This window comes from Gopherus evgoodei, chromosome 3 (genome assembly GCF_007399415.2).
Source record: "Gopherus evgoodei ecotype Sinaloan lineage chromosome 3, rGopEvg1_v1.p, whole genome shotgun sequence".
NCBI lineage: Eukaryota > Metazoa > Chordata > Testudines > Testudinidae > Gopherus > Gopherus evgoodei.
In genome coordinates, this window is record NC_044324.1 from 30,607,804 (window position 1) to 30,679,892 (window position 72,089).

General features: G+C 43.4%; 1 protein-coding gene across 1 annotated transcript; it reads left to right on the plus strand.

Annotated features, from left to right (window-relative positions):
- The first annotated feature begins 10,964 nt into the window (after positions 1-10,964).
- SDC1 (syndecan 1) lies at positions 10,965-45,662 on the plus strand. Its single transcript, XM_030555365.1, has 5 exons — positions 10,965-11,162; positions 39,684-39,765; positions 41,375-41,874; positions 42,363-42,486; positions 43,296-45,662. Exons 1-5 carry the CDS (start codon positions 11,106-11,108, stop codon positions 43,460-43,462), a joined length of 930 nt encoding a protein of 309 aa, XP_030411225.1. The 5' UTR covers positions 10,965-11,105; the 3' UTR covers positions 43,463-45,662.
- Positions 45,663-72,089: the final 26,427 nt, after the last annotated feature.

The following is a 72,089-nucleotide window of genomic DNA, read 5'->3' on the forward strand; positions in this document are numbered from 1 at the left end:
ATAGCAGCCACTGGGAGCTGCGAGCAGCCATACCTGCGGATGGTCAGGTAAACAAAGCGTCTCGCGGCCCACCAGGGGCTTACCCTGAACAAGCCATGAACCAAGTTTGGGGACCCCTGATTTAGAGGGATTATGACCCCAAAGGCTTGGTGATCATGAAGAGCAGGCAGATATTAAGGACTTAAGAGGAATTGCTCAGATCTATTCGATCCACTATTGGTGCATCAAAAGTACTCTAAATAGACTGGAAGGGGTCCCTTGGGCAAGAAAACAATTAAAATGGCTTTCCATAAAGTGCTTTGATATTACCTCTTGGGTAAATAATACCTGGAGTCAACATTAGTGCCCAAGTACTCATAGGCCAGTGTGCCAAAGTGCATTCCAACAGGGTAACCAATGGTCAGCATGATGGCAAAAGGCCTGACTAGGAAAGACACAAACCGTTACAGTAGAGAGTTGGTCCTCTCTCATGGCTAATGCACGTACAGCCAGATCCAAAGCCCACTGAAGTCAATGGGAAGCCCCTCGCCTTACTCATGATTGAGGGCCAGGCACAATCTAGCCCTGTATTCACTGCAGCACCTCTGAAAACCAGCCACATTACAATTATTTATAGAGTATCAGATGGGTGTGGAGTGCAGCTGGTCTTCTGTCAAGGAAATTCTACTGGAAGAGAAATGTTTGGCTAATGACATGGGAGCATATCAAAAGGTCATCACTATAACGGGGTTTAAAAAAGAATTAGGTAAGTTCCTGGAGGCTAGGTCCATCAATAGCTATTAGCCAAGATGATCAGGGACACAAGCTGGTCTGGGTGGCCCTAGTCTCTGATTGCCGGAAACTGGGAGTAGATGACAGGGGATGGATCACTTGATGATTACCTGTTCTGTTCATTCTCTCTGAAAGCACCTGGCATTGGCCACTGTCAGAAGACGGGATAATGAGCTAGATGAACCATTGGTCTGACCCAGTATGGCTGTTCTTATCTTCTTTATCACTAGTCTGTGTATCTCTGTACATATGTGATTTTCAGTGTTCATCCAGAAACTTCCTCCGCGCTGAAGGTCTCATCAGCAGGACTCAGACAAAGTCAATGGATACCTCTGAATTATCTTCCTCAGAAAGAAGATACAGAATTGACACTGTCAGGATTTGAACTCATAGAACTTAAGGAGCTTAGTTAAGCTACAGCTGAGGCGTAGATCAGTTCACTGTGTGTAAACTGAGAAGGCTCTTGTGGGGTTTTGCAAGACATCTCTGCTTTGAATAAGAACAAAATTTTCACCATTTTCCACCAGGAAAAAAGGAACAATATTCCACCCTAGAGCTAACTACACATTCAAACCCAGGGGAAAAAACCAAACAAACCTGTTTTGCACTCCCAGGAAGTGAAAGACAAGCAAGAGACAGATGGAATTGCTCAAAGAAGTCATGACTCAGCAAAGAGGGCTGGACAAAACAAGCCAAGGCAGGTATCACTATGGATAGGTCTATACTCCCAGCACAGGTAGACAGAGTCACACCAGCTGGCCTTGAGATAGTGTGCTAAAAATAGCTGTGTGGCCATTGCAGCTCTGGCAGAGACTCAAGCTAGAGATGCAAGCTCTAGCCTCCATGGCCTCCATAGGCTTGAGCAGTTAGCCCGAGTCTCCACTGAAGCCATAATGTCCACCCAGCAATTTTTAGCTCAGTAGCTCAAGCCTTGCTAGTGTGAGTCTGTCTACCCAGGCTGGGAGGCTTTCTCCAGCTGCATCATAGACATACCCCATGAAACCATAGTGGGTGGTTTCAGGTGATCTTACCCTAAATTGTGGTCTGCTGTTGAATAAGTCAGAACTAGTTATTATTGACATTACTGCACAATACACAAAAGGACCTCATTGTGCATCATTGCACAAGAGTACATTGTTGATTAACTGAATGAGAGCTTCCAAGGTATTACAAAATGCAGAGAGTTCTTAATAGTCTGTCTGGCAACCCGATCCTTAGCACATAGCTACAAGAGAGCCTTGAGAACTGTGATAGCTGCAGCCTCCTAAGAACCAGCTCCAGAACTACTTTTTAACATCCACTTTACTAGGAAGACCATAGCAGAAAGTAACTACAGATCTTTTCCAGCTGGATAATGCAATCTAACTTCTAGTGATTGGCAACTTCTCAAGATTCATTGATAAAGATTAGTTGCTGACCACTGCATCAAAGGAGTCATTGATAAGATGAAATCCTGGTTTAATCACTATGGAATCCCACTACAAGTCTTCTCTGATAACATTTCTCAGTTTTCATCAGTGAATTTTAGAAAGTTTGCAAATACCTACAATTTCACCCATGTTGCATCCAGTCCCTGGTTTCCATGGAGCAATGGGGAAGCAGAATGCACAATATAATCAGTGACACAACTTTTTACAAAATCCACAGCTCATTATCTGGTCCTGCTAGCATCTAGTCAACTTCTCTGACCAATGAATTCCACATGGCTGAGTAGCTGGTGGGTAGAAAGTTATGTCTGTGTGTCCCCTTCAATGTTAGACTCTCATTCGCCTGACTTCTTGAAACAACAGAGGAACTAAGAAAAATATTAAAGCCATCTTACGAGAAATTTTGACAGACCCCCACAGAATTAAACTATAGCTGAATTGATAGACACATTAAAGTCTATCAGTCTTACCTTGCTCGAGTGCCTGAGGTATCATCCATCAAAACCTGGCTGTTTTACCAGCTGAAGCATTCAGATGTCTTCCTATGATCAATGCCTCACCAACTCATGTACAGCAACCCACATGTCCTCCAGACTCCATCTGCAAGAGGACATACTCAGCTGAAGAAAGACAGCCCTCCCTGTTTCTAAAAGATATCAGACCTTGAGAAATCAAATAATTCAGTTTAGCAGCTGAGATCCAGATCCATAAAAGGACAGGTGCCTAAGTCCAAAATTTAGGCACCACTGAGTTCCTCAAAACTCCTGCTCAGCTGCTGCATAACCCTGTAGGCGCCTGTTCTCTCTTGACATCTAAAGTTTTACTCTAAAACTAGGTGCTTCAGTTTCTGCCTCTGGGCATGCACACTTCTGCCTCACTCCAAGTATGGGGATGCCCATCTCACACCTAAGTCCAAGCAGGATCCTCAAACTGGTGCAGAGAGTCATTCTCCTGTGGGGCCTGATCCAGTAGGTGTGTTCAGAGCATGCCTACCAGATCAAGGCCCATTGGAAATCCAGCTGCTGGAGAAGCCGCCTCCCTTATAGTTTGTAGACCAGCAATAAACCAGGATGTAGGAGACCAAGGTTCAATTCTCTCTTCTACTTAATGGGGACAAAAGATGTGCACAGGGGTTTTCTAGCTCTCAAGACGGTCCCCTGATCACTGAGCTATGGGATAGTTCGATGTATGTGTGTGAAAAGGCTGGAGAGGAGGTCTCTCAGTCACTCCTGTTGAAGCTGTTCCACTTTAGATAAATAATTAAACAGTCAGTGGGCTGGAGATAGAGTGAGCATGATTCTACAATCTGATGGTTAGAGCACCCACATAGGCAACCCAGGGTCCAGTGGCTCACCTCCAATCACTATTTAATTATTTATTGAAAATGGAACAACCTCAACAGGAAAGACAGAGCCCCACACCAGAATACCCCAGAGCCGAGGCATGCTCCTGGGAGGGGAGAGATCTCACTTCAAATATTTTCTCCCATCAGGCAGATGGAGAGTTGAACCCCTGTTTCCCACCTGCTGCTTGAGTGTTGGGCTAAGTTATATATATATAACTTCCTCCTTCATTAGTTGCAGAAAACATCTTGCACACTTGATACCAGGAGAGACTTCATGGCTGTTGATCCCAAGCAGAGGGAGGTGCCTATGTCCAACCCAGACATAGGTGCCTAATACTATAGGGGGATTCGGGCTTAGGACACACTCTCACATCAGTATCTCCCATTGACCAGCTCTGGGGGCTCCCCACTAGTATGCTGGTTTTGGTGGATCCGACTCTAAGGCTATCATCTCGCCTCACTCACTGTACACGGAGCATGGGTGCCTAACTCAGGCTTTGTGGAGCCCAACAGTTTTATAGGCATCCAAGTCCCTTTGCGCATCTGTGCCCCAGTGTTTTACTGAGATAGAATAGTCCCCTGAGATGATACCAAAGGTTTGGTCAGGCTCCTTCCTAGGCTTGTTTGTTTATATTTTGTGTTGATGGTTAATGACTGGTTGGATTAGTGATTTATTGCTGTTGACTTCAAAAGGGAGGATGTGGTTTTTGTGGCTGCCCCAAGCCACAAGAGAGGCAGCTAGGGGGCCCGAAAAGAAGAAGTATATAAACTCAAGGCTAGCAAAAAACAAAGTTTGCTCAGCGATAAACCCTCACCCCGATCTCCTGAGTCTCTTTATTCAACAGCTGCTACCCACACCAGTCCCAGCCCTCTCTCACTCCATCCTACCCCACCCCCACGACTCAGCCCACCCAAACTCTGTGTCCTAGGAGACCACCTTCGAGCACACCATCTTGTGGCCCATTAGGTTCGCTGCCTTCAGCTCCCTCGGGGTTCTTTCAATCAATTACTCAGACCTGAGCACTTCAAACAGATACCCCCGTTCGTGGGGGTCTGATGTATTAACTCTGACAGAGTACAAACACCTCTTCTTTAGCCCCTCAAGTCCCAGCCCTTCTGGCAGGGCCCCCATGGGGAACGATTGTAAAAGACAGGAGGAGGGTCAGTACCCAGAGCAAGGCAAGGGGCAAGCATAGCAAAGTGTGCGGGGAAGTCAGTCCCTGAGTGAGGCAGGGGCTGGGGCAAGCACAGTGGGGTGGGGTGGGGGGGATGGGTCTTCAGAGTGGGCAGGGGCCAGGGACAAGCACAGCAGGGCAGGGTGTGGGGGGGGATGGGTCCTGGGAACAAGGCAGGGGCCGGGGGGCAAGCACAGAGAAGTGGGGGAGCGGAGGCATACAGGATCTCCCCCTCCCCCCCCCGCACCAGGGCAGTGTGGAGCTGGTACCTACCTCTCTCCACTGGAGCCTGGTCCTTGGGAGCCAGTTCTTTCTCTCTTCAGCTGAGCTGCGGCTCCTGCAGGCAGCAGAAGCTGCTCTTCCCTCCCTCATGCTGGGGAGGCTGATTGCGGTTACCCCTGTGACCAGACATTGCCAGGTCTACTTTTCAACCAAACTTTCCAGTCGAAACCTGGACAACTGGCTACAGGGGCACCAGAATGCAGGACAGGGGCCAACGGGTGGTGGTCCCTTAATTTCCCCCTGCCTTAAGGGTGAGCAACAGGGGGAGGCAGCGGAGAGGAGCAAGTGGTGGGGAGGGCCTTGGAGGGAGCAGCAGAGTGAGGGCGGGGGCCTCAGAGGGGGAGGGGCAGAGCAGGGGTGGGGCCATGGTCCAGGCACTGATTCCCCCATTCTAGGAAACTTCTGGCATTCCTGCCTGGCAACCTTTCGAGTATGGGCCTGGCATGATGGCACCATTGGCAACCCAGTACCACCTTCTGGGGTATGTATAAGGGTTCAGGTAGGTTTTATCTCCAACATTCAGGTGTCCCCAGCCCAGCCTAGCCCTCCTCCTAGAGCTGAGTTGTAATTCAGGACAGCTAAGAGCTGTGGCAGATTAACACATGGGCCCATGGGCCCCAGCCAAGTTGAGGACCCTGGCAGGAGCACCAGAACCAGGAGCACCAGAAGTGGGAGGGCCCACCAGTGCCAGAACTGTGGGACCACCCGTGCTCCTCCTCTTCCCACTGAGCCCTGCCCCTGCTCTTCTCCCTGAGTCCCCGCCCCTTGGCCAGGTGGGAAATTGGAGCCAGGCCATAGTAGGAACTGCCCAGGGACCTCAGGCTGCTGTGGAGAGCCTTTTACTCTCCACTTGCACTGGGCAGAGGGCCGGGGTGTCCGAGAGCAGCCCTAGACCTGGGTCCCCACCATCCCAGGCCATGCTGCCCAGAGCACGCGGAGGGTCCAGAGCTCCCCACAGCAGCCCTGGGTGACTCTGACAATGGACCGACTCCAGCTTCCAGTCTGGCCAGGGAGTGGGGCCTCAGGGGGCAGAGGAGGAGCAGGGGTCGGGCCCATGGCAAGGGGGAGCTAAGGTCCACCCTCAGCCTCCCCAGCCTGGGAAGAGGCTGGTGCGCTAGTAGGAGCTGTGCTTCATGGTGCGGAGATTATCGCTGCCACGAAGCACAGCCCCTGCCACAACCGCTCCATGTCTGCCCAAGGCTACTATGCCCATGTAGGGTTGCCAACTCTCCCGGATTGGCCAGAAGTCTCCCAGAATCAGCCTCAATCTGCTGGTTGCTATTGAAACCAATCCAGGAGATTTAATAGGCCAAAAGTCCTGTCGGCAGCAAAGTTGGGTTAAGGCAGGCTCCCTACTTGCCCCAGCTCCGTGCAGCTCCCAGAAGCAGCTGGCAAGTCCGGTTCCTAGGTGCAGGGGCAGTCAGGGGGTCTCTGCGTGACCCAGGAACCATGGCCAATGGGAGCTGTGGGATGGTGCCAGTGGTGGAGCCTTGGAGAAGGGGAGAGGCAGCAGTGGGGCCTCGAGAAAGGGGCGGGGAAAGGGCAGGGCATTGGAGAAGGGGGAAGAGTGTTCAGTTTTGTGCAATTAGAAAGTTTGCAAACCTACCCGACTCTCCACTGTGCTCCAGGTCTTCAATCCCATCCCCAACGTACTTCGGGCCATCCACCCTGACTCCCCACCGTGCTCCAAGCCACCCAACCCAACCCCCCCCCCCCAACTCCTCACTGTGCTCCAGGCCACCTAAAGCTTCCCCCTTGCCGCCATGCTCCAGTTCCACCCAGGTAGTTGGTGGCCATCTTTTTAGGGCAGCCTCATTTCCACATATGGAGGATGTAGGGAAATAGTGGTCATCTGGCCTGGCTTCAGCTTCATTGTTGCCAGTCTGACTAAGGGGAATACAACAGATTGAAGCCAGGAATAGGAAGGGCATGTGAAAATTTGTTTTGTTTTTTAAAGAAACAAACATTTTGCAAGACTTGCAACAAAATTGTATAAATGTAGGGTTGGAAGGGACCTTGATATGTCGTCTAGTCCAGTCTTCTGCACTGAGGCAGGACTAAATATTATCTAGCCAGGCCATCCCTGGCACGTGTTTGCCTAACCTGTTCATAAAAGCCTCCAATAATGGAGATTCTACAACTTCCTGAGGCAATTTATTCCAGTGCTTAACCGCCCTGACAGGAAGTTTGTCCTAATGTCCAGCCTACACCTGCCTTGCTGCAGTGGAAGCCCACTGCTTCTTGTCCTGGCCTCAGTAGTTAAGGGAAACAATTTATCACCCTCCTCTTTATAAAAAACCTCTTACGTACTTCAAGACTATTATCATGTCCCCGCTTCAGTCTTCTCTTCTCCAGATTAAACAAACCCAATCCAATCTTCCCTCATAGGTCATGTTTTCTAGACCTTTAATCATTTTCGTTGCTCTCTGGACTTTCTACAATTTGTCCACATCTTTCCCAAAGTGTAGTGCCCAAAACCAGGGACGCTACTCCAGTTGAGCCCTTATCAGCGCTGAGTAGAATGGAAGAATTACTTCTCCTGTCTTGCTTACAACTCTCCTGCTAATACATCCCAGATGTTTGCTTCTTTTGCAATAGTATTCCATTGTTGACTCACATTTAGTTTGTGATCCACTATAACCCTCAAATTCTTTTCTGCAATACTTCTTCCTAGGCAGTTGTTTCCCTTTTTGTATTTGTGCAATTGATTATTCCTTCCAAAGTGTACTACTTTGCATCTGTCTTATTGACTTTCATCCTATTTATTTCAGACCATTTCTCCAGTTTGTCAAGACCATTTTGAATTCTAATCCTGTCCTCTGAAGTGCTCACAAGCCCTCCAAGCTTGGTATTGTCTACAAAGTTTAAGTGTACTCTCTATGCTGTATTCAAATCATTTATGAAGATACTGAACAGAACCAAAAAAAGGAAAGATCCCGGGGGGGGCTCCCACTTGATATGCCCTTCCAGCAGGGTTGTGAACCACTGATAAATACTGTCTGAGTATACTTTTCCAACCAGTTTTGCACCCACTTTGTAGTAGGTTTGACTAAGCTATTTTTCTCTAGTTTCCTTATGAAAAGGTCACATGAAACCTTCAGTTATGGCAACTCTGAAATATACTCATGGGTCTATTAAGCTTTTGGATGACAGTTCTGGAAGCAGATTCTTTTTCTGTAGCAGGATACTTTTAAGAATGGACCTATTGGGTCAGACCACTGGTCTGTCTAGCCAAGTATTCAGTCTTCCAACAGTGACCAATGTCAGATGCTTCAGAGGGAATGAACAGAATAGGGCAAATTATCAAATGATCCATCCTCTGTCATCCAATCCCAGCTTCTGACAGTCAGATGTTTAGGGACACCCAGTGCATGCAGTCGTGTCCCTGTCGTATGTAATGGCCATTGATGGATCTATCCTCTATGAATTTATCCAGTTCTTTTTTGAACCCAGTTATACTGTTGGCCGTCATAACATCCTCTAGAAGCAAATACTTCTTTATATTGTTTTAAACTTGCTGCCTATTAATTTCATTCGGTGACCCTTAGTCTGTGTGTTATTTGTTAATTCCTTGCTGAAAATCACCTCAGAGCTGTTGTGGGCATGGGCGGCGGGTGAACCTGGGGCTCAGGGAGACTAGCCCCCAGCCTGGCCCACCCCTTCTGCCTGAGGCCTTGCTCCACCCCCTTCTCCTGCTGAAGCCCAGAGCTCCCCCATGTGGCCCCCAGCCCCAGAATGCCAGGCAGGTGGGTGGCATAGCCCCCCAACTCCAGAGTGCCAGGCGGGCAGTGCAGCCTCCATCCCCAGAGCACCGTGTGGGCGGGTGGCATGGTCCCTAGCCCCAGAACGCCAGCTCCCGCCGTCCAGAGTCCTTGACTGCAGGTCAGCCCCCCCTATCCCAAGCCCAGGGCCCCAGCAACAGGGGAAGAGCTGCAGAGTGCCATGGGAAGCAGGAGGGAGTCTGGAGGCAGAACGTGGGCAGGGCAATGCAGGCCTCCCCCAGCCTTTGATACCTCCCCAGGGCTGCAAGGGTAATTTCTCCAGCCAGGGATCACCAGATCACAGCAATATTTACTCCACATCCTCTTTTCCTGGCTACCCTTCCTACACACCTCCTATGCTGGGGACTGTGGATGTCAAGGATGAGTAATTCCCGTCCTCAGTGCTATTGCCCTACCATCTCATTTAGCATCACTTTACCTTACTGTAAAATGTGGCTGTTGTGGGACCAAATTACCCTCCTTGAAATCAGTGAGTGTTTTGTTAACTTCAGTGATAGCAGAAAATGCTCCCCCCACACTTGTAAATTCCTTTAAGATTCTCAGTTGAGGGTTAAAAGCATTCTGTAAAGAGATACCATCATAGCACAGAAGTAGATTTTGGAAAAAACAAGCTTTTACAAGAGCATAATCCAGTAGAAATATTTTCATGATTTTTTTAAATCAATTGGGAAATTGGCTTTTTGAAAACATAAACATTCCCTTGCTACGTTTATGACTAAACTCCCCAACACCGTGCAGTAAACCTGACAGAGAAATTGACTGGAAACAAACTGAAACTGACTAAGGCTCCAGTCCTGCAATCACATATAGTGAGATTAAGCATGTGAAGGAATGTTTGCTGGAACCAAACCTACTTTATTTTAACTCCCCAAGCTCAGAAAAGTGAAATAAAATAAAAAAATACAAACAGTTAAATAAGTGACAAAATAAATTTGATTTAAAAGTTAATATTTAATAATGTACAGTTCTCTTCTTACACAGACCAGATACTTTTTAAATACAGTTTTTGACCTGGCATTTTTGTCACTAATCTAGTATGATTTTATTATTTAAGCACAATTTTAAAATTTATTAAAAACACAAAGTGCAGCCGCACAATTTAAAATAAATCAAACTGATGAGACTGCCTAATGGAAAGATGGTAAGAGAAGACTGTCCTGGGCAAACAGTGAAAGGCGACAGGCAGCCCTCTGAAAAGCACTGTATAAAAACCATGATTTAATGAAGAGTTCTGTGTGAGCTGGAAAGCTTGTCTCTCTCACCAGCAAAAGTTGGTCCAATAAAAGAGATTACTTCACCCACTGTCTCACGAGTAAAAACAATGCAGTAGGGGCTGTCAGTTTTTGCAGGAGAAAAGAAAATGATTACAGTTCAGCTGGTTTGTAATATCATTTGATCACATGATGTGGGAGCGACCATATATAATGACTGTTCACAATTAGATCTAAGGGGGGGGGGAGGGAATTGCGGCTAAAATAAATAATGAAATTAAAACATCACATGGTAAAAGGCTGATTAAATTCACTTCCAAGTTATTAAACAGGAAATGCAAGATTCAAAATGCACATTTTGAGGGGGGCAGAAGGAGATAATATTTTATTAGACCAGCTTCTGTTGGTGAGAAACACGAGCTTTTGAGCCACTCAGGGCTTTCGCAGGTAGTTTCCCTCCATCTCTTGCATTAGTGTGTTGTTTCAGGCTTTGCTTCGCTATTGCTACCGTGTGTCAGTTTTGTAAAAATATTCACTAGTGTAGCATTTAAAAAGAAAAGGGAAAAATGGGGGAGGGGCAGGGAGGAGAGGCTGGAGCGTGCTGAGATTTTCCAGACTAGGTCTGGGAAACTGGGTGTGTTTGTTTTTTTATCTAGAGAATGAAACGTTTGGGGGAGAAATTATTGTTATGCAAAGTAAAGCTGAGAATGAAATAACAGGCTAACTGGGAGAACAATGCAAACGCCGATTGCCCGCAGCTAAAAGGACGTGTGAAATCAGAGGGTTGAGCAAGATCTTGCGTAGGTGATGCAGGTAATGATGAGGCAGTGATTTCGTTAGGAAACAGCCCTTGAGGAAGCGCTATTAAGCGCTGATTGCTTAAAGGTGGCGGAGCAGGGGGCGGGGCGTGGCAGGAGAGGGCGGTGCTCGCCCTGAGAGCAGTGCCTGGAGGGGGCGGGGCTCCGGAAGAGGGCGGTGAATGGGGATAGGTGAAGGTTGATACATTGGCCGTATTAGAAGCCGGAGCTGGGCTAGGTCGGCTCCTTGCAGCTGCGGGCGGCTGAGCGAGCACGTGAAGCGGAGAACCCGGGAGCGCCCGCCAAGGAAGGAGGATGATAAACGTGTCAGCGGTGTGGTTGTTGGCGCTCTTCTTGCAGGCAGCGTGCTCGGTGAGTCCGGGGGCTGCCCTGGGGGGAGGGGGCCATGTGTTGTGCCGGGGGGAAGGGAAGGGAAGGGATGGGATGTGCAGAAGAGGAACAGGAGCTGGACAATCCCCCTCCCCCCCGCCAGCTCCTCCGGGGAGGATCAGCCCTTTTGTACCCTCCAAAGTCTCCCTGGGCCAGAGCCAGGCGCAGCCTCGGCGCTCGGTTCCCCCATGGGGGAGCAGAGGCTGTGAGCCGGGCGGGCTCTTGGTGCTCCAGGCCCCTGGAAACGGGCTGGGGCGGGGGGCTGGTTGCTTCGTTTCACCCCCTGCATTCAATTACCCAAAGCGGCTCCATATGTTGCGAGGCTCCCGGTCCCGCGCTGGCAGGAAGCGCTCTCCGGCTGCCTTGGCAGGAGCTGCTGAGTCTGGCGCAGCTGCCTCCTTTCAACAGGTTATTAGAGCCGAGCCGCACCCTCCCCTGCCCCTAAGGGCTGGCTGACACCCAGGGCTTCCAGCGCCTGCTGCAGCCCGCCCCGGCGGGCTTCGTTCAGAGCAGCCCCAGCATCCGCGGCGCTCCCCGGCTCCTGCCCCTCCTCTGGCTGGCCGGATATTCGCTCTTGCCTTTGTGCCGCTTGTCCGCGCGGTGTTTGCTTTCCGCGACGGTGACAGGCTCCCGCTGGTCCCGAGCTGGCGAAGATGCCAGCTGAGCGCCAAGCCATGCGCTCTCCTCCGCCGGGCGTGGAGCTCTGCCGCCAGCTGAGAGGTGGCGGCTGCAGGCTCCCCACGCGAGGAGAGACCTTTTAAAAAGACCCCTCATGCAGCCGCCTGGTTACAAATCAAACTCGGAGGCGAGACTTGCTTGGCAGAGGCGGGGACGGCTTCAATCAAACGCCATGTCCCTCTTCAGGAGGAGGGGGGGGGGTCCGCTCCCTGCTCCCAGCTCCCAGCTCCCATGGACTGGGCTAAGCTATAACCTAGTTTAGATCCTTGCTCTGAAATGGCCACTTAAAGCTAGCGTGCAGGTGGGAAAACTTTCAAGAGTGCTCCCAAATCAAGTTCTTTTACCGCGTACTGGTGCTCATGCGGGGGCGCTAAAACAGAAAATCATGTGGTTGTAGTTTGTTCCCATGCCTAGACCGTCGTTCATATTAATTTTAAATAAAATACTTAGTGGCTAACGTGACTATTTAAAAAAAACGTTTCCTAATCACACTGCTTCAGTCAATGTCCTAGTTAATAGTAAACTCTCTTGTCTTTCCCTGCTGCCTGCCATGTTCCTTGCTTGCTTCAGCTTCTGCAGAAAGCATAAACCTGGTTTCTTCTATAGTGAGTGTAGCGTTTATTCCATGGAGTTGATAGTGCTAATCTCTATATAGATCATCATCAATTTAGCAGGGCAGGAGTATGTGCCTTCCCAATGGTGGATTAAGATGTTTTAACTAGGCTCTCTGTAAATCAACATTCTCCTTACTGTCCCAGTCAAAGCTTTATTTGGGGGGTCGAAGATTTTTTTTTAAATCTCCTCCCCTCCCCCAAAAAACTCACTGCAGCCTTAAAGAGATTATTTTCGACGTGGGCTTCAAATTTGAGTGGATTGGAGTAACCACTTAGGTTCTCCCTCAGATGGCTACCCATTGTAGCCACCAGATGTCAGCACTGAATAGCAAATTCACTTCAGTGCTGTTCAATCTCTAGTTGGCAAAGTAGTCTGCAGAGCATTTCAAAAAGTTTTGTGCCTATGATGATGGCATAAGCCATTCCATAGTAGACTCTGTTGGTCTAACTTTAATAAAAGCAGTCAATACTTTTCCATTTCATTCAACACTCACTAATCCATAAAACCTACCTCTCAGGCATGTGTACCCGCTTCATAAGTCACTTGGGGTGACACAGTGAGTTAGTGGCAGAGACAGGACTAGAATTAAGCAATACCCGGCTCCCAGACGCATGCTTAGTCAATTATGCCTTGTATGAGTTCTGTGTGAAAAAGCACTGTTTACTGAGCATGACCAAGCCTATGGAGTGCCCACTTTCTCCCAGCCTATAAACACACACTATCTGAATCTGCACTGTTTGTGTAGTCTCCTTCCCCTTATGGCATATCCAAGGGGAGAAATAAAGTGTAACTTTTTCTCTACTAGGACAGAGCAGTGTCCCTAGCTAAATGGCCTGTCCTGAAAACTGAACTGTCCCTCCTTGGTTGAATTTCAAATTTTTTTCCAGAAATAATAAACCAGAAAGAAGGGAAATCCTACAGTAAGGGAGGCTACAGAAATTGTGAAATGGATGTTTGAAAGACCTGCAGGGTAGGAGAAATCAGAGTACACTTATGTACAGGCGAAGTACTACAGAGTTCTCTAGATTATCATAGAAATCAAAAACAAAGGGTTGTGATGAAGAGACCCCAGTAGCTCTTTCAAATTTAGGTAGGGACAATCTCTGCAGTCCAGCTGCTGCTGCTTCATATCTGTTAACTTATGTGACTTGAACTCTAGAAATCTAATCTGTATTGGGCCTCAGAACAGTAGATGGGGCCCAACCTTTGGAAACTAAAACACTGCATTTTATTCCTGGGAATAACCAATCCTGTCCTGGCAGAGATGGCCTGTAGAAGTGAACTGCATGACACCTGTTAACAGCACTCTTACTGGCAAAGACAAAGTACAGTTGGGGTCTAGCCAGCTTTTGGGCCACCGTTGCTTTCCTGCCATAGGTTCTCCCTTACTACCAGACCTTTTATCTGTTTACACATCTGCAGGTCATAGACATCCAGCATTAACCTGATAACAAGAATACTCTAAACGAGAAGAAACTCAGGATTTAAAGACAATTCACCAGTGGCAGAATCAATGAATGAATTAAGCAAAATGCATCAGGCAGTAGACAACACATTGGTGACTCAGTACTTAAATGACTTCCCTTGTAACTGTTGGCCCATGCTTGCATTTTTTCTGTTTAAATGAATGCTGCTTAGAACCACAGATCAAAGCTGGTTTTCCTCTCAAGCTGCCCTTGTCTCAGAAGATGAAGTTTATTGATTTGATAAGATTACCTCAGTTAATGGGTGTAGAAAGCACACCATTGCTGTGTAGGCCTCTGCCAGCTTGGGATCCCAGCTAGTATGTTATGATCCCATCCCCGACATGCTTGTTGCTAGCAGTGTTCTAGCTAGTTCCTTGCCCACTAGTCTGAGGAGTGGGTTGTAAAAGATGCTTGAGGTTCACATGATGCAACTGTGCAGCCATGAGAGCTGCTTGACAGCTTGTCTCCTTGCCATGTTGCTGCGTGATGCCACAGAAATTCATTTCCTGTTGGTATGTTGCCTGCTTTTTGAGCTCTCTCCATGAGGAGAGAGCAGGGAGTTTTCTTCCCTCCTTGGAGGAGGTGGTGCTTTATTATTCAGGACAGTAAGATGTGAGCACAACCTGCCCTGCTCACTTTCTCTGAAGTGTTGAGGTGGAAAGTGAGAAGGGCTTGAAGCTTAGGTGGACTATGAAGGTAGAAGTAGAAGACTGTTCCTGGCATTGCTTAAGGGGACTTGTGCAGTAACCGTCCCTTCCTGTGGTGGACATGTCTGTACATGGCTCAAGAATCCAGGATGGACCCATCTCCCCATTGGCTTTCTGAGACCATGCTTCATGTTACTGCATGGCCTGTGCGCTGCTTTGCCTGGCCACACATTTGGAAAAGACTCCCCTTTGATAGAGCACATGATCCCAGCAGTGGTATTTCTGTCCAGCATGCATGGGTTGTGGTCATCCTGGGTTGTTTGGGTTTATTTAATGAAGTCAGTAGCCTGTGATATTTTAACTGGTTGGTAGCCATGTGGCAATGTTAGTCTTAGAACTGCTGCATGAACAGTGCATCCTGACAGTGTAATACACTTCATAGGACCTTAGCAAATCTATACAGCTACAGGAGGGCATGCTGCAATCCCTCTCCAATCTAGTTAGGGGAAACTGCATTAGCAACTTCCATTGTCTAAAAACCATGGCTTCTAAAGGTGGATAGCTAGTTTTGATTGGTTCCCCGGTACAGACATGCTGAATTCTACAGTGGAGGCTAGCAAAAGACTGGTAGGGCTGGAATGAGCCTCTCTTTGAAATGGCTTGCAACACTGAATACAAAGCGAAGGTGAGATCATTCTGAGCTGTATGTCAGCTAATGTCTTATAAACTAGCTAGTCCAGCTTTCCCATTAAATCTGTATGACAGATTCCTCCTTATACACAAACTACCCATCATAAATGAGATTTTTCCATGTGAATGTCTAGCTGCTGATGTACAACAGGTGTAAAATGTTGGGCCTTCTGTGGTCTTAAGCTCTTCCCAGGTGAGGGACACCAATGTAAGCATAGTTCTTAGTCACTTTGTTCTAGGATGACTTACCTAGTACTACTGAATAATTAACACTTCTAATGGCAACCCTGGGAAGCTGCTGTTAGCTCAACAGTTCTCTAACAGCCTGAGACAAGTTACAGCAAGTGTGGAGGAGAAAAAAAACAACAAATCTGTAAATCTTCTCAAATATGAAGCTGAAATTCTGTGCTTTTAAGTGCACTAACCTGAATTCTAGCTAGAACAAAGCTTGCATATACTCCACATTAAGCATGTCTTTTCAGCGTGTGGCACTGATTACTATTGAATTAGTTGTCCTTAACTAAATGCTGTAGGGGGGGTCCTCCCATACGAAACTAGCTTGATGTGATTCCTGGTGTCAAAGTTGGACACTTTCCTCTCAGAGGACACTAACATTAATGGACTCCAATATTCCCACCCTATGTGTTAAGCCTTCATTCTAGTTTAATTCAAATGTTAATTTGTAACTCTTTGTTTTAGAAAGGCTGAGGTAGGTTTCTGCAAGAGTTCCATGATGATGAACACTCTCCTATGAATGGAACATAAAATATGAAACTTTCTGTGCAGAAAAGACAAATCTGAGTTGTAAACACAGCAGTTCCCAACCATAATTAAAACCCTGTTCCATCTTGATGTACACAGGACCTAATGCTAGCAAACAGTATTAGTCTTACTAGGTCTTATTCCTGAAGTCATGCTCTGTGGTTAAGTTGTCTATGCACCCAGGTGGAACAGTGTTCTGTGTTGAGAACTAGAGTACCTAACCATCCTACCCACATAATTAATATGCTGTATAGGCCAGGTCACGACTCTTCTATATTACTGAACAATCCAGTTGCAGATAAAACTTGGAGAGAATAAAGTTGACACATGAGCATTTCACTTTCTATCATCTGAGTCCTGGTTATAAAACTTGCCTTCATCAGAGACTTATAATAAAGTAATCCAACTTTTCCAGTACTACATGCTAACCTAGCCTTTTGCAATAAAGTCTTGTTGACCTATATTTTCTATATTGAATTTGAGAGCCTCATCTACTGCAGAGCTTCCTTGATTTGAATTTAAGTCAGTGACCGAAACTTTCAGTTGAAAGTGCTGAACACTAGGCTGTGAAGTAAGTGAGCTATGATGCCTTTTGAAGTTCATCAGCATTTCTGAATGCTGAGCACTTCTGGATATTAGTCTACCGACTTGGTGTGTAATAAAGATTTTGGTACCTACGCTTGGCCTAATGTAGAAGCACATTTTTTCCTCAATATGTTTGACTAGCCAGTCCAGATACCAATCTAGAAAACTATCTGGATATGCCAAGTTAATCTTTATCTGAGAAGCTAAAATGTGGCTTTCATGTGTAGCAAGATCAGCACAGACCTCCCAGTACCAAGTTAAGAAGCAGACAGATGGAGGCAAACATCTGACTAAACTCAGAACTGTGGCTGAATTTCAAAGTTCTGAAGTTGAATATTGGGGTCTGAAGTGCTCTTACTACATCTCTTCTCCCTCCCTGCCCCCTGATAACCTGTCCTAGTGGAATCTCTGGCTTATTGGATCAGTATGTAGTTGGAATGTAACTTCCTGTCGAGTCACTGAAACTGTAGTCACAACTGAATCCTCAAAATGTTACACTTTTATGGCTCTTCATCCTCTGTCTAAAACCTGGAAACCCTTCTGGGGCTGTCCTGGCTTAAATGAAGCAATAAAAACTACTTGCCTGACTGAACATCTGGGTGTATTGCTCTCCACAAAGCGGAAGTGGGGAGATGGATGTTACTAAGTGATTCACTTACATCAAATAGATGGCTGTGTTCCCATGGCACATCATATCTTCCAGTGTCATCTTCTGGTCTGTGGTGTCTGAAAGCTTTCTAGAATGAAACTAGTTATATCAAAATTTACAGGAGGAACAGGGCACAACTCTGGAGTCAATGCACTAGCCATTTTCAAGTCAATGCTGGGTGTTTTGTTTCCCTTTTCGAAAAGGGTTCCTGAGGTCATAACTTGAGTAGTAAGCAATTGGAAAGAAACTATAGCAAAGAACAGAATTATGAGAGTGAAATCTAATTTGAGGAAGAATCTGCTTTTGTAAATGGTGAGGAATTCTTTGAGGGATTCAATTGTGGATCAGGGTGATCCAGTTGATTTACTGTCCTTCACCAAAGGCTTTTACAGTCATCTCCTGGATCAGTAACTGATTTAAAAGAATGTCCCATTCTCAGAATGGGGAGAGACGAACAGCAGGGGTCCTCCAAAGATTTGTACTGGGATCAGTGCAGTTCAATGCTTATTAATCTGCTGAAAGGGTAAACAGTGAGGTGGCAAAACTAGCAGATAGCAAAGTCCAAAACTGACTGACGAGTTATGGGATCTCACAAAACTGGGCGACTGAGCAACAAAATGGCAGATAAAATTCAACTTTGATAAGTACAAAGTAATGCATGCTTGAGAAAAAATCATAGTATACGTGCAATAGGTTCTAAATTAGCTCTTGTCACTCAAAGTTCTTGGCACCACTGTGGAGTGTTCTGAAAGTCAGCCCAATGCACAGCAGTGGTCAAAAGGCTAACCTTGTTAGGAACTATTAGGAAAAAGAGAAAATAGGACAGAAAAATATCATAATGCCACTATATCCGGGTAGTTAATAGGCAGACCATGGGCCAAATCCAGACCACCAGATGCTTTTTGAACAGTTTGCAACATCTTATTTACTTATTTTGTGGGAGGTGGGGGCATCTTTCTCTCAGGTTTGGATCTTGACAATACCTTGACACAAAATCGGTTACTTATGCACTGTATAAATCCATGGTCCACCCACTCCTTGGGTTCTGTGACTTTCTGGTTGCCCCATCTCCGAAAGGAAATAATGGAACTACAGAAGGATTAGAGAAGGGCAACAAAAGATGGTCAGGGATATGGAACAGCTTCTGTTTGAGGGACTAAAGAATATGGCTGCTTAGACTATTGAGGAGAGTAGAAGCAGCAGAGAGTCCTGTGGCACCTTTATAGACTAACAGATGTTTTGGATCATGAGCTTTCGTGGGTGAATACCCACTTCACCTGCTGCTTTTACAGATTCAGACTAACATGGCTACCCCTCTGATACTATTAAGGAGAGAGGTGATAGAGGTCTATAAAATCATGAATGGTGTGGAAACAGTGAATAGAGAAGTGTTTACCCTTCTTACCATACAAAAACCAGAGGTCACATAATGTAACTAATAGGCAGCAAGTTGAATACAAACAAGAGGAAGTAGTTTTCACAATGCACAATTAACCTGTGGAACTCATTGCCAGGGGATGCTGTGATGGCCAAAAGTATAACTATTAAAAGCTGGATAAGTTCATGGAGGATAAGTCCATCAGTGACTATTGGCAAAGATGGTCAAGGATGCAACCCCATTCTCAGGACCCTAAACCTCTGCCTGTTGGGAGAGGAAGACAGAGTAGCTCTCTCCATAATTGCCCTGTTCTGTACACTTTCCCCATAAGCTCTGGTAATGACTACAGCTGGAGATGGGGTACTTAGCTAGGTGATCTATTGGTCTAACTTGGCATTGCAGTTCTTATGCTTCATCTCTTGTGGGTTCCTTTTTTACGGCCTCTTTTTGAGAAGGGGGGGAAAGACTGTCAGATTCATTGGTTTTAACTTTGTCCTAGTACACCAACTTAAGGCACTGGTGAGAGGTGAGGGACAAACTATCTGACAGCAGTGGCTCGCTAGCAGGCTTGTAATACTCTACAAATCTTGCTTTGCCTTTCACTGAGGCCCTGTCCTCTGTCAAATGCCACTCATTGCCTTAAGTGCTTATTGGCAGGAACAGCTGTCTTGAATTCTTTATGAATTAACTCCTGGGGAAGTTAAGGTGGTTCTGGATTCACTGCATGATATGGCATGTCTACAATGCCCTGCTGTGGAAAAACTTACACTGCAGGCCTTGGCTCAGAATTTTGGACCAGGTGATGTCTGCATTACATATTGCATGTTGCTCTACCAACCAGCTCTCTGAATATACCAGCCTACCCATAACACAAAGCAGTAACTTCTCATTAGTGGACTAGCTTTTTCTCATCAGTTCTTGGAAACCATGCTTTGGCACATGTAATTACAAACAGGCAAAAACTAACAAAGGACTCTGTCTCCTAGACAGAATAGAACTTGAATTGGTTTTTCTCTGAGGATATGCAGAACATAGTGGGGAAAGAAAATCAGGGGTTATTAAAGCAACCAACTGAATATTTCCACTAAGTTCAGAGGCTGCATTAGCTTTCTCTGACTTAGCTCAGAAAGGCTGTCCCAACTGACAGACTAATAGCTCAGACAGCAATACACATACCAGTTAAAGCCAGGCAGTAGCACTAACTCACATTGTGTCCAGAGATTACTGGAGGAAAAGACTATACAGAGGTCTGGGGGTGGGTGGGGAAGAACAGGCAGTTTACCATATGGAGAGCAAATGACTGTTCATCTGGAAACTGTTAGTGTAAGGTCTCTTGTAATGCTGCTACTTGAAAACTACAGTGACTTTGCTGGTGTCTGCATGAGCTCCTCTGGGATTGTCTGTATTTGCCAGCCTTTAGAAGGAAAATACCCTGGTTCTTTTTGGTCTCAAAGCAAATTCATAACTTACTGACAAAGTAGCACTTAAATGAGGCACTAATCATAGTGATCTGTCAGTTCAGTGTAGTCTTCCAAAGTGTGGAGCAACAGAGCCAGGTTGCAAGCCACATCTCTGACACTATTTTAGTAAATCCCCCTAGTAAACAGAATTTTATTAGGATTTTGGGCAATTACTAGTCTCCTACATTAAGAGATGTAAGAATGGTACGTGCTGGAAGCATATCTGTTTACAATTCATCTTGCCTTATTTCTTGTCACATACCTCATTAAGTCATACAACCTACATAGGAAGGCAGTTTTAAACTTATTCAGATCTTGTGCCTGCATGATATTTGGAGACTGACTCTCTCCAGTTGCAAAATAGGAGCTTGGGTAATTTGCAGCTCTGACAGCATATTTCTGTGGTAAGAAACAAGCTAAAAATATTACTCCCCATCCCCCCCCATCTGCTTTGTATTTCTGTAACTAAGGAAGTATGTCCCCATTTCAAGAACTATGGGTCATCACAATTGGGTTTCTGTGCATTCTTCCCAGTTTTGGTTTGCCTGGGTTAGGGGCAAGTCTCAGAATAGCACACATGGCACAATTAAGTGTTGGCAGCACATGTAGTAACCTTCTGTCTTTAAAAAGAACTAAGCTATGCCCTTTGAAGTCTAACTGTGGACGCTGCTGCTTCTGCACCTGTATGTAGGATGCATAGCAATAATCCAAAAGCTAGTTAGGAATGGGGCAGAATTGTCCAGGGGTGCCTATATGGAGCTTAGTGGACTAACAGCATAGTTTGAGTAGGGTCACTCTTGCTGCACTCAACACTATATAGTCGGAGTGGCCAAACACTGACCATCTGAGCTGCATGTGATCTTCATAAGTTTGAGAGCTGGGGTGTGCCAGCTGGAGTGGGGCTTCAGTCACATGGGGCATGCCCGCCAGGGCCTGAGCACCACTCCTACTGAAGCCCGGCACCCTGGGAGGCATGTCATGTAGGGCAGAAGCCCAAGTTTCCTCACTGCGCCTCTTCTCACCCCTAGTTTAGTAAGTGAAGAATAGGGGGTGTCTTCAAGCCACACTTTAATTGTAACAGAGCCTCATGCCAAACCTGCTATAGCCAGTCTGTCATTGGTAGGCACTTAAATTGATGACTCTATGGGGCTTTTTCACTAACTATCGACAACAGATCAATGTGCTTAAATGGCACCTATGTGAAATGGGAAAGTATTCTGGGCTTGCATAAAACATCAAACATGTCACCATATAACACTAGCTTTTTTAATTTACAGAAGTCTGAATGGCAAGCTTGCCAGCTGTTTAAGTATAAAACAGCTGAGCCAAAGACTGATTCAAGATAAACCGAAATCTCTTGGGTTCTTCCATTAGAGTAGGACAATTGTATTTTTAGCTACTCTCTCCACCTGAGTGTGGGGGCTCAAACAGGTCTGTATCCTAGAAAGTTTGGGCAGTGATGAGTGGTGGTCTAGCTCACTCTTGCATCAACTGAGTCATAGCCTTTAACAGAACAGCTGATAGTTTTTGGTTTTTTAAGCATTAAGCTCAATTATTCTTCCCACAACTCCACTGCATGGTCAGACCTTTCAGACCCTCTTTATAGTTTGTTTTTAAACATTTAAACAAACTCCTTGTGCTCAATCCCCATGTCCTATACAAATCCTGTTCAGTTGTTAGATGGACACTGGGGTTTTGGCCTAAACAGTCACTTCTATAACTAATAGCCAACCATCTGTGCTGTCTCAAGATGCTGGCTACATACAGCCACTCTAAATAACCACATCTGGACTGTGCTATGCTCTTCCTGGAAGCCAAGAATCCCATGTCTAGGCGAACACATTAAAATACTTAACTTTGGTGCTATAACTACAATATCTCCATTCTAAGATTCTTGTTAACATGAGATTGAACCAGGGATAGCAATTTAATAGTGATTATGGACCTTGCTGTACTTCCAGAACACTGACTTACAGTCACTGAGATGCTTGGATCTTAGTCAAGCCTCACAAATGCCTCTGGAAATTGTCTGATTGAAGCTTATAGTGTGGTCTGTTTGTGGGGCTGTGTGCTGAGCCTAGCAGTGTGCTAGGCAAGGCTCAGCGTTTAGCCTGCCATCCTTTCATCACCAATCCTTTTAGGATCCTTGACAAGGGAGTAGAGCTAACTCCTGGAGAACCAGGATTTAAAAAGCCAGCTTCTAAGTGACCCAAGGTGCTAGTGAATAAGAGTCTTGTGAGGGAGTTCAGCAAGGGTACATGAGAGCCAGGTACTTAATAAACATTCTCTAATTAGGACAATAAACCCCCACTCCAACAAACCCCCCTCAGCAACAGTGTTGCTGGGCTTCTGCCTGAATTATTTTTTCAGAGTGGTGGTTAGCCAATCTAATGCACTGACTGCAGCATTACTTGATTACTTTGTGGTGTGGGCAAGTAGTATGTGTGGATTTGGTTCAAGCACCTCATGGCCCTCAGACTGAGAGAAACCGAAATCTCTTGGGTATCTTGAGACCATAGTGCAGGGACACAGAGGTATGTAGAAACTTTGGGTGTGGCACTGTTCTACTGTGCCCCAGAGTCTGACAACTTCTGTGCTGTTGAGGATGAAAGTCTGAGGGAAGGAGAAAATCAAGGTGTAGTGGGAAGGAAACTTATGGTATCCTATTGCAATAAGGAAGCATCTCTTGGGGAAGGACCCTGTCTTCCTATTAACAGTAATGGAGGATTTGATTATTAGAAACATAGCCAGGTTTCTCTGGGATAACTGCATGGTGAATTGCCTGCTGAATTCAAAGGTTGTGGACTTCTCAAGACTTCTTGACAGACTTGTGTGCAATGCTGGCATAGAGCTAGTGGGTGTGGTATGTGTAGGTGTAAGTGACATAGGGAGAGAGAAGAGAGAGGTCCTGGAGGCCAAATTGGGGCTGCTAGGTCAGAGACTAAAGTCCAGGACCTCCATGGTAGCATTCTCTAAAGTGCTTCCAGTTCCCCACACAAGGCCACTTACAGGCAGAACTGCAGCATCTAAATGCATGGATGAGGTGGTGGTATTCAGAGGAGGGGTTTAGGTTTATTAGGAACTGAGGAACCTTTTGGGGAAAGGAGGAGCCGATACAGGAAAGATGAGCTCTACCTAACCCAAAGTGGAACCAGACTTCTGGCATGTAAAATTAAAAATCTGACCTTTTAAAAGTAAGAGCTAGGGGAAGGCTGACAGGTGTATAGGAGTTTGTCCAACCTCCATGCTCCTACCTTAAGGGAGGATTTATTATACTGGATACTGTATATCCTAAGGAGCAGGGGTAGGGTGACCAGATGGCAACTGTGGGGGAAATAATAGGTGCCTGTATAAGAGTCCCAAAAAACAGGACTGTCCTTTTAAAAACAGAACATCTGATCACACTAAGAGGGGACAAGTTGGCCTTTAAATGAGTCCTATTCAACTACATCACAAGAAGACAGACCTAAATATTGATACATTTTTAGAAGTGCTGGAGTACAAACGCTAAAGTCTAAATGCAAAGATGGGTGAACTTGAGTACCTAGTATTAAATGAGAATATTGATAAAATAGGCCTCACAGAAACTTGGAGTAATAGTGGAACATAGCAATACCAGGTCTCACACTATATAGGAATGACAGAAGTCTGGACTGGTGGGAAAGTGGCACTATATGTGAGAAGTCATCAAATAGATTAATCTTAAATAAATCAAAGCATACCGTAGGATCTCTATGGCTCTAAATTCCATATTTGAACAGTGAGTGTAAAAGTAGGAATATACTACCAACCAGCTGACTAGGATGGTGGTTGATTTGTGAAATGAGATCAGAAGCTAAAACAGAGCCTGATAATAGGGGATTTCAATTCCCTATATTGGCAGGGAACATGTACCCTCAGAATGGGATGCAGAGATAAAATTTCTGGACACTATAAATGACTGCTTCTTGGAGCAGCTAGTTCTGGAAACTACAAGGGGAGAGGCAACTCCTGACTTAATCCTAAGGGGCACACAGGATGTGCTCCAAGAGGTGACTGTAGCTGAAATGATGGTTGCTTTTACTGAGCATGTAATATCCTTTGGGGGAGGGGAATACCAAAGAAACCTACCACAGTAGCATTTAACTTCAAAAAGTGGAAGTACACAAAGAGGAGGCTAGTTAAATGGAAATGAAGAGGAACAGTCAAAATGAAATATCTGCAAGCTGCATGGAAACTTTAATAATAAAAAAACAACAACCTTGACAGGCTCAAATAAATGTGTGCCCAACATAAAGTAAGAGAACCAAAAAGGCACCAGGGCTAAACAGTAAGAGGCAGTTAAACTTCCTTTCTATTTTCTTTCCAACTTTTAAAGGAACATAAATGTATAATTAGGCAGGCCAAAAAAGTTGAAGAGCAACAAGCAAATAACACATTAACAGCAAAAAAGTTAAATATAAGAAGCAGAGAGCCTGCCAAACTGAGGCCACTAGACAGTTGAGAAGTAAAATGAGAACTTGAGGAAGCTGGGGTGAGGTGAGGCTAAATGAATTCTTTGCATCTTCGCTGTGGAGGATGTGAGGGAAATCCCCACACCAGAGCCATTCTTTTTAGGTGACAAATCTGAAGACTGTTCCAGATCTAATCGTTGAAGGGAGGTTTTGGAACAAATTGGTAAACCACGCAGTAAACTACACAGATGGTAAACTGTTTTAGTCTGTTCAGTTTACCAGTTGGTTGGTATTCCCTCAGTTCCTGAAGGAACTTAAATATGAAATTGCAGAACTACTAACTGATATGTAATCTCTTACTTAAATCAACCTCTGTATCAGATGACTGGAGGATAGCTAATGTAATGCCTTTTTTAAAAAAAGCCTCTAGAGCCTATCCTGGAAATTGTAAGTCTGCAAGCTTAACTTCAGTACTAGGCAAATTGATTGAAAGTATAGTAAAGAACAGAATTATCAGACACCGAGAAACATGTGCTGTCAACATGCCTTTTGTAAAGAGAAATTACCCCTTTGAAGGGGATCCCAAACATGTGGACAAGGGGATCCAGTGGATAGTGTACTTGGACTTCTAGAATAACTTGACACATTCTTCACCAAAGGCTGTTAAGCAAACCAGTGATGGGATAAGAGGGAAGATCCTCATGGATCAGTAACTCCTTAAGACAGGAACCAAGGGTAGGAAGGCTTTTCACAGTGGAGAAAGGTATAGTAGGGCCCCTAGGGATCTGTATTAGAAGCAATGCTGTTAAACATGTTCATAAATGATCTGAGAAGGGGTAAACTGTGAGATTGTATTGCCTGCAAATTTTGCAAAATTACCTAGTTCAAAGCTGACTGCAAAGTTACAAATCTCACAAAAGCAGGTGAGTGGGCAAGAAGATAGCTGATGAAATTAAATGTTAAATGCATAGTAATGTACATTGGGAAACATAATCCCAGTTCTACATACCAAAATGGTGGGCTCTGAATCCCCCATTACTATTCAAGAAAGCTGTCTTGGAGTCATAATGGATAATTCTCTGAGAACATCTGCTCATTTTGCCACAGCAGTCAAAACAAACAACTGTTTGGAACCATTAGGAAAGGGATAGATAATAGTAAATGTCACTAAATCCATGAGATGATCGCACCTCAAATGATGCATCCAATTTTGGTGCCCCATCTCAAACATATTGGAATTCAAAAATACAGAGATGGTCAAAAATTAGGCATAGGGAACAGCTTTCATAAGAAGAGGAAAGACTAGGCTGTCATCTTAAAGAGAGGTCTATAAAATTTTGAATGCTATAGAGAGTGAATGAGGAAATATTATTATTTTTCCCCTTTGCATAATACAAGAACCAGGATAATCTGATAAAAATTAATAGGCAGCAGGTGTAAAACAAAATTCACGGAAGTGTTGCTTCTCACAATAGTCAACCTGTGGAACTCATTGCCAGGGGCTGTTTTGAAGGCCAAAAGTATAACGGGGTTCAAAAAAGTATTTAAGTTCATGGAGAATAGGTCCATCAATGGCTATTAGCTAAAATGGTCAAGGATGCAATGCTATGCTTTGGGTGTCCCTAAACCTCTGACTGACAGAACCTGGGATTAGATGACAGAATGGATCATTCAACAATTGCCTTATTCTGTTCATTCCCTCTGAAGCATCTGGCATTGGCAATTGTTGAAAGACCGGCTAGTGGGATAGATGGACCACTGGTCCAACCCAGTATGGCCATTCTTGTAAGTGGCTTTGAGACAGCACTTTTGAGTGAAACAGCACTCTATCAGCTACTTTGACTAGCTCAAGTACTCTTCTGCCATAGAGTTGCATACTTACCTTAAAGCAAGGAGAGACCTGCACATAAGATTCTATAGTAGTAAGTAAGCCTGGTACTGACTGTGCTTAGCTGTGAATGAGAACTGAAATGGGAAAGAAATATTCCTTTCCATGATCTGGAAAATGGTACAGTGAGCCCTGGTCTATGTATACACTTTTTGTCCCAGTGACTCGTGCCTACAGCTGTGACTAATTCTTACACTGGTACAATATGCATCCTGATATAGGTGCTGTTATACCAAAGTTCATGTTATAGGTTATTCCCATAGTGGAAGGGGAGTATTCTATACTGTAGAAGCACCTTATTGGGCTACATGGCAGGGTGGATACAATGGTACAATTATGTGTTGGTATCCCATTGGCTATGTCTAGTGGCATGGGGAAAGGCTTCCTATCTCGTGTGTTCCGTCAACTGCTTTATTGTAGCACATCTAAGCCTCTTTCAGCTGGACTGCTGGCCTTAGTTAAGCTACCATTTTTAATTATGTAATGGAAATCATCAAACATGGCTGTATTGGGAATTTTCAGAAAGATTAACACGTCCTTATCAGGAGGGTGCCATCTGCAGTATGGGAACTGAGATGAAACTGTAGGCACTGCTTTTGTTTTTTGCAGACTTTAGGTTGTACTTCCCAGGTAATTGCTGAGGTCAGTAAGATTCTGAAAATAGACTTCTTAAAACTCTGTATAGGACTAGTAGTGGTCCCAAATCCTGCTAGGTAAGAGCAGTCAGACTACTTCTTGTAATCAGGAAAGCCTTCCTTGTAGCTGACTGCAAACAAATTGGTTTCTCAAATGCTAGACTTTTTTGTTTCCTCCCCTTTCTTGAAGCCAATCATGGTGAAAATCTGGATGTCAAAGACTCAGCTGTCAAAGCCAGCCTTTGCTATTGCAGCCTGGCAACTAACTGCATCCACAAATTGGGTGGTTGAGTGCAAACAGTTGTCCCACAAGTCTGCATGTAAATATGATATTGTGGGGACAATACCTTGCCTGCATTAGAGGCCTGGGTGATAATCTGAGGTGCCTAAATATCTCCATGGAACAGCTATTCTTTGAGGCTATTTGGGATGGGGCTGTGGAGGAGGTGAGGCAGGCATTGTCAAACAGTGACCGTGCAAGCTGGAACTCTTCAGTTAAAGGCCAGTGACACCTGGGTTGTATATTCAGAGATGAAGACGTGCCAAAAGGTGGTTTACCAAGCACTGGAATACAGCATTTCACTTATTCTAGAATCAGTGCTTTTGCAATCCAGTTTGTTGAAGTGAAGTGTTCTGAGGCACTCAACCAAGGCCCACATGCAATATTAAAGGGGCCTGCAGGACCCTTATTGGACATGGTTGGGTCACCCTAGAGCAGTGGTTCTTAACCAGAGGTATGCATACTTTAGGGGGGTACACAGAGGTCTTCTGGGGGTACATCCACTCGTAGATATTTGCCTAGTTTTACAATAGATTACATAAAATGCACTAGCAAAGTACATACAAACTAAAATGTCATACAGATAAATGAGAAAGTAAGCAAATTTTCAGTAATATACATAAGTACTTGATTTTTACAAGCAACTATTTTTAAGTGACATGAAACTTGGGGTACACAAGACAAATCAGAGTCCTGAAAGGGGGACAGTAGTCTGGAAAGTTTGAGAGCCATTGCCCTAGAGATCATGATGAAATTGAAGGGGAGACTTAAGATCAGGAAACTCTTAAGATGTACTGTTGTAGCTGATGGGTAGGGTTACAATTTTATCACAGAATCCATGATTTGCAGAGACACTTGACTTCAGTCCACAGCACCTGAGAGCTGCAGGGTCCCTCCATTGCCCATAGTGCCAGGAAGTGCAGGGCCCCAAGCTCCCAGCTACCCCAGGCAGGGTAAGGAGTGCCCTGGGCACCCCTAGACAGCATGGGTGGCCTTCAGGGTTAACCATTTTGTCATGCGTATTTTTAGTAAGTGATGGATAGGTCACAGGGCTTCCGTGCATTTTTCTTTATTGCCCATGACCTCTGTCACTTACTTTAGAAGAACCCCACGATCTTAACAAGTATACCCCATAAGTAAAGCTATGCCCCACTGCTTGAGTAACTTAGAACTGAACTTGATACTTAACTGGACAAAACACTCAACATACAGTAAGTAACAATGTGGCACTTGTAGGCTTAGATGAAGTTGTTTTTGGGGTGTGAAATTCTAGAATGCAGATTTAACTATATGCAACATTTTGTAAATTAATGACTGATTATATATGCAGTCTTTTAACTATGGGAACTTAAACTAATGCAGGATATCTAAGTCCTTTACAACAAAGGTAACTGCCACAACAGTGGCTGACTTGGTTGAATACCTCCATGGTAAGCCTCACTGGCTGGGAATTTTAACAGTATCCCTGAGGCTCTGAACTGGTTAAATGTCCTGTCTGTCACTGAATATTCTGATATGCCCATTGTACAAAAATCTAAATAGCCTTAAAATGTTTGTTTGTAAACAAATGACCAGTTAGATGACTGGCAGTGAGTAAAGGAAAGGGCAGGTGAAGTTTGCCATAAGGTAAATTTGCCCAGAGGCTTGATAAATGCTAGAGGACTTAGATCACCTAGGTAGCCCCCCACACACACACACACTCCCCAACATTACTGGGTTGCATTCCTTTTGATCTGGAGAGTCTTTCGATAGATCAGAGGAAACTTCTTGCTAACTTTCTCTGCTGCCAGCTGCGGAAGAGAGGTACTGGGTCAATATTTCTAGGACCAGAAGGGACCACTAAGTTTACCAAAACTGGCCAGCTGCCTAGCACAGGCCAGAGTGTCACCTAGTACTTCCTAAAGTGAAGGGGACTTGCATGGCTGTGGCTTTTGGGATGTGTACATGGTTTCCAGCAAGGAACCAGCCTGAGACTTCAGTTCACACCTGATAGGCTACATGAAGTGATCAGAGTTTGCTACCAGCATGAATCTGAAGAAATGGAGAAACCCTAGCTACTTTACCGTAGACCCCCAAGATAGCTGATCATGATGCTCATAGAGACCTTCTAAAGTAGGGTAAGAGGTTGGGTTAGATGGAAAAGTCTTCCACTGTATTAAATGATCTGATTCTCTGAATGTGGGTGGCTCACGGCATGACTCATCAGCAGCAGTGACACCTGAATTGCACTGCAGTTGGCCTAGCTGTGAGCAGACACAGACTCTGGGTTCTACAATGACTAGCAAATATTGATGGTTCCCTAGTGCTGGACATAGCATGCAGGAAGCATGGGCTGGTAGCAGCAGAACAGAGGCACAACATTTGAAAGGCTGACGAATGGAGCAAAGTTGGCTAATGAATGCCTGTAAAAGTATCTCCTAATGGCTGTAGTCATGGATCAGAGCCCCCATTATGCTGGGCCATGTAGAAATTAGAGTACCTTAAATAACTATTTCTGATGCAAATGTTACAGCTTGTGCCCATTTCAGATGGCTTCTCCCTAGGCAAGCCAAGAATGAAATAAATCCTTGAGTCCTCTTGGCCCTCTTCCTCATGCAATCTCTTGTTCATGTCCAAGCTAGATGAATGAAAATATATATTCTACTCCAGCACTGGTAGTCTGCATGGGCTACTCTCCCTCCTCCTGCCAAGGGTGATAGGTAGGGGTAGTGCACTTCCTTGAGGACTTCCTGCCACTCTCCAGGGGAGAGGATATCTTCTATGAGTAGCAGTAGCCTAACTGCAGAGACTTGATGCATCAAGGTGTGGCTTGTATGATTTGACCTGACTTATTTCACCTATTCTGTAGAAGGGGCACTGAATGAAACTTGGGCCTAGTGTAAAGGGGTGTAACTCCCGCTGACTTCAACAAATGCTGTAGCCATTTCAGCCAAGGCCAAGCTTGCTCTTGTTCAGAGACACATGAAAACCCTGAATGGGAGGGAGAACTGCAAACACACTCCAGTTCAGCACCTGCAACTTATGTACATCCTCTGTCTGAGGAATGGAAGTGTCTTGCAGTTCCAAAGTATGCACACTAGGGATGCAAACTTCCTAATCACAACTAAACTTCCTTGCCCTGCCCCCACTCACTCTGTCCTCCCTCCCTACCTCTGTTGCTCACTCTCCCCCACCCTCACTCACTTTCAATAGGCTGGGGCAAGGGGTTGGTGCAGGAGGGGGTGAGGGCTCCAGCTGAAAGTACAGGCTCTAGGGTGGGGCAGGGGGTGAGGGGTTTGGGATGCATGAGCAGGCTCAGGGGGTTGGGGTATAGGTTTTTGAAAGGAGGGTAACAGTTTAACTGCTGTAATATGCCAGACAGCAGTGTTCACACTGCATACGTGGCTTATTCTGGTTTAACTAAACTTCTTCCTAATTAACTTGAACTAAATTGAAATGAGCCATTCTTACACCAAGTCAAACCGATGCTAAAAGCCATGTGGACATTCTGAACTCCATTGGTTTAAGTACACTGGTGTGGCTTTCTCATCCTATCTGAACAACTACTAATAGGATAAGTGAGCCAGAGGGTTATAAGAGGTACAATTGAAAGATAAAACACATGTGAAAGATGCTGTTGGTACTCTGGGGATATCTCTCTAGAAAGACATTCTGATTTCTCTTGCTCCTGAGCTACTTAAAGTTCCATGTTGCAGTGACAGTTTTTTCATTCTAGTTCATTCTTGAACATGCAGGCTCTGCTGCTTGAATCTGGCAGTAAAAAGCAGCCTGCATGTCCCAACCATAATGCAGAGCAGTCCACGCCCTTCTTCTGCAACTAGGAACAATTTAGCACCTAGTCAGCTTCCAGGGCAGAGCTAGCTCAGGCTCTTGGGTGTTGCTTCAGTCCTTCCCATCTACTCTCAACTCTCTCTCATATCCAAGTTTGTTGCTTTTACCCAGGCTAGCTGGCCCAACTAGGGGTATATAGGTTAAAGCTTGGGACCTGCTTTCCCTCAGGCTGGTGACTCACTCATTGTAGTGAGGACACAAGTTTGATTAATCAATGATAAAATGCCTTCCTCACAATCTTGCCCACCACCTGCCCAGGACAGATGTTCTCCTACAACTCACAGAGCATCTCGGAGAACCCTGGATTGCACTCAGAAATCTAAGTGACACATATGGGAGCATGGCACCATGACATTAACTAGGGTAGGATTTTGCATTATAGCTGCAGTCAACAGGCTAATCTGAATGCAGTACACCTTCACCACAGGAGTCACTGGGGTGACTGGCAAAGAGGGACATTCAAATGCTGCCCTTTTCTTAATTAAGGGAGCAAAAATTAAAAGATGTCTCAAACACGCAGCTGCATCCACATTTGGCCTCTAAAATCCAAGAGGAATGAGCTGGGGGTGGGAATAGCCACCACTGGCCTGTATGTGACTAAGTAGCTCTGGCTGGCTGGAAAGCAACAGAGAATCTAAAGGCAGTGTCTGGATTATCTTTATCTTGCATGTGCTGGATTGAGATTTAGTTTCCTGTATTAAGAGAATACTGCCCTTGGAATCCTTACGCTCACTGTTTTGTGTAAAAGCCATGTGGCCCCTGAAACAGCTACTGACTTGTATGTAGTGATTTGTCTGCTGGCCTAACAACCTCTGATATTGGTGTATGCTACCTAGTGTGCCGCAAGTTAATCTATCTTGGGACCTAACCGCTCAGCAGTTTAATGTGTAACTTACTAGTTCTTGGCTCACTGATAATTTCCAGTAGGGAAACATAATGCTGATCAGACCAGTGTCACGTGTAACAGCTGAAGTACAATTCTGAAAATGCTGACAACCAGCTAAAAGTAATATAAGTAGAGAAGAACTGGATGGCCCATAACATCAATCTTGGACGCCATAGCTCATCAATTCATACCAAACTGGATGATGTGGAAAACATGACTCTTTCCCTTTGCACTGCCTCTTCTTTGTAAGACTAACCAAATCTTACTCTCTTCCAATTATGCAACTGCAGTTACTTAGGGGTCACTCATATAAATGAAGACAGCCTGATACCTTTTAGGATTAAATCCCTGAGTTCGCTAGTGGGCTGGTCTGCCTACATTGGAATAGGTCCTAGATCCTCTTTGCTGTCTTAACAAGAGAGACCACAAACCCATGCTGTCTTCTCATTGACGGAGTTGGAATAGTTGAGTATATTGATGGAAATGCCCTTTCCCCCCAATCATCGTTGCTCACAGCCACAAACCTGAAATATGAGATGTTACTAAGTGTAAATAAGAACCTCCCCCTCAATGGAAAGGGAACAGTTCCTACTGGAAGGCCACTCTCAAAAGTGGAGACAGGGAGTGAGGAGTTAAGTGTTTATCTGCCAGTGTGGGGGAGGATCCAACCCTTGTGCAGGGATTTCTTGGGTGACTTCCTGTTCCCAAAGCAAACAGAGAAACTGCTTCTGGTGGCGGGCTTTTTTGGTTTGGGTTTTCCTTGTATTTTGTACAGGATAGTGACCTGAAAGCTCCTTTTCAGCCCTTGGGCACTGCTAACAGGTAAAAGTTGATGTGACCTAAAGCAATGTGACCAAGAACTCTGTAGAGGGCAGACTCTCTCCAGAGGCCCAAGTCAATAAATCTGTCTCCCTGCCCTATTGATTCCTGGCCTCATATAGACTGTTTACATCCACCTCTTGACAGTGAAGATGCTGGGATTGTCTTCTAGAGCTTTACTGGCTTCAGCACTCAAAACTAGCTAGTGCTAAATCAAGCTCTGGCACCAAGACTTGTTGTCCAGCACTTAAAGGCTTTGATTCTTCCAAAGAGCTCTCAATGCTTCTAGAATGGGCTTGTACTTAAGTTTTGGAAACTGAGCAGGCTCAGATTATTTACCGAAGGCCAGCAGTGCCATAAGATCATCTAGTCAGACCTGCATAACACAAGCCATAGAATATCATGGTTAAAGCATTTCTTCAAGAAATGCTTTTAGTCTTGATTTGAAATCTGTCAAGTAATGGAGAATTGCCACTTCCCTTGGTAGCTTCTTCTAGTAGTTACCCTCACTGTCCAAAGTGTGCCACCATACCTGCTGTGAAACATCGCGCTTGTGTGCTATCTAGACACTTCCCTGTTCTCCAGTGCAAGTGTTTGTGCACTCAACTTTCATGGTGAGCTAAAGAGCAGCTCTGCCTTCCCCAGTAGCTAAAGAATGGGCATAGGGTGAGCTGCATGACTCCTGCTCCATTCTCCCTCTCACAACAACCCCAAAAGCAACCATCCATGGGAGCCTTGGCCTTTCCTACATGTAGGAAACTTGTACTCCATTGGTGCTAGTAGTGGTGGAGGTTCTTGTGTAACCCAGGCATTTTTAACTTGTCTGTTGCATTTAGAGGGGACCACCCAAATAATGCATCTTGTGTCTCTTGCTCACTTATAGTAGTTGCTAGAGACAAGACACTGTCTAGAGGGTCGTTGTCCAAAGTGCTACAGTTGCACATGGGTTGCCTCTGAAATGCTCTTCTGCTTAGTTCTTGGGGAAAACGGACTGGATTGCTAATGCAGCGCCCTTTAACCTTTTGGTTGGCCTAGGTTTGAGTGTTTTCCAAATGAGCAAACTCATAGCTATTACTACATTCGCCTGCTACTAGGTCAGTCAGACTCTGTATTGGTGCTCACGTACCATCGAGCCTGTGCCACCTTGGAGCAGTCTGGCTAAAGCAACCACAAACGGGTGCAGCAAGACCACACAGTAGCCAAGGCTGTCTAATTTAGACACATACTTATAATAGTGAAGGTAATGACTGCACCAGACCTTACACAGGCCTCCCTTAACCCCTGTGAGAATAACTTCAGTACATAACTTTGTACCTTCAAATGAGCCTGAAGGTGGCTGCTAGTATTAGATGGCAGAAAAAAATCTGAAATCTCCCCATACCTGTCTGAGCATTCTGCAGGCCTGTGGCTTTGAGCGGTGGAGTTAGTCTCACCCGGGATATTAATTCTAACATCTCACTGTCTCTAACACACTCCCATTTCTCTTAGTGACTGAGATGAAGACTGTCTTCCACTAGTATCCATGTCAAGCTAAAAAGCTTTTCAAATGGCTCTGTCGTACAAAGCTAGACCTTCCAATGGAGTTATTGCCCCTGGCATTTGCAGATAAATGACAGATCTACTCTTAACTCACAAATAGTTCAATCTATTCCAGATACTTTCATGCAATTCAACAGTTAACTCCTTTGTGATTAATGTTCAGTGTGCAAACTGGAAACAACCAATAGCAAATGTTCCAGGTCCGTTTCCTCCAGCCTGTCTGATAAGATAGGAATTGATTATCTGTGTCAGTAATAGACTAGCTGGATTTTTCAGGATACAGAGTGGGTGCAAATGAGACAGCAAGGTGGGTATGTGGCAGAATTATAAATTGGGAGAAGCAAATGTGTTAACAAAGCAGCATTACTCCAGGTAATTAAGCCTGGCATAATTATCTTTTTGTAGTTGACAGATATTAAAGCATTAATGTAAACTTTCACAGTTGTAGGAAATTATGGGAGTGTCAAATTTAATGAGATGTTGAGATTCAATTTTTAACTGTGAAACACTTCAACTTCATGTCAAAAGATCACTAAATTCTCAGGCAGCACTTTTCTTTCTTTGCCTGTCTCCAAATTTTGACTCTAAAAATGTTTTTCCTTGGCTTGTGTATAGTGGAATTGACACTTATTGGCACTTAACAAAAATGTAATCCTTCCATGCCAACAGACAGTGATCAATCTTTAGTGCTCCAGTAAGGCTGACTCTGAAGAGTCTAACTTTGACAGACAGCTAGAATACTGATCTCCCCTAGGGCATTACAGGAATGGGATACAAATAATTCTTAATCTAGTTAAAGGACTTGACTCCACCATAAGCTGCTACAACTAGTAAAAATCATTGTTACCACACTCCCCCCAAAGCCACCTGTTTGCTTCTGCCTGTGTAAAATCCTCATTCACACTGAAGTGTGGGTGGGTGAGATTACCAACTGTCTACAGAACTCCAGCCTCTACTTCTTGCAATTTATTTTAATAGTCTAAAGTCTGTATTCTGGCAGGTATGAAGAACTGTGTAGCTGCAACTTGCAAGTGTCTTTGGCATAATGCTGTGAAAGGGAAAGGTAATAAGCAGTGTCTGTTTCATCAGACAAGATGTACCCAGTTTTAAGGTACTCTATTGGGAAAGCAATACTCTGACCCTTAAAAGCACCAGAGTGTGTGTTTGGGTTTGTGTAAGATTGGCATGCTTTGCTCATGAACTAATGCAAGCTGGTGCCATGTGTTCAAAAAAGAATATAGCCACTTGGAAAGATGGTTACAAGCTATATGCTACTGATGGTCTCTTCAGTGACCCTAATCATGACACCTCTCAAAGACAAAGTTTATGCAACTACTTCATTGTAAACTGTATTAATGGGGCTACAGGTAGGCAATCCCACTACCAAAAAAATGCATTCAAGATGAGTAGTAAAAGTTCACTTCAGCAGGATATCATGCACACTGATGGATCAGTGTTATGATCACAAGCTTCAGTTATGTGGTTCGTCGAAGGCTGCATTAGGTGCTTTTGGAGCACAGTGGTGCCGTGTGGGTTCTGACAGGAACTGTAACTGCACCTTGGCTAGAACACACTTGTGCCCAGCCTGCCTTTGGCTCCAACTGTAGCTGACTAGCAAGCAGTGACTGGAATGACTGATGGGGAAGTACTCAAATAGTAATGTTCATGATCAGTACTTCTTCTGTGGCTGCCAGAAAGCAGTGACTTGCGCTGCTTCAGTAGACAGATGGCCCACTGTCTAAGTTAGTAACTTATTTTCAGCCTTCAAATACAGCCACGTAACTCCAACTACATTGTGCTACTCTGATTAGTCAGTGGGATTAAAGGCTTCCTGTTCTGGGTATAATCTAACTGCATTTAAAAGGTCATGGAGAAATCTTGACCATGAGGTGTGCACAGTGTCTGAACAGTGTAATCCCTTGATCAAAAACTGAACTAGTCAATGTCTACAGACACTCTCTGAATCAACATGCAGATTAAATGTCTAGTTTGACTTTGCTGTATCTGAAAAGGCTGGCAATTCCTCAGGTAGCACGTCAGTACAGAAACCTGTTTTTCTATTTGTGCCACTTGTCTTGTGTTCCAAGGCTGACGATTGTCTAACCAGATATACTAAAACATTGTGCTCCTACTGAAGGAATGTCTAATATAGTGAATGCTTACGGGAAGAGGGTAGGTTTAGAAGATAAAATAAAAAAGAGCAAGTAAAAATCACTTAGAAAAGTTAGATGCCTGCAAGTCACCAGGGCCTGATGAAATGCATCTTAGAATACTCAAGCAGTTAATAGAGGAGGTATCTGAGCCTCTAGCTATTACCTTTGGGAAATCATGGGAGATGGGGGAGATTCCAGAAGACTGGAAGGGGGCAAATATAGTGCCCATCTATAAAAAGGGAAATAAAAACAACCCAGGAAACTACAGACCAGTTAGTTTAACTTCTGTGCCAGGGAAGATAATGGAGCAGGTAATTAAAGAAATCATCTGCAAGCACTTGGAAGGTGGTAAGGTGATAGGGAATAGCCAGCATGGATTTGTAAAGAACAAATCGTGTCAAACTAATCTGATAGCATTCTTTGATAGGATAACGAGCCTTGTGGATAAGGGAGAAGCGGTGGATGTGATATACCGAGACTTTTAGTAAGGCATTTGATACGGTCTCACATGATATTCTCCTAGATAAACTAGGAAAGTACAATTTAGATGGGGCTACTATAAGGTGGGTGCATAACTGGCTGGATAACCGTACTCAGAGTAGTTAATGGCTCCCAATCCTACTGGAAAGGTATAACAAGTGGGGTTCCGCAGGGGTCTGTTTTGGGACTGGCTCTGTTCAATATCTTCATCAACGATTTACATGTTGGCATAGAAAGTACACTTATTAAGTTTGCGGACGATACCAAACTGGGAGGGATTGCAACTGCTTTGGAGGACAGGGTCAAAATTCAAAATGATCTGGACAAATTGGAGAAATAGTCTGAGGTAAACAGGATGAAGTTCAATAAAGATAAATGCAAAGTGCTCCACTTAGGAAGGAACAATCAGTTTCACACATACAGAATGGGAGGAGACTGTCTAGGAAGGAGTATGGCAGAAAGATCTAGGGGTCATAGTGGACCACAAGCTTAATATGAGTCAACAGTGTGATACTGTTGCAAAAAAAGCGAACGTGATTCTGGGCTGCATTAACAGGGGTGTTGTAAACAAGACATGAAGTCATTCTTCTGCTTTACTCTGCGCTGGTTAGGCCTCAACTGGAGTATTGTGTCCAGTTCTGGGCACCGCATTTCAAGAAAGATGTGGAGAAACTGGAGAGGGTCCAGAGAAGAGCAACGAGAATGATTAAAGGTCTTGAGAACATGACCTATGAAGGAAGGCTGAAAGAATTGGGTTTGTTTAGTTTGGAAAAGAGAAGACTGAGAGGGGACCTGATAGCAGTTTTCAGGTATCTAAAAGGGTGTCATCAGGAGGAGGGAGAAAACTTGTTCACCTTAGCCTCCAATGATAGAACAAGAAGCAATGGGCTTAATCTGCAGCAAGGGAGATTTAGGTTGGACATTAGGAAAAAGTTCCTCACTGTCAGGGTAGTTAAACACTGGAATAGATTGCCTAGGGAAGTTGTAGAATCTCCATCTCTGGAGATATGTAAGAGTAGGTTAGATAAATGTCTATTAGGGATGGTCTAGACAGTATTTGGTCCTGCCATGAGGGCAGGGGACTGGACTTGATGACCTCTCGAGGTCCCTTCCAGTCCTAGAGTCTGAGTCTACTTGGGGGCAGGAGTGTCATAACTGGAATATCCTCATACATAACTCTCCTGCTCTTGTAATTGTTCCTTGTTTAGTTCAGCTCTCAGGTAAACTCTCTTGGCTGTGCTTTAAGAAGCTTTCATGTTAACTTCATGGTGTCATAATTGTTTTTAAAAAGGACCGAAGTCCACTAGTCACCTTTGCCACAACTGCCTGTATGCACAAATATGTATCTCTACCTCCATACTGGGCCTTCTGTAGGAAGGTGACCACTGAAAACCTGTCTGGGCCAAAACTCTCCTCCAATAAATTCAATAGTCTGCAAGCTAGTAGTGTGCTATTGTCTGCCCAGTCTCCCTCAGACTGGTACACTCAAAGCATCAGGGTGGGTTGATTTAATTCAAGGCAATTTAAATCACCAAGTGGGAAGCCACATAAAACAATCAATCAATTTTAATCGACTGTTCCATTTGCACATTTTCTGAAGAGGTGCAGTGAAGCATATTGACTTATAACTAATAGAGCCTTTACACTAGATTTGGCACATCTTCCTACCTAAGAGGGCCAATTGTAGTTATAAATGTTTACTTAAGCAATTATAGCTTAATGTTTTCATACTCCTGTATGCTTAATATGTTAGAAAATGGTGAATATCGTTTATTCACTAAAGCAACTTTTTGCTCATGATTTGTCAAGTTGTATTAGGATGGTAATTGGAATTTAAACAGCATATACGTTGTTAAACAATCTTAAGTATGTTCAGTACATAAGTGAAAAACATGCTTCACATTTACAACAATTTATAACAAGCTTAGGCCGTAACATATTACATTTAGATTTCATTTTCAACAGGTTTGTTTAAAAACAGTCTAATTTTTTTCAAAACTTTTTGTCCATTCTGCAAAGCATGGTGGGGGGGTGGGGGGTGATGTAAGGGGGATCTCATCAAAGAGTACATAGGTGAGATCTTGTATGGAAAGCATAAACTACATTTTCCGTGAACAGCATTAATTTAAACAAGTCTGCCTTGCCTAGCAAATGTTTTCCCTGTCTTCTGGAAGGCAGCTCAAAAAAAGTGCTAGTTGATCCTCAAATGAGTCCATTCTCTTGGGTTGGAAACCAAACATTTTGCTGCATTTGCAGGGTAATATTGTACAGCAATCCACCTAGATCAAGAGTAGTAGACTGAATCTGGTTTTGATTGTCCAAGAAGAATGAATCTTCATTCAGGATGCATATTGCACTTGACTTGCCTCCACTATTGTGGGCTCCTCCATGTAAGCACCTGCAACTGAATAAAACACAGAACTAAAGAGGCTGTTTTCAGTGTGACTATATGTAGAAAATCAGCCCAGAAAGTGTGGCCATTCTTATGTACTGAATGGCAACAAATGCTTGCTTTTTCTTGGGGGCTGGGGGTGGGGGGAGAGGGGAGGGCGTCCTAATGGTGGTGCACTTTTTTGTGTGTGTGGAGTATCCTTTTTTTATTTACTCTTGTGGTCCTTTCTCTTTAAAGCAAACTACAAATCTAAACCTTCCTCCTGAAGACCAGGACTCATCTGGTGATGATGAGGATGCTTTCTCTGGCTCTGGTGCTGGTGAGTGGACTTGTATTACAGCTCCGGTGTCATAAATTCTTTAAGGTCAAGTCTCTTGGTGTACAGCTTAGCAAAGATGTATCCTGGCTGCTGTTTCCCTAGAGCAAGGTAACTCAATGTATCCTGTGTCTTTCCCTTCATGAACAGCTTTTCAGGAGCACTGTGCTCCTGACAGTCAGTCATTTTAGATTTTAACTGTCCGCTTGTGCTTAAGAGGTGAGAATTGAAGTGGGCTTCCAAAAACATATCTGTTCCTAGTGGGAATAAACAGGGGATCCCAGAAATGTCTACAGACATCCTACCCATATCTGTCTTATAATATTAATGGCGATGTCTGGCTCTTCTAGGCCACTAATGTGAAACCACTGTAGTGGCTCTTGCATTCATGGCGCAAGTGAAGGAAACAAAGTAGAGGTGTTGGAAGTTATTCCATCTATGTGTTTTGAGTATGAGAAAGGGAAGAAGCTGGATGAGAACTCCTATTTCACAATTCCTCTGCCATAACTCACTCAGGCTGCCTAGCTCTGGACTCCTGACAGACCTCACTAGACTATCAACTTCCTCTAGTAGTGACTTCCCATGGGAGGCAAGACTAACAATATACCCCACAGTGTCAAAGAAAGCCTTCAGTGAACTCTGACTCTGGTAGGCATCCCCCATGCTGAGTCCTATTTGTTGTAGCAGCTCCTAGATGCCCAGTGAGGATCTCCATTTATGCTAGACTTGTGGAAATAAGACAGTCCATGTTCCAGAAGACTTGTGATCTAGGTGTTAAGCAATAGTTAACATTGCTGTGCAATGATACAGGTCATAGAAAACTGCTAGGAGCCCTAACTGGGGGCAAGTTTCTATATATCACTAACGCCTATTTAATCTGATCCAGACTTTGCCTCCCCCCAAAAGAAATAAAACTTCCTCAGACTGCTCCATAAAGATAAAATGACTTTTCATCCTTCTGGTATGAAATGCTAATCCCTTTCCTAAATTAAGATTAATCTTCACTACTAACTTCTGATGTCTGGCTACTCTGTCAAACTTGCCTACACTTTCTCCCTTTACTCTGCTTCCCATTCCCAGCTGTTTTTTGTTTTTTCAGATGGGATATCCTCACTGGTAGGGTTGAGGGTAGGAGAGAGGTGGAAAACAGTGCTGAACAGTCTTCTGCCTTTGAGTATTGGATCAGTTTAGCGACAGGTGAAACCACTTGGGTTTTATCAGACTTGCATATGACTCCTTGCCCCACAGGGCAATTCTAAGTTACTAGCAGATCAGAAGTATTTAACACTTGTGAACTTACAGGTCAGTGTGTTACAAAAAGGAATGTTTGGCCTTGATAAGCAGGCTGCTTTCCCTCTTTGGTACAAGTTCTAGCAACTAATGGCATACTGACTTGACAGTACTTGAGTAACCATCACATCCAATCTTGGATGGATTTGGGGGGTGACAGGGCACTGTGAAGCAATCTAATTGCTTTGGGGTCTAATCCAGGCCCTATAGTAAGTTGCCTCTTAATAATAAGGCTAGCACACCACGCAACATACTGAGCTGCTTGTACTTGTCTGCTATTGAATCCTCCGTACATCAGTTAATGCTTAACATTCTTGTGTAGGTCCCTTGACCGACCATCCTGTGGTTGCCTTGAATATCCCCTTAGAACATGCAAATTCATCAACAATGTCTACTGGGGCAACTGTTCACCAACCTGCAGTTCATGGCACTGAAAACCCAGCTGAAAAGGAAACGGTATCATCCCCCACCAGTGATGTGGTGCCAGATGAGGCTGTCCTTTCAGATAAGGATGAAATTCACAAACTGCGCTCAGCTGCAGAGAAACCTACAACAAGTGAGGCAATCCTAACAAGAAGTCCAACTACTCACAGTCCTACTGTCAGAGTAACCACTGCACAAGCCTCGAGCACAGTCCATGTAACTGAACCTAGTATCCATAGCTCTAGTTCTTCTGGTGTCTCCAAAGAAACACTTGATCCCAACTTCACCACTATTAGTGAGGAAGATGTTCACTTCCCAACTACAACAATTCTACCTAGGGGTGTATACCCTATAGATGAGAAGGAAATTCCATTTCCTGAAGAAAGCTCTGGGGATCAGGTAAGGATTAACAGTTTCAATCTCAAATGTAGATCTTTGTCACAGCCAATGCTAAAGCCATGCAACAGTGCTGGAATGTAGAAACTGGAGTGGAACAAACATATGAAGCTAGTTTCTGTTCTTCCACACGATTGAGTCATCATAAGCTGTTAACTGCTGGGTGTGGGGAAAAATTCTTTTGCCATCAGTTGAAGGGAAATATTAAACTACTAATGCACTCCTACCTCAATATAATGCTGTCCTTGGGAGCCAAAAAATCTTACTGCATTACAGGTGAAACCACATTATATTGAACTTGCTTTGATCCATTGGCATGCTCAGCTCCCCCTCCCAAGCACTGCTTTACTGCATTATATCCAAATTTGTGTTCTATTGGGTCGCATTATATCGAGGTAGAGATGTATAACAAAACAAGGTCAATGTAAAGCTTCCAGTAGCTCCATCAGTTAGCTGAAATGTGACTGACTTGCACTGTATCTTTCCCACAGGGAGACTTCATCTTTAGTGAAGAAGGAACAATCCCATCAGAGTCTGAACTGGCTGACTCTTCAAGAGATGCTGAAGCTGCCGGAACTTCCCAGGGGTTAATGGACAGGAAAGAAGTTCTAGGAGGTATTTCAAAATACACTCTATGCTATAGAAGGTCCTGTGTAGTCCTCCTAATCGGTGGCTGCCTAATCTGCTGTAGGATCCACCCAATACTACAGAACCTAGGCTTTCTATTTAAAAGTCTCTGTCAGAGCTCAAGATATGTTTGGAAACCTGAAAACACTAAATCAAGGCAGTATGGCACAATAGATAGATGCCAGATCCATAAGCTTCTTCTAGTCAATATCTAGATTAATGTCGGTTTTTCATTAGCAATGCACATTGCAAATTGAATGTGGGAACAATGTAAAATCAAACCTGATATAGCATGTAGAGACTATCCTTGGTAATGTAAATGAAGCTGCTGCAGAACTGTGCTACACCAGAGTGCTGCAGAGTTTCGATCCAGGTTACTCTGAGGCACGTGTTCTAGTGGGTGGTAATACACTGAAGGAAAAGCTTCTACTCCCAAGCAAGGATGGAGTAAAAACCCCTTGCAGTACTAGAGCATAGCTTCGGTACAGGTGGGCTCCAGGTAATAGAGGAAGGAACATGGATGACTGCGTCTTCAAACTTTCATTTTTGGGAAGAAATTGAAAGCTTCTGTAGGGGAGGCTTTCAGAGGACCACTGGGTGCTCAATTCCCATTGAAAGCTTAAAAAGTGAAGTACCCAATTTCCATTTGACTTTGAAAACTCTGGATCCTATTACATCACTTGATTATGAAATGCCTTTATAGTACTGGTCTCTGCTCCTACTAGCTAACTCTGGAATAAACTTGAGACAGAATCTCTCTCCTGCATAGTCTAATGTGACTTTTCCCCTCCCCACAGGTGTCATTGCTGGAGGACTAGTAGGCCTGCTCTTTGCCGTGTTCCTAGTTGGATTTATGCTGTACAGAATGAAGAAAAAAGATGAAGGCAGCTATTCATTGGATGAACCAAAACAATCAAATGGAGGATACCAAAAACCACAGAAACAAGAAGAATTCTATGCATAAACACTAGTCTTCAGAACACTTCCCCCCTCTTTCTTGAACTCTTCTCCTGTCCCTGCATACAACCTGCTTGAGGTTTTTCTGCATTAAACTCAAGTCATACAATCATCAGATGTAACCCCTGCCACCTTGCCACTGGAAACTAACTACAAATTACATCTGGATTCCTGGAACCTAGCCAGCTTTCTTGCACAAATGTATATTCTTAAAGAAAGTGGAATGTGGAACTGCAAGCCACTAAACTTGCTTTGGCTTATTTAACGACTCCTGGGAGGGAAGGAGATGAGGGAGAGCTGGAATGTATGTATATAACTGACCTTAGGAGAACAGCAGGAATTAACAGCTAACAAGGCCTAAATTATCCATACTAAAGATCCTTGTTTAAACTCTCTCATGACCTCCACTGTGTGTATAGCGTATTAGAAAGTTTCTACTGCATTTGACAAAGACCAACCGCTGGTACCTATGGTTCTTGCACTCTTTCTAGTGGCTATGATCATAGCACTTAATAGTGGCCATAAGATGTCAACTGGAAAAAGAGTGGAGGGGCAAGGCAAACAAGTATTTGATCACTGGGTTTGGGATTTTTAAGAGTACTGGGAATGAGTTCCTTTAACAGTTGGATGCATGTTCTGTTAATTTTAACCTAAATTTAAATTGCATCTGAGCATCATAGCCCCACTCTGCCCCTTTTTGAAGTTAAACCAAGAAATGACTTTTGGGAATGAACAAACCATCCACATAAGTGCCAAGTCTAAGTCTATTCTTACTGGTTCACATATGTTCAAGTCTTTGAGAGAGACCTTGCTGTGTTCCATACCACTGCGGTACTCTGATGGCCAAGTGGTGTCATATCTTAGCTATCTACCTCTCTGCATTGTCAGTTTGTAGTGGTGACTTTGAACTAGGTCTGCCATGAGTGCTATCAGACCCCGTGTACTGTACATGGCACATAAGGTACAGAGCAAACTCGATATCTCTGGCTTCTTGTACTGCCACAGACCAGGGAGCAGAGAAGCATATTAACTAAACTGATCCTTTCTTGCAGCTTAAAATGGTTGTGGTGTGTTTTATAAGCTCACACTATATCTACTATATAAGTGCTTAGCTCTTTAACTTCAGACCCAATTATGTCAATATTAATGTCTTCATTTTTAGTGTAGAGGTGGGTGTTAGCGATGGATAGGAGTCTCCACAGCATCACTTGTCTAGCCTATGGAGCCAAGCCATTAGGTTGCTTACTGATTTAGAATAGGCATAAGAACAGGAACACTTCCCAAAAGTCTCTTGTTTGGATGAAAGTACAGTTTTATTTAAAAAACCCATTCACAAAGTTTTGCTGTAATATACTAAGTAGATGCATTCAGTTGTAGCTTATACAGGATCATACACTTCAGTGTCCCACACCACAAATTTTTAAGAACCTTTGAAGGACATATTAATTTGAACGCAGACCTTGCCTCTGCTTTGCCAACTAGGTTGGTTGGGTTTTTTTGGTAGCCTGTTTCAGATAACTTTTTTTTTTTCTGCTCATAGTGAAGGTATAGGGGAGGGAGAGAGTATTTGATGTAAATATTTATATTGCCGAGCCAAAGGAAGTGATCCAAGAACACTTGCTGACAGGCACATGTTGCATGTTCAATTTGAATTTTAAAAAAAAAAACTTAAATGCTGTGTTGAAGGTCATTCCTGAATTGCTAATTGAGTAAATTGGTGCCTTCTCAATTTCTCCATAAAACCAAGAAAATACTTGCTTCATTCCAAACTCTCTCTGGACAAGAGATTGCCTTGATGTATGAATGTAGCTGTGTTAACCTTCTTAAAGACAAAACTGAGATGTCCATTACTGCCTCTGTTTTTTACACTGAATTTTTATAAATAATGCAACAAACAGACTCTTGATTATAGCTGTAATTCTTTGCTTTGTATAGGAATGTAGAAATGCTGTTAACAGGCTTCTCTGAGAGTTCTTCTCATAAACCACAGGAAACTATATATTTAAAAAAGGGTAACTTCAGTTGTACTGCCAGCCTTTCTACAGGCCAAGAATAACTGTGTATATTTTGGTAATCGAAATGGGTAACTGGAGTTATTGACATACAGGAAGTTTTGTATTTAAGTGGTGCAATTAAATATAATTTTAATGGAATATACTTCAGTTGGTTATCTGTACACATGCAATAAATGGCATTTTGGCAAATAACTTGTGGCCTACTGTGTCAGCCTACCTGGGAGTTCTCCTGTTTCCCACTTTCAGAATGTCACATGTAACCATAATTCCTGGAGTTCTTTGAAGCTTGCTCAAGGGTATAAAGCTACACAAGCAGCTTCAGCCCTGAAAGAGGGTTTAAAGAATAGGCTCTGGAAGTCTAGCAAGTTCTCATTTCATAATTGCAGGGAGGAGAAGCACTTCCTTAACCAGAAATACAGTTCTGAGGCAGAGCTGTTTTAAGTACTAAGCAGAAATTGGAACAAGCCTCCTGAATGTCTGTCTGTCAAGGGCCAACAGCTGCTCGGACAACCAACCTGCTGTCTGATTCCTTCTCCATACTCGGATGAAAGCACAGCGCTCAATTGGTTGCTGGATTTTTGTGCTGAAGACACAGTGCCAGACATTTTGAAGTTTCAAATAGGCTGCTTTTGCCTGAGTGGGGATTGCTGGCATACAGGAACAGGCTTGGATTTGAGGATGGTGGTAAGAAGCACTTGGCAGAATGGGTTGAATGGGTTTCTACATGTGACTTTACGCTGAGCACTACAAATGTGGGGTTGGGGTCTAGGCCTGGTTAGAATCGGTTTTCCTGCTCCATGTACTCTTATGCTTGCACTAATCTTGGATTCTTCAGTTGGCATCCGTTTTAATGAAATACACACTGTGTACCAGGAGTATCCCACTACCTCATCTCTCTCATTCTGCAGTCTAAAGTAGCTCTTGCAAGCATTGCGAGGGTGAGAGGACTGACCACAAATGTCCCAAATACTGAGGGGAATGCACAGTAGAACTTCATCTTCTTTCCATAAAGAACCTTTCTTTACTACCTTTTTGGGTAGGGGATGGATCATGTGGGTGTCACCACACCAGGGGCAAGATCTCCTATAGGGTTTGAACTATGTTGCCAAAGGACTAAAATTTTGATGCTACAATGAACTGTTAGTGATAGAAGAGATGGGGCAAAGGGAGAAGCCCTGTGGATTGAAGACCTACTGTTCCTCTCCTACACAGGGATCAGTCAGTCCCAACTAGTGGGCACACATAGATAGCTACTTTCTACCTAAGAATTTGCTTGTGTGTGCAACTTGGCAAATGAAAATATTGCGTATTTCCTCCCCGCCCTCCTGCAAAAAAAGAAACTGGTTACTGCTGCTTGACCCATCTCAAAACTAACCTGGAGTAGGTCATTGCCTTTGTCAAATTCAAGAGGGGCTGTTACCCTCCAGGCTCCTCAGTCAATTGAAAAATCAGTCAAGTAGAGTGCAGTAAATACACAGGAGAGCTGTCTAGAAAGGATTTCCTTGCCACAAGGCTTTGGATTCTTTACCAGTGTAGAAAAATGTGGACTTTCTTCAGCCAAGACCATTCAGAAGAATTTGGCAGAGTAGTTAGTAAAAGGGCCATCAAACTGTCTCTGGATTAGACTGATAAGCTGGTTGAGAAATCTTTCCTTGGACCAATTTCTGTTGGGGTGAGTGGCTTTCAGGCTTGCACAGAGCTCTTCTTCGGGTCTGGAAAACTAACTCATGCTACATCTACACTACAGCCCTATAAGATTTCTTATATAACTGCTTAATGCCAACAGGCGATTGTCTCCTGCCAACATAGCTATGTCCACACTGGCCCTTAGGTTGGTGTAACTTGCAGCACTCAGTGGCTTATTGTCACTCCAAGTGACATCCATTATACTGTAGTAAGTGGTGGGGTGTGTCTAGTCTAAATCATGGACTGAATAGATACTGGATTTATGGCTTATTACAACAATCTGTAAGCCACTAACCAGCCAGACAGCTGCTTTTCCCTCTCACCCTGCTTCCTTTCCTCCCTGATTGGAGAGGGGTTAATGGGCCACTTCACCTGGAATGATCCCTCAAAATGTCTTAACTATGCTATCCAATCTGTTCCATCTCATATTTAGCTGTGGCACCACTATGTCTACACTAGTAGTTTTGTCTCCGAGCAGGGGTGTGAAAATAACAACCCCCTGGCTGACATAAGTTTCACTGATCTAAGTACTGGTGTGGACAGGACTATGGCACTGGGAGATGCTTTCCTGCTGACATGGTTACCACCACTTACTGGGGGTGGTTTTAATTATGTCAACAAGAGAGCCAATGACAATGGGAAAGAGCTACACAGGAGACCTTATAGTGGCACAGCTGCAGTGATACAGATCTTACAGCAGCACAGCTGTATTATAGACATAACAAAATTATGAATTTTCTCCTAGAGACCACTTCTGAAAGTGGTATCTTAGTTTCCCATGAGGATTGATAGTGATTTGTGAAGTGTTTGCTCTTGAACAAACTCATGATAAAAGACATAGTGATTATCTGGTTTCACCCAGATAGTTGCTCTATGAATAGAAATGCTGTATTTACAGCTTTTTACAACAAGCTGTAATCCATTTAAAAAGCTCAGTTGCTTCCCTCCATTCCCCTTCCTTTCACACCTGTGACTGGAGAGGCATTAATGGGCCACTTCACCTTGAATAGTCTTTTGCACCTGGAATGATCCCTTGTAAAGAGTTAAGTACTTATGCAAAACAATCTGTCCCACCTTGTATTTAGTGGTGACTTTGAATTAGGACATGTCTACACTACCACTTAATGTTGGCAAAAACTTGTTGCTCAGGAGTGTGAAAAATCACTGCCTTGAGTGATATAAGTTTCACTAAAAGCAGCAGAGTCCTGTGGCACCTTATGGACTAACAGACATATTGGAGCATGAGCTTTCATGGGTGAATATCCACTTCATCGGATACATGTGAGTATTCACCCACAAAAGCTCATGCTCCAAAACGTCAGTTAGTCTATAAGGTGCCACAGGACTCTTTGCTGCTTTTACAGATCCAGACTAACATGGCTACCCCTCTGATACATAAATTTCAGTGGCGTACATCAATGCAGTAATGTCACATGAGGCATCATCAATGTATGATAGAGCTTGCAAGCCTATTGCTGATGTCTGTGGTGTCTTAGCCAGAACCAGTAGGTTTACAGCCTAAAGGCTTAGCATAAAGTGATACACTACAGGTAACCAAGCAGCCCATGCCTCTCTTTAAGGCTGAGGAGGAGGAGATGTAATCCCATTTTGAGGTTGAGCTCAAATTGCTTATTCATTGTCTTGGGATGCATCCATCTCAGCAAATGGCACCATTGTTAATGGAGATTGCTGGAGAAGAGGTCATAGTATGTTTCTGAGATTTGAGTTTCTCTTCCTCCCTCTTCTCCCCTCGTGCCGCCCCCCCCTCCCCAAAATCCTCAGCCATTCTAACTATGTATTATAGATCTTCTGGCATGAAGAAAAGGATCAGGGTTTCTCTCTAGTCACTCTGCTTCATGCAGTAATAGTTCCCTGGCTTCCTACCTCCTCAACATTGGGATGAACAACACATTGGTCCTGAGTACAACTGAGAGGCAGTAGGAAGAGAATCCTTGACCTTGGGTCCAGACCTTAGTGAGGGGAAAATGGTGGGGCCGAGGGTGTGCAGAAATACAGAAAATAGGGGGGAGAAGGATAAGTGATGGTGAGGAAGCAGCAAAGAAATCTGAGCCTGGAACTATAATTGGACTAAAGAATACAGGGGGAGCTGTCTATGTGGGATACTTATATCTGCAAAGAACGTAGTCCTAGAGAATAATTAGAAAAGTTTTCCCTTTTCATTCCAATACATTTTTCCTTGTTTTTTTTCTATCTAGTAATAGGACATAAAGTCCTTGACCTTCTGAACTATGTCACTGTCATCTAGGAAGCAAATTCTCTTGCTGTCTAGTACAGTAGGACCAGCTGGACCACATTTCTAGGTGAAGGCTTCTGGGATGTCCTATTTGTAGAGACCAAACCAGATTAGCCACTAACAGTACTGCCACTATTGGAAGGCGAAATAAATCCTCACCAAGACAATATGCCCAGCCCCATGCAGCTCATGGCATTAAAGGGGGAAAGGTTTCTACTATTCTCATTACAAGTAGGCATCACCCTATAACAGTCCCAATAGGATGACAACATGGATTCAGCGTTGAATTTTCTGTAACGAATATTAAACTTTATTTTCATATTGCATTGTCCACTTGACATTCTGTCACTATTATTACTTATACAGGGTTGTGGCTGTGCATGGAGCTTTACAGCATGAACACAGCTCCTGGACCAGAAGATCTTATCCTAAATTAGAGCAAGTGATAATCTCACAACAGGAGGAGCATGGTGTAGGTACAGTGCCTCACACAATGGTGAGCTGCTCCATAATTTGGGCTCCTACGTACTATGATCATACACATAATAATAATAGTCACTTGGAACAGACCTTTTGGTGGATGCCAAAGAGAGCAGGATTAAGAAATGCTTTCCTCCCTTGTGAACAGGTGCCCAGTGCCAGCGGCTTGCTCTCATTTTCACATTCTGATTCATTCTAGTCTGTTTTCCCACTCTACTTCCTCTAACTTTTTAGCATAGGCACAGCAGATGTGCCACTGCTGGGAGCCATACTTCAGGAGCTGGGTAATTCAGCAACTTGCGTCTTTGTTTGTCTGTGTACATAATGTAGTGGTAACACATGCAGGTCCAGGGCCAGCTCCAGGCACCAGCTTATCAAGCAGGTGCTTGGGGCGGCCACTCTGGAGTGGGGCGACACATCCAGCTATTTGGCGGCAATTTGGCAGAGGGTCCCTCACTCTTGCTCAGAGCAAAGGACCTCCCGTTGAATTGCTGCAGATTGCGATCGCAGCTTTTATTTTTCTTTGGCTGCTTGGGATGGCAAAACCCCTGGAGCCGGCCCTGTGCAGGTCCCAGCATGATATGCTAGCTAGATATAGATATACATACACATATATAAGGCCTGATATGATCTATACCACTATATATATATATACACACAGATGTTGTATATATGTTTAAGATGAATCAAAACAGAAAATAGACCAGGGCAATCATTTTTTAAAATCAGAAAATATACAATGGTTCAGAAAGCAGAAAAATAGAAATTAAAGGCCATGAGTCTGAGCAAAATAAAAAGTAATAAATAGCTAAGGATTAAAAATAAACTAAAATTAGTAAATTGCAAAGGGGCATAATGAAAAGTATCTTTTATATCAGCAAATATCTTGCTTATTATTAGTAATCATGGTTATTACGGTAGGGCCTAAGGGCCAGTTGAGAATGAGGCCCCATTGTGCTAGGCACTGTATAAACACAATAGTAGATGGTTTCTGCCTCAAAGGGCGTACAGTCTAAATAGACAAGACAGGCACTGGGTGGGAAAAGGAGGGTCCAACACACAAACTGCATGAACAATGTGATGCAGAAAACAACATTTAATTCCATGACTGTTTTTTGTGGTGGGGGGGCATCACTTAGGTGGGGATAATCTAAATAGAAAGAAATGTGCAGGGAAGAGTAAGGTGAAAGAGACAGGTGTGGAGTGAAGCTGAGATGAAGCAACTGTGAGGAAGGGAGAGGGTTGGAGTAAACAGCCAATCAGAGCAGGGCAGTGAAAGTCTAGTCAAAAATATAGAAAGTATTCTGAATGTCCAAAGGTCCCTGCTTCGGCTGCCTCTGTCCTATTGGCTTATTGCCTAGTCTTTTGCCATTTTAGATTGCAAGGATTTGTCTTTCTCATATATCCCCAAGCACAATGTTTGTAGGGTATATGTGTTACCACAGTATATACATACATAAACAACACCCCATCAACACAGAGCATCTCATCCGTGAGTCTCAGATCTTATCAGCATGAGAAAGTTACAGCAGTTAAACTAAATAGGTCTAAAAACTACAACAAAGGGGTTGTTCCAATTTACCTAAATCAGTACAACTCTCTTGTATAAACAAGGCCTCAGAGAGAAGGCTTACTAGACCAAGAGAGACAGCCATCAAGGTGGCCCACATATTCCAGTCAGTGGAGAGCTGCACTGTGAGATGCACCATTAAACTAGCTATATTTGTGATTTGAAATAATTTAATATTTTTCTGTTCTTCAAATGGAAAACAAAGATCCTGACCACCAGTGGACATTAACATTTTAAGGCACTTTTCCTGTAGAAGTGTTAGCCCTGATTTTCTGGCCAAATTCCAGTGCACGAAATAATATTCTGCCTTCCTATGTTCTCCCTGATATGTCCATTGGATATGGGCTCTTTTCCATATTCTTCTGTAGACCGTTGTCGATGTTGTTGTGCAGTGCAAATAGCAAGCATGTACTACCAAAAAGATGACTGCGTTTCTGAGGGGGATAGGATGGTTTTAGTATTTTACTTACTTCACAGACATGTGGTGAGGCAAATGTTTTGGCATGGGGGCAGGAGTGTCAAATAGTAATTAGCTAAATATTGGAAGTATAAATACCAAACCAAGGAAGACTATGCATTTAAAAATATACACCCTCATTATATACCCTGTTCAAAGTGTGGCTGCTACAGCGTGCACCCGTCAGATGGCCACATGCTTTGTAAGGCTGCATGGTGCAATATGTACTTTGCACAATGTTTATTGCTCAGATGCAAACGGCCATGATAGGGAACCACCTGGCCAGGAGTAACATGTGAAACAGGTGGGTTTGATCTTTGAAGGAACAGAAGGAAGTTTACCTGCAAGGCAAGAGGTCTGGTACAGGGAATGGAAGAGAAGAAGCCACCTATGGAGATGGGAAACAACAGGGTCCATTCCTGCATACATTACAGGTGCTTCCAGCATTCCAAATCCTTACAAGGCCCATAGAGACTCCTATCACTGAGCAATTTTTTTTTAAGACCTGAGGAAATTCCCATGCAAAAAATTTAACTGGAATGAAGGTTAATGTAATTTCAGCCAAGAAAATCCTCGAGAGAATATTGTAATTTTCTCATAACAACCGCAAACAATAGAAAACCTAGACATTCCAATTTAAGGTTGCACTTTACTTTCTGTCCTCTGTTTGGTAAAAATCTAGGTGATGTAGTCATATCCGATGATACCACTCCAGAAGGCTGGAAGAAAGTGAACGTTGTGCCACTATGTAAAAAGAGTAAACAGGATGATGCAGGTAATTATAGGTCTGTCAGTCCAACATCGATCCCAGGTAAGATAACGGAGTAGCTGATATGGGACTCGAATAATAAAGAATTAAAGAGGGTAATATAATTAGTGCCAATCAACATGGGTTTATGAAAAATAGATCCTGTCAGACTAACTGATAACTTTTCTGATGAGTTTGGCTAATAAAGGCAATAGTGTTGCAATAATATACATAGATGGTATTTGAGTTGGTACCCCATGCCATTTTAATTAACAAACTAGAATGATATAAAATTAATGTGATACACCATTAAATAAAATAAAAGCTGGCTGGTAGGTCTCAATATATAATTGTAAATGGGAAAATATTATCAAATGGTTGTGTTTCTTGTGGAATCCTGCAGGGATCGGTTCTTGGCCCCATACTATTTAACATTTTTATTAATGTTCCAGAAGAAAACATAATATCATCACTGATAAAGGATGATACAAAAATTGGGGGAGTGGTAAATAATGAAGAGGCCAGGTCATTGACACAGAGTGATCTGAATTTCTTGGTAAGATGGGTGCAAGCAAACGATATGCATTTTAGTATGGCTAAATGTACATCTAGGAGCAAAGACTGCAGGCCATACTTACAGGATGGGGGATTCTGTCCTGGGAAGCAGTGACTCTGGAAAAGATTTGGAGGTTGTGGTGGATAAGCAGCTGAACATGAGCTCCCAGTGTGATGCTGCAGCCAGAGGATTAAGACAATTCTTGGATGTATAAATAGAGGAATCTTCAAGTAGGAATAAAGAGGTTATTCTACCTCTGGTGTGACTGCTGCTAGAATAGTCTGTCCTATTCTGGTGTCCGTAATTCAAGAAGGATGTTGATAAATTGGAGAGGGTACAGAGAAGAGCCATAAGAATGATTAAAAGATTAGAAAACCTGCCTTAAAGAATCAAAGAGCTCAGTCTATCTCGCGTAACCAGAGAAGGTTAAGGGGTGACTTCATCACAGCCTATAAATACCTACCTGCGGAACAAATATTTAATATCGGGCTCTTCAGTCTAGCAGAGAAAGCTGTAACAAACACAGTCCAATGGCTGGAAGTTAAAGATAGGCAAATTCAGACTGAAAATAAGGTGCAAATTTTTAAAAGTGAGAGTAATTATCCATTAGAACAACTTACCATGGGTTGTGGTGGATTCTCCATCCCTGACAATTTTAAAACCAAGATGGGATGATTTTCTAAGAGATATGCTCTAGGAATGATTCTGGGGACGTTCTATGCCCTGTATTATACAGGCGTTCAGACTAGAGGACCACAGTGGTCCCTGCTGGCCTTGGAATCTATGCATCTATTAAAATAAAAGTATTTTAAAAGTGTGCAAATACGCAGGATATGTCTACACTATGGGATTATTCCGATTTTACAGAAACCGTTTTTTTAAAAACAGATTGTATAAAGTCGAGTGCACACGGCCACACTAAGCACATTAATTTGGCGGTGTGCGTCCATGTACTGAGGCTAGCGTCGATTTCCAGAGCGTTGCACTGTGGGTAGCTTTCCTATAGCTATCCCATAGTTCCCGCAGTCTCCCCCGCCCATTGGAATTCTGGGTTGAGATCCCAATGTATGATGGGGCAAAAACAGTGTCGTGGGTGATTCTGGGTAAATGTCGTCACTCATTCCTTCCTCTGTGAAAGCAACGGCAGACAGTCAGCGCCCTTTTTCCCTGGATTGTCGTGGCAGACGCCATAGCATGCAACCATGGAGCCTGTTTTGCCTTTTGTCACTGTCACCATATGTGTACTGGGTGCTGTTGACAGACACGGTACTGCAGTGCTACACAGCAGCATTCATTTGCCTTTGCAAGGTAGCAGAGACATTTATCATCCCTATTGCACCGCCTGCCATTGTAAATTGGCAATGAGATGATGGTTAACAGTCATTTTGCACCATTTGCATTTGGAAATTGGTAATGATGGCTATTAATCTTTTTGTACCGTCTGCTGCTGTCATGGGTGCTCCTGGCTGGCCTCGCTGAGGTTGGCCGGGGGCGCATGGACAAAAATGGGAATGACTCCCCGGGTCATTCCCTTCTTTATGTTTTGTCTAAAAATAGAGTCAGTCCTGCCTAGAATATGGGGCAAGTGTACTAGAGAACCAGAGAGCACAGCTGCTCTGGGTCAGAGCCCCAGAGACCCCGCAGAAATGATGAGCTGCATGCCATTCTAGGGGGTGCCCTTGCAACAACCCCACCCATTGCTTCTCTCCTCCCACAACCATCCTGGGCTACAGTGGCAATGTCCCCCCATTTGTGTGATAAAGTAATAAAGAATGCAGGAATAAGAAACACTGAGTTTTTAGTGAGATAAAATGAGGGAGAGGCAGCCTCCAGCTGCTATGATAATCCAGGCAGGACATTAAATGGGGTGGGGTGGGGAGAGAAGTGCAGCCTCCAGCTGCTCTGATAGTTCAGGGAGTACATGAAAAGGGGGGAGGCTGATGGAGCTCAGCCTCTAGCTGCTAGGATGAGGATAGTTACCAAGCCTTCTGTACCATCTGCTGGGAATGAGCAGGAGTCATTCCAATTTTTACTCAGGTGCCCCCGGCCGACCTCACCGAGGCCAGCCAGGAGCACTCATGGGCTGATAGTGATGATGGATACCAGTCATATTGTACCATCTACCACCGGGAAGGGGATGCTGGTGTTCAGCGCTGCAGCACCCCGTCTACCAGCAGCATGCAGTAGACATAGGGTGACATAGAAAAAAGGCGAGAAACAATTTTTTTCCCTTTTCTTTCGGGGAGGGGGGAGGGTGTAAATTGAATATATACACCCTGAAACACCCGGCAAAATGTTTTTGACCCTTCAGGCATTGGGAGCTCAGCCAAGAACGCAAATGCTTTTCGGAGACTGCGAGGACTGTGGGATAGCTGGAGTCCTCAGTACCCCCTTCCTCCCTCCATGAGCGTCCATTTGATTCTTTGGCTTTCCGTTACGCTTGTCATGCAGCACTGTGTTGAGTCCCTGCTGTGGCCTCTGTCTATCATAGCCTGGAGATTTTTTCAAATGCTTTGTCATTTCATCTTCTGTAACGGAGCTCTGATAGAGCAAATTTGTCTCCCCATACGGCAATCAGATCCAGTATCTCCCATATGGTCCATGCTGGAGCTCTTTTTGGATTTGGGACTGCATCGCCACCTGTGCTGATCAGAGCTCCAGGCTGGGCAAACAGGAAATGAAATTCAAAAGTTCGCAGGGCTTTTCCTGTCTACCTGGCCAGTGCGTCCGAGTTCAGACTGCTTTCCAGAGTGATCACAATGGTGCACTGTGGGATACCGCCCGGATGCCAATATCGTCGAATTGTGGCCACACTAACCCTAATCCGACATGGCAATACCAATTTCAGCGCTACTCTCCTCGTCAGGGAGGAGTACCGAAATCGGTTTAAAGAGCCCTTTATATCAATATAAAGGGATTCATTGTGTGGATGGGTACAGGGTTAAATCAGTTTAACGCTGCTAAATTCGGTTTAAACGCATAGTGTAGACCAGGCCACAGTTAGAGTCACCCACTGAACCATATCTAGTTGCCTACGTATGCACCCTCACTAAAGGATTTGAGCATCAGAAAAGCCATCATGAGGACAGTAGGAAGTCTGAGACAACCTTATCCATCCATCACACATTCATTTCATGAGTGATCAAACACCAATTGTACTTGAGTCTTAATAATCTTATCTAATGGATAAGGTTTCCTTAGAGTTTCTGATTGTCCTCAGGACAGCACTGCAAAGGGCAGAATTAAAGTGGTCTGGCTGACTTTAACTGCCCTTTCACAGACTTTTGAACATGTGGTGAGGTTTATTATTATTATTTTTGTCATTATTATTGTTTGTTATTTATTTATTACACTGGATGAAATGTTAATTTGCATACAGCTGACGGAGACTTTAGTAGGGACTGCTCTTACTGCGCATAGACTCATAGACTGCTGAAATATTGCAGTTAATATTTGATGGCAGCTGCTACAATCAGAAGCCTTTGACCTGTTTACTGGTCTTGTCAGGTGATTTGTCCTAGTTATTTTAAAATATGAATTGAAGGCTAATTGCCGCAGTTTGCACAGTCACAATGGGCCAGTGCACAAACTTTCAGAGGGGTTTTGAAAAGCATTGTTGTTAATCTTTTTCTGCAGTCACCATTTGTACTTTAAAACAAACCCCTACTAATGAAGTTAAGCTCCATTCTGTATCTCAGCTCTAAGGAGTGGTTGTGTGGTTACTCCACAGTAAGCATTAGTCACACATTAACCATGACTGCAAAAACATGTCCATGGGAAAATCTCCTAGCACCCACGGCCTTTAATTCTGCAGCTTGTTACCTAAAGAGGCGGCTTTCCACATCAGTTGCACAACATTTTGGAAAAATAATCTGCCTGACCTGTTTACCTTGTTATCTTGCTGCATTATGGTTTTACCTTTGGCGATCATTTGTTTCCAGATATATGGCACATATTGTGTCAATGTTTTATAGGCAGTGCTGATTCAGTCCAGGTTTCCAAACATGCAGATGCCAGGAGTATCCGTGTTTCTTTTCTGCTTGAGGTGGAGCAGGAGGTATTAGGTGATGACTTAGAGCTCTGTAGTGATAATAATTTGAAGCCCCTGAGGAATTAGGACATCTGCCCTCTTTATCAAGTTTCTGGTTAAAATATAAAACAAGTTCTCTCACTTCTTATTTAATAGGAAACCTCTATCCATTCTCCCCCTAATTCCCTCTACAAACACTCACATCACTTCCATATAATCCTCCATCTAGGTATTACCCTTGCTCACATTTCAGAGCACAGGCACTGACTATGTGGTCCTCTGGGGCTCGAGCACACATGGAAAAAAAATAGTGGGTGCTCAGCACCCACCAGCCACAGCTGTTTGGCAGCTTGGGGAAGGGCTTGGGGGAAGGTGGAGAGCAGAGAGCGGCAGGTGGGGGCCTCCGGGAGGGGGTAGATTGGGTGCGGGAAGAGGCAGAGCAAGGGCGGGGCCTTGGGGGAAAGGGTGGAGTGGGGGCTCGAGGCAGAGCAGGGGTGGAAAACTGGGGAAAACTAGAAGTTGGCACCCATGTTTCAAAGTTCTATTCCCCCCTACCCCCAGACCAGAAGCTGGCAGAGCACAAGACAAGACTTTGGAGCACAAAGGGGAAGAAGGCTGGGCATTGAATCAGGGGCCTTTCAACTGGGGACCCCAATTCCACTGGGTCCCAGATTTGCCTGACCCAACCCCATTGGTAGTAACATTTCTTGTTACTATTAAATGCTTCTCAAGAAGAGTGAATTATTTTTTAAATGGAGTGATTTTGGTGTGGTGGGGGAAGGGCAATAGAAGAGAGAAAATACACATATGAGAAAAAAGAACGAGGAGTATTTGTGGCACCTTAGAGACTATCAAATTAATCTGGGCATAAGCTTTCGTGGGCTAAAACCCACTTCATCAGATTCATGCAGTAGAAAATCCAGTAGGAAGATATACATATACAGAGAACATGAAAAAATGGAGGTTGCCATACCAACTCTAACTAGACTAATCAATTAAGGTGGGCTGATATTGATTAGTCTTAATTGATTAGTCTCATTAGAGTTAGTATGGCAACCCCTATTATTTCATGTTCTCTGTGTATATATCTCTCTTCCTACTGGGTTTTCCACTGCATGCATCTGATGAAGTGGGTTTTAGCTCATGAAAGCTTATGCCCAAATAAATTTCTTAGTCTCTAAGGCACCACAAGTACTCCTCGTTCTTTTTGCTGATACAGACTAACATGGCTACCACTCGGAAACCTGTCACAAATGAGAAAGTTTCTCCAAAGTTGCCTTGGGGAAAGACAGAAACCCAGCAATCATGAAGTGTGTGTAATTAACACATACTCTTGGCTTCTCAAGAGAAAATTATATCTGTAGAGGTTACTCAGACTTTTGAATGTATTGGTCGGCTTCAGGCCCATGTCACATGACCTCTTGCAACACCCAGTCGACAAAGCTGCTTTCATATAAACAAGAGCAAGAGTCTCTTAGAAACAAATATATTTTTGTACATGAAGGACAAATCTAAGCCTTTGGTATAAGGATGTGCATCACATCTCCCCTTGACTTCATGGGAAATCATGCTCACTTACCGCAGGACTGAATGGATCTATAGCCAACCTTCCCCAGTGTTCAGATTCAGGTATTCAGTTCCTACTGCTTTAGGAGCAATCACTGATTTCCTGGTCTGCGTCTGGATCCAAACTTCACATTTTGGGGGCAATCTGGGTCTGGGGTTTTGTGTCATGTGAGAGTCAAACTGAATTGTATTAATATAGAGATTCTCAACCTTGGAGTACGTGTACCGCACACAAAGGGTCATGACTGCCCTGTCCATTCCATATTGCTAAATAGAGGAAGATCCCAACAAGACAGGACTGGACAGGCCAGGAAGAGGCCAGTGTCATGAAGGAAGTTCCTCTATTGTACTCAGTTTTAAAAAGGCCAAGAAGCAATGCACTAGGCAGAGCTGGCCTCAGATACATGTTAAGTGTGAGACCACACATTTTTTGTGGGGGCTTAGGTTGGGCCACGTTCTGTTGCTCATTTGCTCTCTCACCAGGCACCACAACCTTCACAGCCTGCTGCAAGCCACCATGCCACATGAATTTGGTGTTCAGGGTCTTTCAGCTTAGAGTGACAAATTCTAAATTCAGTGTCTTCTCAAAGCTTCTTCCTGTAATTCCTAGAATCTTGAACACCCCCTCCCCCAGTCTGCTCCAGTCTGTTACTCCTGTGGTACTGGGGATTGTATCTTTAAGGGCTGAGCATCCCAGACGGAAACGGTGCTGGATGCTGTGAAGTTCTTGTCAGCCAGTTGCAATCAGACTCAGAACAAAGCAGAGCTTTCCCAAGCACTGGCTCCATGATCACTGGACAACACAACTCACACTCCTCCACCCGTAGTTTGGGGGTTATGGAAGCTTGCCTCAGGCTCTTCATGTCCTACTTCGCATGGGACAACATAAAACCCAGCTGTGGACCTGAACAAGAAGTAAATGTTCACTATCTGGAGCGCCATCTATGGAAACAGAGATGCTAAGTAATTTGGTACTCCAAAACATGTAAAAGCTGTTACTGTAAAGTAACAACTCAGCGGTATTTGAGGCCACTTTCAGAATTAACAGGGTTGTGAGTTGGCATTGCTCATCTGGAATATTGCAAGGCTGGTTTTGCCTTGTACTATAAAGGCCATAAATCATTTATAAGAACATGAGTTTATGAATGCTTGAAGGCAAAACTCCAATAAACACTATGCCATTTATTCATAACGCTGATAGCAAAGTTTTCTCTTAAGTGTTCATAAGTAAGAAGTCCCTGCAGGAGTCCTAGCGAGGCCTCTGTGGGCTCATGCATATTATAACTACAGCTTTACAAAATATTTATAGCAAACCTTGAGCTCACGTGAACAGAGCCTGGGTCTGAGGCCCATGACATTTTGCATGCCCTGGCAGAAGAAGCTAATACATCAGGGACATCCACAAACTTTCTTCTCTCAGCCAGATGACTTCCTGCATCAGAGTAGCTAACCCATCTCCCACAACTCTGATTTTCACAAGTTTCTCCACCCGCACAGTCCTTTCCATGACTTCTCAGTTTCCCCTTCACTCCATCCCCTCGGACAACTTTCACTGTCATCTGGCACCTACTCAGTCTATTGAACTGCTCCTTACTGCTGTCCAGGTTTCCCGTGTAAGGTTTTATGAGCTATGGCTGTAAGGGGTTCGTCAGGTCTCCCATGATCACCATGGGCATTTCAAAATCCCCCAGTGTAATCTCTGGTCTGGAAATAAAGTCCCTGCTTGTAGCTTTCTATACAGGCTGGTGTTCCTAAACATGTGAGCATCATGCACATTCCTGCACCACCCTGCATTGATGTCAGTGAAATGCCCACGGTAATCCACAAGTGCCTGCAACACAATGGAGAAGTACCCCTTCCTATTGATGTACTCTGTCACAAAGTGCTCTGATGCCAAAATTGGAATATGTGTGTCATCTATCATCTCTCCACAGTTAGGGACACCCATTTTTGCAAAGATGGCCACTATTTCATGCACATTTCCCAGAGTCATGGACCTTTGTAGTAGAATGTGGTTAAGTGCCCTTCGCACTTGCATTAATACAGCCCCAACGGTCAACTTCTCGACTCCAAATTGATTCATTATCAACCAGTAGCAGGCTGGAGTCACCAGCTTCCACACAGTGATTGCCATGTGCTTTTCTACCAATAGGGCAGCTTTCATTCTGGTGTCCTTATGCCATAGCGCTGGGGGGAGCTCCACACACAGTTCCAGGAAGGTGGCTTTCCACATCCAAAAGTTTGTAGCCACTTCTCATCATCCCACACCTGTATGATGATGTGATCCCAACATTCAGTGCTTGTTTCCCGAACTCAAAAATAATGGTCCACTATCTGCAGCTGTTCTGTGAATGCCAAAAGCAAATTAAAATTGCTCCTCTCCATATCACACAGCATGTCAGGCAACTGGGAGTCTTCTTCAGTTAGGAACTTTGTGATTAACTGCACTGCCATCCATGATGTCTTCATGACAGTTATCAGAGCATTGGAGAGCAGTGAGGGATCCATCCCTTCTCACAAAGATGCTGGAGTGCACAGCAAAAAAGAGCCATTGAAAAATGCTGTGAAAGAAAGCTGGAAGCCTATGGAATGCTGGGACAGAAAACAATGCCTCCTGGGACAGTGAGACCAGTGCCAAGATGCGCCATGATCTGCTCCGCCTTCCCACAAGACCTAGCAACAGAAGGTGTCTAGCTGGCCTGTGGGATAGTGCATTGCTCACGCTGTCGATGATAGTGCCCCAATTGTGGACGTGCTCTGCTGACAGAGGGCACTAGTGTGAACGTGACATGATTTTTGAGTGTTGATATCACTTTTATCAACAAAACTCTGTAGTGTAGACAAGGCCTTAGGTAGAGGAGCACATATCTCTGCATGTCAAGTTAAACTGACCAATGTGTATGAAGCAACTTGCTGATCAAGGCTGTCAGAATGTGGAACTGAGCCCTGAAATATTGGAGTACAGATGTAAGAGTCAGAAGCAGATGCTGCAACACAACACTGTATTTACATACTGTACTTCACACACTTCATTCAGAAAGTAATGCCAAGCCAGTTTTACACTATAAAGGACAGGAAGGTCTGGTTTATGTTTATTTAAGATGATGAGGTGGCACAGTTACTTGAAAGGAGGTAGGGAAACATTTCCAGGTAAATGGGAGAGAACTTGTGCAAGAGTCACCCCTTTCACCCTCACATATGGAGAGTCAAGTGGAGGAGGCCAGGAGATCAGTTCAATGGAGCAGCACTGGCGGCGAGGAGTAGAGTTTTGTGTCACCTACGTGCACTGATGTCCAACCGAGGCGTGCAAGGAAAGGTTTCTAGTTTTCATAGTTGTGGAGAAAAGCTTGGAAAGGTGACCCCCTAAAGAAGATCTATGTAGCAGAAAAAAGAGGCTTAGGGACACTTTACTGCCTAGCGTAAAGGATGAGACAGAGCTGTGAAGCCTCCACCCAATACTCAAAAAGGAGAAAATAGGTAGGTAGGATTTCAAAGAGGGGAAGTATGAGCTAGAGATAAAAGCTTTGTACTGGAAGAGCTCAGGAGAGAGAGGGTGATCAGCCCCTCCTGAGAAGCCACACTGAGATCAGAGAGCAGGTAGGATGAAAAAATAGGGATGACTCATCAGAGGAAAGTAGGTCAGTTATTCACATCCTGGCGATGGGCGCCGCAGTACAGGGAAAGGTGAGGAAACAAGCACAGGAGATGACTGTGAGAAAACAGTGAGTGAGGAATGGCCAAGGGAGTATAAATAAAGGATGACAAGATTTGGGTTGCCACACTGTTTGGTTTGCAAACTGAACACTGGAGTTCTCACATGAGAAGTTGGCCTTGAACCAGACCCTTCCTGTTTGCTTTATGGTTTGACTTTGATATATTCAAACTTCCAAGGGAACAAGCATCTGTAAGCACAGGAGCCGGGCTAGAGGCATCGTTCAATTTTATACCTTGACCTAGCTCTCCACTGAGGACAAGCCCTCAAAGTTTCCCAGCTACTGCAGTAAACCTCCTGGGGCAGTCAAGCTAAGAGAAAGCTGATTCACTAAGAGAAGGATCCCCTTTTCCGCTGAGGCCACTTTCTGGCTATCCAAGTGGTATGTGAGGGAAAGGAATTCAGTAGCCTTTCCTGGTAGCTTTCCAAAGATAGAAGATGGGCGAGCAGCCTGTGGTATTAAGAACTTGTACTTTTAATCAGTTTAGCTTCAGAGATGGAATGTCTGAGGGGGTGACAGTGCTGCAGAAGTCTATGTTCCTCTATGCAGAGGCAGTTGGAACTGGTCACTGATTAGAAAGGCTCTCTTTTATGCTCTGTGGGCTCAGAGGGATCCCTGAACACTGCACTGCCTACCAGTGTATGTGATGATCCAGGAGCCACGAGACTGGTAATAAGCCTTGAGAAATCTGCCCATAGGTATCAAAATTCCTACAGCTCAAGTGCAGCTGGGACTGCACAACCTCCTCTCCCCATATACTGAGCAGATCCAGCAGCTCCGCAGTGGTTCAGGCAGGTGAGCATTTGCTGCAATAAGCCACCATTCAAAAATTCCCAGGGCTTCCACGGGAAAGGGGTGAATGGTTATTTACCTGGCTGCAGGGCAGTGGAGTTCAAACTGCTGACGAGAGCTGTCAGGATGGGCATTGTGGGACACCTCCTGGAGGCCAATTAAAATGATAAAATCAAGTTTGGGGTCTACACTGGCACTTTGTAGACAAAAATTTTGCGCAAAAAGCCTCATGTCTCTTTGGGGTGGCTCTATTTTATTGCCAAAACAGGGAATTTTTGCCACCAAACGTTGCATCGCAGTGTGTGCGCATTCACTGTTTTATCGACAAAAGCTGCCTTTTGTCAACAAAACTGTAGTGTAGACAAGGCCTAAGAGTGCAGAAGCCAATCCTTCATGTGCGCTTCTGATATTATTAGGCATTTCTTGTGGTAAAGCATTTTCTTTTTGTGTGAAACAACAGAAGTGTGTTGAAATAACATTAAGGTTTGCCAGACATAAAGCTAGTGACGCAGGGGAACTGAGGGGTAAAGCTGCAACGGTGTTTTTGACTCATCTTGCTGGTGCCATTGGGGTCTTGGAGACAATTTGCGTGTTATGCAGTATGAGTAGCTGTACAACCCAGGAAGGTGGAATTCCAGTCTCAGCTACTTGTGGGGTATAGGATAGAGCTGCTTATGGGGCATTACAAAAAAAGCCAACCCACACAGCCAGTAGTTAACTCTGAGTAGGTTTAAGGCCTGTCTTCATATGCCAAGTCCTGCATTATCAGAATAATTTTTAAACAGTTAAAAACCAGTTCAAGATAATGCAAGCTAAATGAGTTACTTAGGGAGATGGTGGAATCTCCTTCCTTGGAGGTTTTTAAGGTCAGGCTTGACAAAGCCCTGGCTGGGATGATTTAGTTGGGGATTGGTCCTGCTTTGAGCAGGGGGTTGGACTAGATGACCTCCTGAGGTCCCTTCCAACCCTGATATTCTATGATTCTATGAAATGCAGTTTGGCCAGCCAATATGGATAGGGTTGTCACAGATTCTAGTGGACACCCCTTCTTGCCCACCAGTAGGACTGCTGAATGGAGGGACTTCCCCAAAACGTATTGTCGCTACCTCAAGCTGATTTTATGGAGGAATATATTTCTCTACTAGAATTAAGCAGGCAATTGGCTTGGGCAAAGCACCTGGGCGTGATGGCCTTCCAGTAGAATTTTATAAAACATTTGTCAATCAATTAGTATTGATGCTGTCAGAAGTCTACAATGAAATGTTTACAAAAGAAATAATGTCATGGGACATGACACTGGCGATAATAACCCTAATTCTAGAAGCAGACAAAGACAATCTTCATTGTGGTGATTACCACTTTATCACTGTTGAACACAGATTATAACATTCTGACAAAGATTCTTGCTTCACGCTTAAAGAACATTGGTCCATCAATCATTCATGCAGATCAGGTGTGTTTTATTCATAGAAGATTAGCAATGGACAATACTTAGAAGATATTCCACTTAATCTACCAAGCTCAAATGGCTGATGCTCCAATTGCTATTTTATCAGTAGATGCTGAAACAATATTTGATTGAGTGAAATGGGCATAGCTACAAGTGATCCTGAGAAAATTAGGATTTGAACCTAAGTTTCTGAGCTGGACTGATGTTATATACAAATCACCTCTTGTCTCTGTTTTGACAAATGGTGTTATCTCCTCCTCTTTTCAGTTAAATCAAGGATGCCCTCTATTGTCTCTACTGTTTGATAGAGCCATGGAACCGCTAGCAGCATATATCAGACAGGCACCTTCCATTGAAGGAATTACCATCTGGGATAAAGAGTGCAAGATTAGTCTATATGATATTCTGCTCACTCTCAAAAATCCCTTGTGACGTTGCACTCCATATGATTTTATGAAAATATGCTAATGAGTATGAATATAATGTAACTGAAATATGCTTCATGCAAAAGGTCTCTTGTAAGGTATCATTACACAGCTAATAATCTACTGAGTGTGGCCATCCTATTTGTATAAATGCATCATTCTTGTATCTGAAACTAGAAATATGAAATATAACTCTGAGGTCCTATTGTAGTTATGCAAAGTGTGGGCCATTAATGGTGGCTTGAAATCTTGATGGCTCCCATTAACCAGGACAATTGAATGTAGGTGGCTCTGTTTACTTGCAAGCCTTCCTGTGAGTCAGGCTGAGAAGAATGAAGGCTTGGGGACTCACAGGACATGTGACCATGTCACCTGGTACTGGAATCCATCTTAAACCTGGTGCTTTTCCATTTAGAAGGAGGGGTGGGGACTCAAAGAGACAAAAGATTCCTGCCTTGTGCCAAAGCTATTTAAGGGGTTGGAACAGAACAAAGGGGGTTGCAGTCATGAGAAATCCCCTAGCTACCACCTGAGCTGGAACAAGAACTATCAGGGATAAGGATTGGGCCCAGACTAGGAGGAAGTTAAATCTGTGAAAGAACCTTATTGGAACATCTCTGAGGGTGAGATTTACCTGCATTTAGTCTTCTACTGTATTAGGCTTAGACTTGCATATTTTATTCTTTTTTGTTTGGTAATTTACTTTGTTCTGTCTGTTATTACTTGGAACCACTTAAATTCTACTTTTTGTATTTAATAAAATCACTTTTTACTTATTAATTAACTCAGAGCAAGTAAGTAATTCCTGGGGGAGCAAACAGTTGTGCATCTCTCTCTATCAGTGTTACAGAGGGCAAACAATTTATGAGTTCACCCTGTATAAGCTTTATACAGAGTAAAATGGATTTATTTGGGGTTTGGATCCCATTGGGAACTGGGTATCTGGGTGTTGGAGACAGGAACACTTCTCAAGCTGTTTTCAGTTAAGCCTGTAGCTTTTGGGGGACGTGGTTCAGACCTAGGTCTGTGTTTGTAGCAGGCTAGCGTATCTGGCACAACCAGGCAAGGCACTGACGTCCCAAACTGCCAGGGAAAATGGGTTTAGTGGTAGTCTCAGCACATCGGCAATCCCAAGGGGGTTTCTGTGACCCAACCCATCACATCCCTCTTCTTCGATTCCACCACTACTATCTGCAGTAAACTATTCTGGAAAGATATCAGGCTTTTGAATAAACTGGAATAAGTCTCAAGTGATGGATATTTCTCATAGGCCAAATCTATCTAAAATACAATCATTCTCTTTTAATTCAAGCAAAAGAGATAACCTATTTAGGCATCAGGATATGCTCTGATTTGTCAAAGGTAGTATCTGCAAACAGGGAAGTCATACTTAGAGAAGTGATAAAAGACATGGAGAAATGGAATATGAAGACACCACAGATATCCCAGAAGATACTTAAGAAATCGTGGCCAAATGTGGGGATTGGAATACCTGATTTGTATTTGTATCACCTAGTTTTCAGTTATGATTTTTGATAAAAATTTTCTGTCCCACCAACTCTTCCTAAACCCCATTGTGTCTTGAGATTGAAGAAAAATTAATTAATCTCTTTGGCTCTTTCTCTGCACTTTCATTTTTAAATGGTTGCCTGTACTTTTATGGAAAACCATAATATTTACCTCCTCCTGGAATGTTCTTTGGAAAATCAAGTCCATTATCATTCTAATCTCACTAACTCTCCTTCCATGTCAATCTGAAATAATCCCTGATTTAAATTTGCTAATAGTGTGGAACTTGAATCCACCACACTAACCAAGGGCATATTAACCATAAAAATATTATTGAAGGGATATATTATATATGGATATATTAAAATTTCTGAAAAGTAAAATTAATTTAAAAAATCCACCTAGGAGCTTAATTGCAATCAATTTCAATAGGGAGTTGTGCCTCAATACTTTTGAAAATCTATCTTTGGTCACCTAAACACATTTAAAAGTCTGGCCCACAGTAACTGGGAAACCTTTAAAACAGTGTTTAGTATTGGTTTGGGTAACACAGATTAGGGCCTAATGCATATGGGCATTTGAGGAAAAGATCTTTCCTAAATTAAGATCCTGGCAACAAACTTTTGGATCATAGTGAATTTTAGAAGACAAACAAGGACTTGCAGTAAAGATATTGACATAAAATGATTGTGGTCCCATCCCACTATAACAAACTTTCCTTTGCCTTATCTTGTCTTGATAATGTCCAATATCCTGGTCCTCTTCAGAGAACTGATTCTAATACTGTTCTGTGGTCTGGCAAGAATGGAGATTCATGTCAAGATTCTGGAGTCTTACACACCAGCCTGAGACCTGCACTTCCTCACTCTGGTACCATATCATCATTACAGAGGGCTGTTTCATGAGCCAATTGTTCTGTTTGTGTCTCTTATTAATTTGCTTTTTTAAAACCTCCAGTTGGTTTGTTCATATAAAACAGGACATTCTGCACACATAGCTTCCTCTCTTTTGTGATGTACATTTGTATCCCTTCTGCTTATTCTTGAGGTAGACGTGCTCCTAATACATTACATTGTGTGCTTTAGTCCACTGCATATTGTATTGCTGTTCTCAATAAAAACTGAAGCCTAAAACTAATAAGAAACTATTATTTGAGTTATCTTGATACACTCACACTAAGTCTAGAATTTCTGTTTCTTCAGGACTTTGTTTACCGTAGAGTGGGATTTACTAGACAAAACAAAGTAAAATTTTGGTGCGATTCTGTCCATATTATGAGATGTAACTTTTGAAAAGGATGAAAAATGTAACTGACATGACATTCTTCAGTCACAAATTTGGACATCACTACAAAAACATAAGTTCCAGGCATGCCTGGAAGAAGATTTTAAACAAAGGATCACATAAGCAAAAATCTAGTGCTTGGATGGGATGAAAAGCCAGAGAGAAAACATAACATAAAACAATACATATTGCCAAAAGAACCACAATGATCAGTGTTTTATTATGAATATTTTTCTAATCACATTCTCCAGATGTTCTCAAACAAACCTAGATTTCAGCCTCAAAATCATTTTCAGCCTCTATTTCAAAGTTGTTGGAAATATACACTCAGATAGCTGGCATTTTAAATGACCTTCATGCAGAAATATTTTCTACCAGAGCATGATTTAAGATTCAGACACTTCAGTGCAAAGCAGCAGCTCCCATTCAGATTTCATACACGGATGGATCTGCAGGTTGTTTACTTAGAGAATTCCATGGAAACTGGTGCTTTGTGTAAGCCTGAATGTACTTCTTCATTTTTATATCTAAAAGTGCCTGTTAACATACACCCTCTGTTTGTCATAAACAGGTAGGTACTTGCCTTTCATCTGTCAGGTATTTTTTCTTTGATACTCCTTTCAAAAGGAAGTAGTAACATGCCTCTACTGGATTTCTCCATTAGTATTAAAAGAGCACACTGTTTCACTTGTCAAGATATTACCAGTTATGGGTTTTTGGGATATAGCCAGCTAGTTGATTTGGGGCCAAAGAAGAAATATTTGTATGTTTGTGATTAAAAAAAAAAATCAATAAAATATTGTCATCATCTCAGTCATCGACACTGGCAATTGTGTTGCAAACCCTACTGTGAAAGAAAGCGAGGTCACTCAGTCTGTTATTTGCTACCTTTTAAAATCTGGCCAGCAAGGAAGGTGTATTGGTCTGTAATGATTTTAACTGGGTTGAATTGCCCACTGTTCTGTTATTAATCTTGACGATGTGTTAGGAAGGTTACATGCTGCTATGGCGGCAGCATGGAATAGGCAGTAAATCTGGGGTTAGAAAGTTCTGTTTCTGGCTCTCCCATGGGCTCACTCATTGCATAGCCTTGGACAAGTCACTATGGCCGAAATTTTCCAATTTAATTGCCTAAATTAGACTCCTAAATCCTAATTTCTCAGAGGTGCTGAGACATTGGCCCCATTAACTTCAGGCAAAATCTGGCCTCTTTTATTTAGGAGCCTAAATATGGACTTAGGAACCCAACCATAGACACTCAAGTCTGAATATTTTGGCTTTGATCTCTCAGACTTTGTTTCTCCAATATCTTTAAATAAAGGGAGATATATATAGGGATGTAGACTGACTGGCTAATATCTTTAACATGCTTTGACTGTAATACACTGTGTATGTAAAGTGTCATCCGTCATTTACTGCAGCTTTAAGACCAACTTTCAATATCCTTACTCATGCTTGGTGGTACCTTCTTTCATAAGTGAGTCCAATGGGTATCAAATCTGGCACCAAAGCGCTGTTCTAGGGTAAAACACAGAATTATGTAATAGTTTAGGTTAGGCAATAGTGAGAAAAATGAAACGTTTTAACCTTGTTTTTAACTGAGAGATGAGCTAACAATACAGATTTAGTGAAGGAGAGAATTCCTCCAGGAAGGGATGTTCAGTAGACAGAGTTTTCAAGGCTGAGACAAATTAAATTACTCCAAAATACCCCAAATTAAAAAAATACAGTAAAAGAACTAAAAAAGAGCCACCGTGGCTTAACAATCATGTAAAAAAAGCAGTGAGAGATAAAAAGGCATCTTTTAAAAAGTGGAGGTCAAATCCTAGTGAAGTAAATAGAAAGGAGCATAAACACTGCCAAATTAAGTGTAAAAATGTAATAAGAAAAGCCAAAAAGGAGTTTGAAGAACAGCTAGCCAAAAACTCAAAATGTAATGACAAAATGTTTTTTAAGTACAACAGAAGCAGGAAGCCTGCTAAACAACCAGTGGGGCCCCTGGATGATTGAGATACAAAAGGAGCACTTTAAGACAATAAAGTCATTACAGAGAAACTAAATGAATTCTTTGCTTCAGTCTTCATGGCTGAGGATGTTAGGGAGATTCCCAAACCAGAGCTGTCCTTTGTAGGTGACAAATCTGAGGAATTGTCACAGATTGACGTGTCACTAGAGGAGGTTTTGGAATTAATTGATAAACTTAACAGTAACAAGTCACCGGGACTAGGTGGCATTCACGCAAGAGTTCTGAAAGAACTCAAATGTGAAATTGCAGAACTATTAACTATGGTTTGTTACCTGTTCTTTAAATCAGCTTCTGTACCCAGTGACTGGAAGATAGATAATGTAACGCCAATATTTAAAAAGGGCTCTAGAGGTGATCCCGGCAATTACAGAGCGGTAAGTCTAACGTCAGTACCAGGCAAATTAGTTGAAACAATAGTAAAGAATAAAATTGTCAGACACATAGAAGAACATAAATTGTTGGGCAAAAGTCAACATGGTTTCTGTAAAGGGAAATTGTGTTTTACTAATCTATTACAGTTCTTTGAAGGGGTCAACAAACATGTGGACAAGGGAGATCCAGTGGACATAGTGTACTTAGATTTCCAGAAAGCCTTTGACAAGTTCCCTCACCAAAGGCTCTTATGTAAATTAAGTTGTCATGGGATAAGAGGGAAGATCCTTTCATGGACTGAGGACTGGTTAAAAGACAGGGAACAAAGGGTAGGAATAAATGGTAAATTTTCAGAATGGAGAGGGGTAACTAGTGGTGTTCCCCAAGGGTCAGTCCTCGGACCAATCCTATACAACTTATTCATAAATGATCTGGAGAAAGGGGTAAACAGTGAGGTGGCAAAGTTTTCAGGTGATACGAAACAGCTCAGGATAGTTAAGACAAAAGCAGACTGTGAAGAACTTCAAAAAGATCTCAAAAATGAAGTGATTGGGCAACAAAATGGCAAATGAAATTTAATTTGGATAAATGCAAAGTAATGCACATTGGAAAAAATAACCCCAACTATACATACAATATGATGGGGCTAATTTAGCTACAACTAATCAGGAAAGAGCTCTTGGAATCGTTGCGGATAGTTCTCTGAAGACGTCTAAAAAAAACCAAACAGGATGTTAGGAATCATTCAAAAAGGGATAAATAAGACAGAGATTATTTTATTGCCTTTATATAAATTGATGGTAAGCCCACATCTTTAATACTGTATACAGATGTGGTCTTCTCACCTCAAAAAAGATATACTGGCATTAGAAAAGGTTCAGAGAAGAGCAACTAAAATGATTAGGAGTTTGGAATGGGTCCCATATGAGGAGAGACTTTTCAGCTTGGAAAAGAGGACATTAAGGAGGGATATGATAGAGGTATATAAAATCATGAGTGATGTGGAGAAAATGAATAAGGAAAAATTATTTATTTGTTCCCATAATATAAGAACAAGGGACTACCAAATGAAATTAATGAGCAGCAGGTTTAAAACAAATAAAAGGAAGTTCTTCTTCACATTGTGCACAGTCAACCTGTGGAACTCCTTGCCTGGGGAGGTTGTGAAGGCTAGGACTATAATAGGGTTTAAAAGAGAACTGGATAAATTCATGGAGGTTAAGTCCATTAATGGCTATTAGCCAGGATAGGTAAGCAATGGTGTCCCTAGCCTCTGTTTGTCAGAGGGTGGAGATGGATGGCAGAGATCACTTGATCATTACCTGTTAGGTTCACTCCCTCTGGGATACCTGAGATTGGTCACTGTCGGTAAACAGGATACTGGGCTGGATGGACCTTTGGTCTGACCCAGTATAGCTGTTCTTATGTTCAGGATTGACAGCTGCTAAGGAAGAAGCACAAACCAAATCGCTGACGGTTGTGTTCTAACCGCTCTAATTTCTTTTAAGACAGAACATTGTTCTTAACTGTTCTAACTGAAAAGGAAAAAAGATCTTATTGTACAGGGATAGAACCGGCTTGAGGGTACAACAATAGCAAATCACAAATAGTTTGTATGTGAGTTAGGCTGCATGACTGGACTTGGATGCAGGATTTTTTCCCACATTCAGAGCAATGGAGAAGTTCTGTTCCATGCTAAAG

Excerpts from the sequence above, each read along its gene's own strand:
- SDC1 (XM_030555365.1), top strand. The coding sequence starts at position 11,106 with ATGATAAACGTGTCAGCGGTGTGGTTGTTGGCGCTCTTCTTGCAGGCA. Across the intron at positions 39,766-41,374 it reads TTTCTCTGGCTCTGGTGCTG|GTCCCTTGACCGACCATCCT; the intron begins GTGAGTGGACTT and ends ATTCTTGTGTAG. Across the intron at positions 41,875-42,362 it reads AAGAAAGCTCTGGGGATCAG|GGAGACTTCATCTTTAGTGA; the intron begins GTAAGGATTAAC and ends TCTTTCCCACAG.